This window comes from Rhamphochromis sp. 'chilingali' (genome assembly GCF_963969265.1).
Source record: "Rhamphochromis sp. 'chilingali' genome assembly, chromosome: 2".
Taxonomy (NCBI): Eukaryota; Metazoa; Chordata; class Actinopteri; order Cichliformes; family Cichlidae; genus Rhamphochromis; species Rhamphochromis sp. 'chilingali'.
In genome coordinates this window covers 19,621,882-19,693,970 of record NC_137930.1, presented here as the reverse complement: position 1 = coordinate 19,693,970, position 72,089 = coordinate 19,621,882, and the positions used below count along the sequence as shown (strand labels likewise).

Sequence of the window (72,089 nt, the reverse complement as noted above, 5' to 3'; positions counted from 1 at the left end):
ATAACACAGCTCACAAAACAAGCAAAGTTACTGCATATGCACTGCTATGGTTGAACCATCTTCTTTGTGCACAATGGAAGATTGATAAATCTGCTTTAAGGCGCTGAAGGTCGATGTCCTCCAAACTTATGATCAGATTATTCCTATATATCTGGTATCTTTAGCAGCTATTGAACATTCAGCTAGAATCTCGTGTGCAGTGCAAACATCCCAATCTATCTGAGCTCCAACTGAATTGTCTGTGTTTTTTTCCTTATAACAAGCAACACAACGTATGTAAAAAGAGTCAAAATAAAGACTTTTTATCTTATGGAATCACAACCCCAGCTGAGTTCTGTATTTACACTGTGGAGACAACAATTAAGCTTCAGTAATGAGCAGATTATACTGCATTCTTTTTGGTATAGACCTCAGTTAAAGAGGAATAGTGGAGGTGTTGAACAAAAGTAGAAAATCAAGGCTAGCTGAATTGTTTTGATATACATAATGAATTATCAACAAAAGGCTGAAAACACGTCAACTTCTGATAAAGGCTCCTCAAGGACATTTGCGTCAAACCTCTTAATCAAACCATTTTGCACACATTGTGTTGTTTTTCTTAATTAAACATTTCAAATTATTTTTTGAGCACACAACTGCTTAAGAGCTCATTTTGCATACACAGGGGGGGAAAAAAACCCATACAGAGTAAGAATAGAGGGAATGGAAGTGAATGAATACTGTACCTTTTTTACCTGTAAGGAACACACACCTGACAAAAGGCTATCTTTACATCCAGGACTGGTTGGCTGCAGTTATATAAGAAATGTCTGCTCATAAATACCTGAAAGACACAAACAGAGGAGAAGCAGAGAGTGAGCACATGTAGGTGTGGGTGTGGGTAGTGGCAATTTGTCACATATACAATGGCAAAACAAAGATTTATTATTGTATTTCTGCAAAACAACACTCACACCTCTCCCCGTGTGGGGACTGAAACCCACCAGGAAAATTCACTTGTGTCCTCTCTACTCTGTTCCCATCATTCTCAATAAAAATGAGAAAAACAACAATTCGTCACCTCCCAGTCCTCGATAAATATGAACTGACCAGTTATCGATTCTTCATCAGAGCACATTGCAGTGTGGTTGCAGTGATCAATGCGTGTTGAAAATAAGACATGAGGAGGTGGTCCCATTGATGAGTGAAAGACGATGAGAAGATATTTGCTGATGAATTCCAAAACAGCTGAAAGCAAGTTTTCCCTTTTAAAATGGATTAAAACAGGTTTTGTGTGAATGTAAATTTAAAGCTAACAGTATAATCTATATTTTTTTTTAAACGTGCTTTCTTTTGCCCTTTGTGTGAGATCTGGTTCGTTAAATTTTAGATAGCTTAGCTTGAAGACAGGAGAGACAAAGAAATAGCTGCCCAAAGTTTAAAACATAATTACTGATCAGCACCCTTAAAAACTAGTACCCCCATTCATTAGCTTCTAAAACCACTTCAACTTTTTTCTGTGTGACTTTTTCAGTCTTTTATATCATTGTGGAAGAATTTTGGCCCACTCTTGTTTACATATCTTCTCTTCACTGGGGTTTACATACAAACATTTATGCACTGCTGAGGTCTGGACTTGGACCGGACAACTGCAACACCTCAATTCTTTTCTTTTTCACTCATCCAGTTGTAGATTTGCTGCTTGGGATCATTGTTCTGTTGCATTACCCAATTCTTGCCAAGCTTTAGCTGTTGGACAGATGGCCTCACGTTTGAAATTGAAATACTTTGGTATGTAAAAGGAGTTTATGGTCCATCCAATGACTGTAAGCCATCTAAGTCCTGCAGTTGCAAAACAAGCCCAAATCACTCCACTGCCATGCTTGACAGCTGGTATGAGGTATTTGTGCTGATATGCTGTGTTTGTTTTTTGCCAAATGTAAGGTTTTATCTATCCATCCATCCATCCATCCATCCATCCATTTTCTTCTGCTTGTCCGGCCAGGTCGTGGGGGCAGCAGCCCAAGCAGAGAAGCCCAGACCTCCCTCTCCCCAGCCACCTCCTCCAGCTTATCTGGGGGAACACCAAGGCGTTCCCAGGCCAGCCGAGAAATATAATCTCCCCAGCAAGTCCTGGGTCTGCCCCGGGGCCTCCTCCCGGTGGGACATGCCCAGAAAACCTTGCTCAGGAGGCGCACAGGGGGCATCCTTGTCAGATGAATTTCTCCGTGAATCGCTACCTTATCGTGGTGGAGGAGTTTGTGTGTCCCAGGGATCCCAGGGGCTAAGTTGTCTGGGGGCTTTTGCCCCCTGGTAGGGTGTGACCAGACAAAGAGCGATTCAGCAGACCCCTATGAAAAGACCATCGAGGCAACAATTCACCCTGCCCGGGATAGGGTTACCGGGGCCATGCCCTGGAGCCAGGCCCGGGGAGGGTGCCTGGGGGCGAGCGTCTGGTGGCCGGGCCTTAGTCCATGGGGCCCGGCTGGGCACAGCCCAAAAAAGGGACATGGGCCCATCTCCCTGCAGGCCCACCACCCACAGGAGGCACCGTAGGGATCGGGTGCAATGTGAGTTGGGCGGCAGCCGGGAGCGGAGGCCCTGGCGGACCGATCCCCAGCTACCAAGACTGTAAGGTTTTATATTAAGGCTAAACATCTCCGTGTGCTTATGCATTGATAGTTGATCTCAATATACAATGACATGTCACAGAAATCAATCCGTGACATATATGTTGTGCAACTACATGTTTTGCTGATTTTTCAATCTTAGTGCCACAAATGCAAATAAAAAAAGTGATGTCAACCGTTTTCCTGTTGACACTGTATGCATTTATCCAACCTCCTATTTTAACACTAGAACACTAAACTTGTTAACCTTTTCAACCTACAGGAACATATCAGTTTGGAAACTAAGAGGATTACACAAGCGGAATATATTTAACACTACCATCACAGGTGAAAAAGCTTTTTCAAAAGCCAGTACCATCAAAGACTGCATTTGCATAAAAGCAGTGCAGTGAATTTTGGTAAAGCTTCGAGGCTTTCACTGTGAAACAGCAGCTAATGGGTAAATTTGGTTTAACTGGAGATTTGCCAATTTTCTTTAGCTTTTTTTTTTTTTCATTGCCAGAGTGAAGCAAAGAGGAAAGAAAGCTCTGAATGACAGTAGCTCCCACATTAAGCTGGAGGGAGAGCTCGCCCACAATCACTCTATCTTTGAGGGGTTTTCAGGTAATGAAAGTCCCAGAGGGCTAAAGACCACGTCTTTCGAATAAGTTCATACATGATGTTAATGATGCTACTAAAAATAGAGAAGGAGGGGGGGTAAAAAGACCTTTTTCGGTAGTTCGGGAGTTCACATGTGGTTGTAAAACTACACAAATGTCACCAAACAGTTTGGAGGACGTCCTCGTCTCTCGCAAAGCATTGAAAGGATCCGACTCTGCAATTTTCTCCGAGGAGCAAATGGACATAAATGTCTCTTTTAACTCTAGCTGTCCTCTAATACTGTCACAGTTCCCACTTTAATATGTGTGCTGAATCCAAAGGGAGCAAAGCAGCTTTTAGAAAAGAGATAAGGGACTCGAAGGTGGGAGATTTCTGGTTCAGCTTATTTCACTTGAAAAAGTGTTCAAGTAAATGGGTGAATTTCACTGTTGGGTGTGTTAGGAATTTGTGCTATTAAATTAGGAGAAATTAATTAATAATCATTCATAAACTGATTTTTTCAAATCTGTTTTGAAACAAAGAAAAGGGAAGGGCAATGAGACGAGAAAGATGTGCGATTTTTGAGCCCACAGTCTCCAACACGTCAAACCACTATAGTAATGTCATTCCACATGTGCGTGTTTGACTAGCATCCCGGTCACCACATTAAGTAGCATAATATTTGCTGTTACTCTAACAGGTCAACACTGAATCAGCCCTGGCGTGGGGCTAGCTGTATCTGTGCTGCTCTAATCTTTACCTGTCTGAGTACATAAGCTATTAATAATAATAATAATAATAATGGATTGCATTTATATAGCGCTTTTCGAGAACCTCAAAGCGCTTTACAATTCCACTATTCATTCACTCTCACATTCACACACTGGTGGAGGCAAGCTACAGTTGTAGCCACAGCTGCCCTGGGGCAGACTGACAGAAGCGAGGCTGCCATATCGCGCCATCGGCCCCTCACAGGCCAAACTGTTTGTCTTCCAGCAGTATACGCTGGTAAACAACACCTAGATGGTGGCGGGATCCTGCACACTACAGTCCTGTCAAACCTGGCAGCATATTTACATGCAGATGTTCATTTAAAAATATTGCAGCCTTAGAAAAAAACTAGTAAAACATGTTTTAATTATGCTTTCTTTGCTTTAAAAAAAATATAAATAAACAGTTCACTTTCATTTCTAATGCAACACGTTTCCATAAGACTTTTAACAGCAGATGGTGAATACACTTTCATCAGAACGAATGAAAGATGAAGGAGAGACTGAGTACAGACCATAAACAATTTACCTGGGAGCCAACATTTTTTGGAGATTACAGTTTTAAAATGATGGCTGTCTGGCGCGTCGTTAAAAACAAGAAAGATTGGGTAATTATCAGGAAAAGTTATTCACGAAAAAGCAATGAAAACGACAGACCAAAACAAATCGCACCACAACAGTTTCTTCCCTCCCACGTTAGCCCACAGCTAAAAACACACACACACAAAACAAACACAAAAAACCCACCAGATTTTGTGCTTTGTTTGTTTAACCCTGTGACTACATTCTGTTGATTGTCCTTATGGCCGAAATGCTGCTTGCACCTACAATTATGCTCAGCACCACTCCTTAAACTGCCCATTTATCATCCTGACTGCAATACATCTCCTCAGTACAAGCCGGCATCAGCTGATTGAGAGGTTGAATAAGCAAAAAGTAAGGATAAGGATGATTTTCAGCTCATTCAAAGATTGTGAAGAGTTTTCAGACCTGCCTACATTATTTTGAATGGACCTTAAATTCCAGTGAGGATTTTATAACACTACAGCAGTTACAAGCATGACTTACTCTGCTTTAAAATGCCTTTCACCTTCAGCCTTGCTCTGCAGAAGACTGTGATGTATAGGGCATGTTTAATATGGTTGCAGGGGTTTCTATCAGGAGTGTGGAAAGCGCAGCATCAGACAAAACTGTGTAGAAAACAGCTTAGAGTGAGCAGTGCAGATACCGTTTCCAACAGTACAATGTCTCATGTCAGATTCATTGCCTTTATAAGAAAGCTAACTTTGCTAATGGCAGCATAAATGCCTTGATAAATGGCCTGTATTTGTATAGCGCTTTTCTAGTCCCTAAGGACCCCAAAGTGCTTTACACAACCTGTCATCCACACACACATTCACACACTGGTGATGGCAAGCTACATTGTAGCCACAGCCACCCTGGGGTGCACTGACAGAGGCGAGGCTGCCGGACACTGGCGCCACCGGGCCCTATGACCACCACCAGTAGGCAACGGGTGAAGTGTCTTGCCCAAGGACACAACGACCGAGACTGTCTGAGCCGGTGCTCGAACCGGCAACCTTCCAATTACAAGGTGAACTCCCAACTCTTGAGCCACAATCGCCTTGCATGGTGCTAATATCTTGCTTCAGGAGCTCAGAGAACAAAGTTTTCATTTTCAGGAAGTTCACTTTCCAGCTCTGTGCTTTTTAAAACTGGATTGACTCTATGAAGGTGAGAACTGTCTCCGAAGTATTACTCTACATTGCATCACACTTAAGAAAGCAACAGCCTTATAGGATGTTGAGGAGTCTTTGCATTGTAAACTATAAACCGCAGCAGTCGGTAGGACTTTAGTAGCACTGACACATGCCTGACATTTTTGTTTTGTTTTGTTTTCCTAGTTTGAAAATGACAACTGTGAGCCTGTGTCAAAGTTATTAAATGCAGGACCAGTTAAGCCAAGTGAGCGAACTTCCATCAGTCCCAGTTCCAGACCATGTAATTGCTTTAACATATTTGAATAACTGTTATGGACGTGTGGGTGATGTGCAATTTTACAGCAAACTAGTGAACGACAAAGCGCACAGACAAACAAAGTCACTTTACTGTTCCCAAAAAAGGATCATTACTAATGCAGATTTTTTTTAACACAAAAGCAGCAACACATTGATTTAGCTCTGATTCTTTCTTTTTTCTTAAACTAAACAAGAGACATAGATAACTGAAACAATAACTTTATATTTTATGCATGTCCAAAGTCCCAAATTATTAGATGGGGAAGCAGGCTGTAGAAATGGAATCATTAACAAATAAAAGAAAGAAAGAAAGAAAGAAAACAGATTAAAAATGTTTCTAAATACATTTTAAAAAGTAAAATAAAGAGTTTTACAAGTATTGGCTCTGGTTTTTATGTAAGCGTCACCTTCAGTCATCTTTTTTTTAAATTGCTAACAGTCATCCACAAAAAAATAGGAGACATATAAAAAGAGGAGAAATCACGCAGTGCAAACAAATTCAGGCTATTTCACATAGGCCGTAAATAAACTGTCTCAGATGCAGCATTGCATTTACAGAAATGAATCTATTGTATGATTACAAAAAAGGTGACCAACTGCCATTAAGAGACAACTAGAGAAACTCAAGAACGGCACAATGAAAAAGACAGCATGGAAATCCAGAAAGGTTTTAATTATCTAAAATGGGCTAATGTAGATGATGTATGGTACATCTCAGGATTAATTGGAGTGGCTGTTTACATGCATTTGCCTGCATTTGTAGCTGATCCTTGTTATTTGGATCCTGGGCATTGTGTTACATCCACCCCTGTGGGTACAACTGTACCTCAGGCAACTAGTGATCACTTTAGTTAGGAGGCATGATCCTAAAATACAGCATTAGTTCCTAATTCTTGTCCAATCAACTGTAGGAGGTTTAAGATTTTCTGATGCTTCTTTTTTGCACATACCTGGCAGAAAGGTTTATATTATATAGTGTTCATTCAAATAGTCTTTTACATAGAACTATTCCAAAGAGAGTATTGGTGTATTTATCTGTGTGTGTAACACATAAAACACTAAATGTATGACAGTGATTTTCAGCTATAATATATACAAAGATTTAAATGTAAATGGTGAAGGCTTTTTCTTGATAAACCAAACCAGTCACATTATCACTATAGGTGAGGCAAACTACAGTAGCTCTACAGTAAAATGCAGATCATATTTTACCACGCCAGGTTATCAAAATTGTGCATGATCAGCAGAAACACTAGAGCAACTGATTAAAAGAGAAAACTGACCACCACGCTCTGTAAGTTAGTTTTGAGCGCGGCCTGCAGTAACTTTCGTGGTAAATCCCTTCTACCCTGTATGAACACTTAGTGTATTGATCCAGGCCATTTAAAAAAAAGTATCTGCAGATGCTACAGAAAGGAGAGCTTGGATGCTCTACAGTGTATCTGGTGCTCAGTGCTCATGTTGTGAGGCTGCTAGCTGGGGCAACAGATGCACCTGCTCTGCATGGCTAAGACAGGTGAGGCTGTGACCGAATATGGTTATTATTCCATCTTTGACTCCTCCTACCGTGTCTTTCCTCTCTTTTAAGTTTAACATGCTAGTGTTTAGTTACAAACTCAACAAAGGAGTTCAGTGCAAAGCCCAGCCAGCTGAACAAGTAGACAGTTTTGCACCCATTCATTTTTAAGAAGTGCTAGCAAGGCTGCACTCACCTAATCACAGATACAGTGTATGGATACAGTGAAATAGTTACTCCTTTTAATATGGTCTGAACTGGAGGTGGTCTACTGTAATACACGGTCCTGATACAGTGTTAGTTGTCTCCCAGGTCAAAGGAAAGGCAAACCTTAGTTTGAGGTAACACAAAAGTAATCTTCAAAAACTGATTTTGCTGGTGTTTTTTTTTTGTGGGCTGTGTGTATTAATAAAGTGGTCAACACCAATACTAAAATTAGTTATCCAAACTAATAACCAGTACAAAACCTTTGCAGTAAAGCTAAGAGGCTTTGGGGTACCGTCAAGTTCTTCTGACTCTGACCTTTCAAGTGTGGTAAGTTTAAAAGCCCACAGACTATTATTAAAGGATCTGTTATGAGATATTTTTTGTGTGTCACGGAGGTCCATTTCATTACTAGCTGCAGAATTGCAGCCAAGGGGCGCCATGCCAATATCTACCAAGAGTCTCTCAGGATCGAAAGGTGTGTTTGACTATGTCTGCCATTTCTACTTTTGAAAATATTCATAGACACAAATGATAGACATAGCGGCCTCAGAGACAGAGAAAAAAAGTATTTTAGCCAATGGTACAGTGTAATAATAAGCACCGGAGGGAACAGTGTTAAAGGTGCAGGTGTTGGAAACAGGTAATAATGATGCTCGTCTTTGTGTGGTAGCTATGTCTCACCTGCTTTCAGCAGGCATTTTATGCCTGTTTTTGGGTTGAACTCAGGCACATTGCTACAGGATGGCATTATTGTGCTTCTATGGTTCTCCCCACCGCATCCTTTGTTCAGCACAGGCACTGTCTGTGCTGTCAGGCTGATTGACTACTAAAAAGTAATGATAAAGCACAATAAAGCCAGTCATGTGCCAGTCAAAATGTCCACAGATACCAATGTTTGCTCTCATATCCATCTTTTCTTTCTTCCCACTCCGCTCCTTTTGTTGATGTCACCCAGTTCGCACCACAACATTGCCCATATCCCCCTTGTTTCTTTATTCCTCCCTCCATCGTCCGCACTGATGAGAGCCTGCATTTTTCCCTACCCTTCCTGTCTTTTGTCCCTCCCTCGCTCCCACCATTCCCACTCCCAGGCTCCCAGCCTGCCTGTAATTGTCTCCCCTCCCCCTCCCTCGGAGCTCCATTGTGAGTGCTTGGTTCAGCAGCCTCAGCCTCTCCTGCAGTATGCAGCGAATGCCTCGTCTTTTCCTTGTGCAGCCTGAGCTAAACGCAGCACAGCCTCCCCCTTTTGGGCTCGGGGAAAACAGAGAAGTAACTGCAGGGCCCAGGCAGGAGAACAAGACTTGGACTGACCCATCTAAGGGGTGTCAGAATCCGAACGCTCGCTGACACCCATCGATTTGTTTCTTTGCAGCTGAAAATCTGCTCACCTCCTCTGTCTCTGCTCTCGTACGTAGTCTTGCTCGCATCCTCTGATTTGCTTTAGGTAAACAGCAGGCACGCTGGCCGAAAAACCACGCTGACGCTGCAGTTTTCTGATAGGCTGCATAGTAACGACATGTACACCTTTGGCAAGTGCTGAGTGCGGTCATCTGATTTACAGCTTTTCTTGCAAGACCTGACACACATTCAGTAGAAGGAGAAGAAGAGCCACAGCTGGACCACACCGCGCATCCTGCAAAAATGGCATCCTGAACACTTTTAACTTTTATTTTGCCATAATGACAGAGACGTTTTCAGCACTGTCATGTGAACTGTGAACATTTCTATTGCTCTGTTTCAACTGTGGCATACTTTCTGAACTTTTATACTTGTAAACGCCTCAGTTTGAGCAAAACAACAAAAATCGACCTCCCTGTGTTGATGAATTTATGTAAAACCTCCACCCTCAGGTCCAACAAAGGTTTCCACGGTGACCTTTGTTGTCTCCTAATTATCTTCATATGCAGTGTGAGAAGATTGAGATCAAATCTAAAACAGCTCAAAGTCTTGCACGCAGCTATCTGTAAAGGCAAATAAAAGCTGCATATTTGTCAGATCAAATCCAATTACATAACTGCATTTCCCATGCTGCAGGCATATTGTCACTGTTTGTCTGTAGTTGTAAGCAATACTGCAACTCAGGGGGGGAATAAACTGGCGCACAGCGAGAATTTCATTTTTTAAAACTAAAATAAATAAGAGCATGCTATGAAAGATGTCCATGGAGCACATTTGTCAGCTTTCTAAGCAGTTATATCTAGTACATTACTAATAGTTATGTGATTTTAAGTGTGACCACTTACCAAGCACTTCTTAATCTACTTCAGGCTGGCTAAATAAATCTTCTCTCCCTTACTTGCTTACATTTTTTCACAGCCAGCGTTTTCCATATTTTTTTCCTTTCTTGTTTAATTATCCATCGTGAGACAACTGTTGAATTGAATTCGTCCAAGTTAATAACTGAGCTGGCATTGTAATATGGATTATTAGCACCAATCCACAGCTAGGAACAATGCTCAGCTGGGGTCAATGGGTGATGGCAGACTAAATCAGCGTTCCTTAGTAACCCATCCTCATCTAATGATAAGTTTGACCTTCCATAAAAGAGAGCAATGACAGACAGGCCCTCAGATGACTGATGTGGATATTTAAGTAACTGATTATCAGGAGGAAGATGGGGGTTTTTTTCAGCTTCAGACTAGCTACCTTGAACTGGACAGTAATTTCAATGATTATTTTTTGTTGTTTATTCATTCCTCTCCTCCCTGTGGTTTCATTTGTAATGACTTTGCTGTTATATAGCATTGCTAGCTGAATATATTTAAGACTAGGAGCGCTATTTGGGTAAAACGGGACATTTGAAGACATTACCACAGACTGTGTGAAACTGACTGGAGTGACCAATCAAATAATAGCTAGAAGATAACATTCCCTACTTTGCTGATTAATAAAGCCTGAAATCCCTCCATTATCTCAACTTAATGCATTGCCTTATTTTATTACATAACAAAGGATTATTGCACTGATGCTCCAGACTCAGCAAAACAAAAACAGAATGGTGGAAAAAAATGAGTGCAGTGGTGCAGCATAATATTAGTCTACTGGTGACCATTTCTATTGATGATGCTCCGTTATATAAACAAGCTGCTTCACTGCCAGTCAATATCACATCAAATCAAACAGACTGTTGTTGTTTTTTAAAATATAAATGTATATAATGCTAGAGCTACTTTTGAAATTCACCTGAGGTGTTTTGGGGAAAAAAAGTTCCTTTTTGGCAGCTAAAGATGACAAGGAGGAGAAAGGGTAGAACCTTTAGCCTATTTATCCAATAAAAAAGAGATAAAAAAGCAACTCTTCAGCTGCTGCAGAGACACCCATAAAAAAAGCTTTGTTTAACTGTTAAGCCTGTTCCCTGCAGCACTTTCACAAACATGGAAGCCTGCTCCTGAATAATTCAGCACCCAAGGTCACGGCACAAAAAAAAGAAAAAAGAAAACTCTATTTTCCTCCTGTCGTGAACATGAAGAGTTTGTTGTGATCCCTTCAAACATCTATTGACTCCACTGCACAGCATAAAGCCAGGAATTAGTCCATGACTATGGGCCTGCACAAAAACAAGAAATAGTAATAGAACAGAGAGCCCTGCTCACGCCTGCATACCTGAGCAATAAGTGCAGTGGGTCAGGTGGGTTTACCATGCCTTCCCAATGATCGAGCACTCAGGACAAAGCTGATTTAGAGAAATTACCTTCCTCTGCAGCTTCATCTCATTTAATCCACTACACAGCATGCAGCCCACATTAGGGCTGAACAGCACCTCTCTCTCTCTCTCTCTCTGTCTGCAGGATTAGGATTATTTGAAGTTCATCTTTCATGACAAACAGCCCAGAAATTACTTCAACTGTTTCTCTTCATATAAACAATCACAGCAGCAAAACCGTGACTCTTAGAAACACCCATATGGGCCAATAAATCACCACTATAGCACAGGCTGTTTGCACGAGGACACAGTTTTGCAGCATTTATGAAAGATATGAGGCAAGCCCCCCCACCCATCATCTCTGTGAAGTACTGATGGTCTGCATAATGCACAAGGTGCGCAGTTGACTTGTGAGGGGGAGGAGGAGGGACAAGCCCTGCATGTAGGCCTCCAATATGTATCCTGTGTAAGGCTATGAAGAGATATGAAGAGCATCACTCAGCCAACATCCAGTTTCAGCCGCCAATCAAACATACATAAAGCGCTCTAACACCGACTAATCAGACTGTATGGATGTATGGAAAGGGAGGTAGCCTGGATACCCCCCCCCCCCCACACACACACACACACACACACACACACACACACGCACCCCTTCTCTCTCTCTCTCACCCGATTTGGATGAGGTTATTACCGATGATGTGCGTTCAAGGCAATGCAAGATGCGAGATATTTTGTCAGGCCAGGGCTCGCGTCGTTATGAAATCCCTCACAGCGCTGCTAGTGAGTTATAGAACAACACACGCGGCTGTGAATGACACAAGATGGGGTTGATTATTTATTTATTTATTTATCAATCGCTGTCCCTTTCCCCCCCTCACTGAGGCATCACTAGTGTACTTCATTAACCTTCCCTTTCGATCAATATTCATCACTCCACCCTCCGGCCAGGCACGAGATCCAAGCATCGCGTCCACACTGAAATAAAACAAATCCGTCCGGCCTTACCATTCCGTGCCAGTTGATGACGATCCCAGTCCAGTGCCTGTCCTTTTCAAAACATCCCGACGGGAAACACTGCGGAGACCATTGCTGAAGGCTTCATGAAAAAAATCATTGATGTGACGAAGGAGTGAGAGGGAAAAAGGGGTCCGAAAAAGAAGACGAGAGAGAAAGGGGAAAAAGAAGCAGAGGTGGACCGAACCGAGGTTTGCTGATGCTGAATCACTCTCCCTCAGCTCACCACCTTGCAACCATTGTGCTGCAAGATGCTGGCTGTACCATTGTGGACCTCACCAGAGCAGAGAGAGAGAGAGGAGAGGGAGGGAAGAGGAGGGGCGATGGGGGGCGATGTTGCCATGGCAATCGAACAGGAGCACGTCTGACGTCAAAGCCAGGACAGAGAGGGGAGAGGGAGAGATCACATGGAAGCTGTCCCCCCGGATGGGAGGGGCGTGTTAGAGCATCTTCTCATCCCATCCTGTACCGTCCCGCTGGTGCGGTCACGCAGAACATTGAGGATATGAGGCTCTGTTATTTCTCAGGTTTCCAGGGGCGTGTCTATGCAAATAATGTTTTTGCATTTATTGTTGTTGTTGTTTTGGGTTTTTTATTTGTTTTTTGTTCTCGACTTTATTTACGTCTTACTTTGAAGATAAAAAATTATTTTGCCGATATTGTGTTGGTCTCATAGATAACCCAGCAGAAGAGACATAATTAAAATCACGTACACATTATTACACGCTTCTACTTCTTCCTTCAGCTGTTCCCTTTCATTATGTTTGGTCGTCTGCATCCATCTCACATCAGCATCCTCCTTGGCCACATCAGCCCTTTGCATCTTTCCCTTCGCATGATTCTCCTCTGAGGCCTTTGTCTTCTCATTTTGCCTGGCAGCTCCATATTCAGCATCTTCTGTAAACCTATCGCTCCTCTTCTGCACATATCCAAACCATCTCAGCCTTGTCTTGCTAACTTTGTCTCCAGATTGCTTAATGTGAGGTGTCTCTCTGAGATACTCATTTTTAATTTTTCCAATCTTGTCTGTTTTCACTCCTTATAAAAACCTTAGCATCTTCAAATCTGCTGCCTCCAGCTTTTTGCTAGTGCCAACCTCTTCAAACCATACTTCATAACAGGTCTCCCTGCCGTCTTGTAAATTATCCCTTTCACTCTTGCTGCTACCCTTCTATCATCCTTGACACTTCACCTTCACCTCCTCCACCCTGTCCGCACTCTCTTTGTCACCTCTCTTGTGCACTGTGTTCATCACCTACTACTTTGTCTTCCGTCTTCACTGTTACACTATTCCTCTTCTCCCCAGTGCATACCTCCACCTCTCCAGGCTCTCATCCACCTGCTCCCTACTCTCACTACAGGTCATAGTCCATGGAGACTCCTGCCTGACCTCATCTGTTAGTTTGTCCATCAGCACTGCAAACAAGAAAGCGCTCAGCGCCAATCCCTGATATAATATCACCCCCACCTTGAATCCATTGTCACTCCTTGCCCTCACCACTATCCTACGGTCCTTATACATGTCCTGCATCACCCTCACAAACTTCTTCACACTTCTGACTTCCTCATACTGTACAACAGTTCTTCTCTTGGCACCTATCCTATCCTTTCTCTAGATCCACAAAAATATGGTGGTGTCCTTCTCTATACTTCTCCATCAGTATTTGAAATAAACATCGTAGCACCCTTTCTTGGCAATCGGTGGCTGCTGCCAGCCCCGACTACTCCACTCATCTGACCACTTCAAACAAACTACAGCCAGTTCTAAGAGTATATGCAAGGTACTACAGATACTACCAGTACAGTGTTATTTTTTTAAAGGGATAGTTTTACACACCCAAACACATCTGGTGTCCTGGTGCAGCCACAACAACCTGGTGCTGAATGCCCAGAAGACAGTGGAGATTATTGTGGACTTCAGGAAGCACACAGCCCCACTCCCCCCCATCATCCTGACTGACACCCCCATCACCTCTGTGGACTCATTCCGCTTCCTGGGTACCACCATCACCCAGGACCTGAAGTGGGAGCCCACCATCACCTCCGTCATCAAGAAAGCCCAGCAGAGGATGTACTTCCTGAGGCAGCTGAAGAAATTCAACCTGCCAACACGGACGATGATGCAGTTCTACACTGCAATCATCGAGTCCATCCTCACCTCCTCCATCACCGTGTGGTACGCTGGAGCCACTATCAGGGACAAACAGAGACTGCAGCGTGTTGTGCGCTCTGCTGAGAAGGTGATTGGCTGCAGACTCCCATCTCTGCAGGACCTGTACACCTCCAGGACATTGCGGCGTGCAGCTCGGATCTCAGCTGACCCTTCTCACCCTGGACACAGTCTGTTTGACCTGCTCCCCTCAGGCAGGAGGCTCCGGTCCATTCGCACCAGAACCTCTTGCCATAAGAACAGTTTCTTCCCCTCTGCTGTTGGACACATAAACAATAACCATATGACTGTTCCCACCACTAACACATGACCCTACGCTGTGTCACTGCATCATTCCATGTTTGGCACTGATCACCACCTGCACTCATGTATATATCTTTCTACGTAGCACTCTTAATTCTTATTCTCATGTATATATCTCATGTATAGCTCATGCACATATCTTTCTACGTAGCACTTTTAATTCTTATCCCTACTTTTATTTTTTCATGTCTATTTAAGTGCTATTTATGACACTATGTTTGCACTGAAGCACCGCAGCAATTTCCTAATGTTGTAAACCTGCTCAACATTTGGCAATAAACCCCTTTCTGATTCTGATTCTGATTCTGATTAAACAAAGCAGCCATTTAAACTGTTTTGAGCGCTTTGTCAGCAGGTTTCCACACAGAGACTTCTGCATGGAAACCTGCATATGTAAATCAAATGGGAGAGGGACCAAAACATTGAATATTTAGCCTAAGTGAGATTTACCAGCCAAGAAGTAAAAAAAAAAAAAAAGAAGATAAGGAGATAATCACATCAATGTAATAGTCTCAGCCAGACCAACCTTGGAAAAATAGTCTGCCTCTGACACTGGTTTGCTTTCTTAAACGCTTATCTTGCATTGCTCATTTTGATAGTAGCTGATAGAATGTCTTTTCTTGTAAAAACCAACCAAGCAACCAAAAAGAAAAACAAAAAATCTCTTTCTGTCATAATTTGTCACAAATCCCCCCTGAACCAAGCTGATAAATGCACCAGCTTCACGGAAACTCAGAGGCAGTGGTTGCTGTTTTGTTTTGTTCCCAGGCTTGTGAAACCACTGAATTAACTTACTGTAATCACAAACTAGAAAAATATCAGCATAATCTGCTCTGATGCCTCTTAGTGAATTTCAGTGAGTGAGAATTCATCACTGTCAAGTACCGAGGCCAGGTTCCATAAGTTAAAAGGGATTTGACACAATATTGGGGACAATAGGGGGATTTACATGCAGAGCTTCAAAACACCAGTCTGTATACATTGACTTCTGAAGTGTCTGAGACAATTTATTGCCAAGGTTTTATTTTAACTTGACACAGATAGAGGACCCAATTTCAAAGTAAGTGCAAAGGAGGGTCAGATTTTTTAATGCTTTCCAGCTGGAACCAAAGGCTAAACTTACTGGAAAACCACCACCCTAACACACACACACACACACACACACACACACACACACACACACACACACACACACACACACACACACACACACACACACACACACACACACACACACACACTCACACAGCCAACAGTTCCAGGTGCCCCACATTCAAGATTGTCATGACAGGCATATCCAGTCTTTCAGGGTTTTACTGCAAATTGCCTCGAGGGCTCAGGCCAGTACCAATAAGGAGGTATTAAGGACAGTACAGATAGAAATAGCAGGAAGAAGAAATCTAAAATTCAGAACTCCTTACTAAGGCTTAGCAAGGACTTGCTAAGACTCTGTCCCCAGATGAGGCCTCTCTGCTCCAGGTAATGTAGAGTGATTAAAGGCTAGTCAGTCAAAGGAGACAACAGGTACACAACAGGACATTCCAACAGCTGTAACGGTTTATCATAACAATGTAACAAAAGTGGAAAATATTACATGTTTTAGAAGGAAAGCTATAACTAACTAGCTAACAAATGATTGAGTATGATTCTGAGCATCCTCAGAAATGCTTTGAATTGAAAATAAAGAGGCAATCTTATCTTCTGTCACATATTCTTTGATGGGCCTATCAGATTATTGAGGGCGTCATAATAGTTAGCCATAATGGATAGGCATATCATGTATTAATGATTCTTGTACTGGTTTCGTTGTTCTTGTTCTCCTTTATTTATTTATTTTTTCACAACATATTTGTCTCTGTTACTGAGTTGTTTTGCTTGGTGATCTAGTGCTGATGTTGTAAGATCCCCACCAACAGACTGTTATACGTATAAAAGTATAACAATTCCTACAGATAAGACTAAAAATATAAGGCATGGCAAAAATATTTGTCTTATTGCATTCAGAAATAGACTAAATATGCACCTACAGAGACATGCCCACGCAAAAAATGAAATGGTTTATATGCAATGGCATCATCTGCTGAAATGATAATACTGGTTTCAATCTAAGTGGAAAATCAGTGTCAAGTAATCAAGCCTTATCACTGCAGGCAATGGCTGGTGATAATAATCATGTCTTTTAGCACTAACAGGCACAGGCAGGCAGAGATAACCCTTGGCCACAATCTGGCTACTAAGGGTTGTAATGAGGAATAAATGTCACAAGATGGCGCAAAGTAAACCACAAAAATAGCTCATCAAGACAAGAGCACCTATAGGAAGGAAGTACTCAGCAGTGAATTGCTTCCTGACTGCTTAGTTGACTCATTTTGATGTTATGGGATATACAGAAATCATGGTTAATTTTGGAATTATTTTAAACAGGAAACAGGTCGGGTCCGTCATAATTTCCCATGGTTTAAGAACTCTTTAAAAACAGCCTTTCAGTTATATTAAAATACACAGATTCACACACATACCATACATAACCCTATGGAAGTGGTGTATTTCAGAGAAATTTATCTTAAAGTAATAAAAAAAAAACTTCGTTCTTATACAACTATTAAATGTATCTCAGTGGACAATATTTAATTTTATAAGAGCATTTTTTTAAGAAACGTCGGCGATCTGGATACATACTCTGCTTCCATGACTTGGTACTGTGTTACTATAGGAACGGCTAAATGACAGTCCCCTCGCGGAGAGCCAATAGACAGCCACAGTAAGGTGTCTGGTTACTTCCAGTCAGCCCACGCGCAAAGGGAGGGGCTGTTCCACTCCTCAGCAGTAATGGTAACTTGGCTTCTCTGGTGGTGAGAGCAGTACTGTTTAGTGGCCAACAAGCGCAGCTTCTGAGGAGTTTCAGAAGAACAGTTTTACTTTTTTTTTTTTTTCATTCGCTGTGGCCAGCTTCAGTGGAAGTGGATTTTTATAGGTGACTGCTCCGCGGAAAGGTAAACCTGTTGCCTCTCCGCCTGCCTGCCTGCCTCGCCGACAGTTACGATCCAAGATGTTGCTTTGTGGATGGGATGGCGTCTGGTGCCGTTTGTATGCCCACTCATAACCTCGTCCGAGCACCAACATTTCCCTCACAGCTGATTTTGTAGCTCGTCTCGGCCGGTAAGCTTTTTTATGAACCGCTCAGAAAGTGATGTAAACAAACTTTATAGTGTCCTAGCTAACTTTAGCCAAACCGGGATAACCGAGGGATTGAGTAACTCGTGAGGAGCCTCAAATACCGGAGGTTTTATGTCTTTTCCACCTTTTTTTTTAAACTAATAACAAAACTAACATCGTCAGAACTAATAGCAGGCTGCACTGTTGATGTTTAACTAATACGTCTCGACCTTAAAAGTTATGCGTCATGTCTTGTTAACTTAGTCCAGAACCCATGACAAATGGGGCATCTCTAAGCTAATCACATCGTATTGTAATCTTGCGAGGGTGGAAACACCACCTCAAGAATAGCACAAGACTGGCAGACTGACTCATTTCAAGTGATTCTACCTGGAAATTTTTGGATAATTATGAGAAATCCGAATAACATTTTAGCATATACGCTCCTTCCAAACCCTAACAAAAGGTGAAGCGGTATAGTGTTATCGGGAAAGGCAGCTTGGCCCCCCTCCCCCTTAACTTCACCGCTTTTCTGTGGTAATTAACCTAAGGTCAGAGGTCAATTTGCAGACAATATAACGATCAGGTTAGGCTGTGTGCCTGACCAGGTTTAAAGTGGCTGTAATGGGGCACCGTCAAGAAAAAGAGGAAAAAATAGGAATATAGACAGTGGGTTGGGTTTGTGTGTGTGTGTGCTGGGAAGAGGTGGGGGGGAGCTGGAGTGAGGTTTTTTTGCAAAACCAAGCTCTGCATGTCACTGTACTCACAGCAACCCTGTGATTAACAGAAATGGAACGGATGAGGTAGAGACCAAAATGAGAAGTGAGGGCTGTTGGTCCAGAGCTGGGCTGATATTCAACAAAATAGTCTAAGCTCTCTTTTCTGGTTCCTACCCAAGCTTTGTTCAAAACAAAAACAACCAAAAAACAAGACAAACACCAACGCTAAGAGATGATTAACGGGACGTACTTGGAAGGTACTGGTCCCATTGCTGTAATTATAAGCATCCCTGTTTAGACATTCATAAGTAATGTGGAAAAGCATGTCTACTGATTGTACGTCAGTCAAAAATAATGAAAACTCACCACTGGGTTTTCCCATTTTATTTAGTTGAGTCACTCCTGCTCTGCTCAGTTTCTTTCATAAGCAAGCATGAGCGGGACACAGCTGTGAATACAACAGCAGATTAATTTTCGCAGTAAGGAGCACCACATCAGCTACTTTAACAGGTAGTGAAGGTTGAGGTTTTCAAACCATAATTCTGGCTTAAAGTTGCATTTTATCACCTCAGTAGTGTGCAGCCTAGTTAGCTATGTATGAATTCTCATTGCTTGTGTCATAAGGCGTGTTCGCGAAAGATATCTTGATCAAGCCTTTCTTCAAATTCAAGACACACACACACACGGGTGTGTTTTTTAAATTTGAATCATGTGCTTGCAGGCTGCACTGTACAGTAAGATTCGGGGAATAGAGGTTCACTCAGAGTTTGGTACTGAATTTTCCTGGCACGCAAAACCTTCAGGACGATTTTCACCTCAGTCCTGGTGCAGGGTAACCCCTCTCCCCTCCCTACCACCTCTTACCAGCTTCTGTTCCAGATGTGCTTGCCAGCTGAGACCACAGGTCTGATGTTTGGAGGATATGAACACATTCCTTCTCATATCTTTATTAGTTTGTGCTTTTGGACGCAAGAGTGGAATCTGGTGCTTTTATGCCACATTGCCCCCAAAGTGCGGCTAGGCTTGTTTTCAGATGATTTTGAGCAGGGTTAGATTTTTGTTTATTGCTGAGGGATGAACTTGGAAGACAGCAGGAGAAACTGGAATTATGTGTGCTTCTGTTATTTAGCTGCAGGTGATTGTTTTCAAATCCATTTTGTGGACTGGTAGCCGTGACAGAGGAAGGTGGGAGGAAAGGAAAAGTGCAGAGTAAAGAACATTATCACGTTTCCAGGATTATTTTCTTTAAAATCCTTGTGACTGTAGCCTAGGCTTTTAAACACGAAAAGCAGCAGACTAATCTTTGTTTAGTTTCCCCCTTTTTTTCTAGCTATGGTATGGGAATTCAGAGGAATTTCTGGGAACAAACATTTCTACACTTTGGAAAACAGAGAATGGGGCGCTGAAGTGGTGAAGGCTGTCTGCTCTCGCTGATTTGGCCCGCTGCCTTCTAAGCACCCTCAATAATGAGCAGGACCATAGTCCAATGAGAGAGAGGAGCTGGCCTGCACAGTAGCCTGAGTGAGGATAAAAAACATTCCACTGTAGGTCTCTGTTAAAATAACAAGGGCCACAAAACAATCGGGCTTCACAGCACCCACTCTCCCCATTCTCATGGGTAATGAGCAAGATGGGTAGTATCCCACTTCGCCTCCAACTTCACGCCTCCTGATGGCTAGAATGGTTAACCTGCATTCCTGCATAAGAATTTTGGCCTGCTTACTCATTAACCCTCTTCTCCAGGCTAAGATTCACTGAAAGGAAACTGTTTCACGTATTATTTTCAGAAATAAAATACAGCGCTAGAACAGGCTGGTGACCCAGTTTATAGCATATGAGTTCATAGTGCCAGACATAACAACACTGGTACATGGCTTTTCTTTTGTGATATCTTCTTAGGGGATGGTAATGGGTTCTGTAACACTTCTATCCCCAGAGAGTTTCATAGAACCACAAGCATGTTGGATTTTTCATATTATCCACTTAAATGGGATTTGCTCACAATTTGGTGCGATTTTAGACCGATGGTCTTTGACATTTCTCCAGCTGACCTAAGAGATTAAGTAAAACCCTTTTTACTCTCTCTCATCCTCACACATAGTCACCCAACAACACTCCCTCAGTTGTCATGAAAGTTTTAGTCCAAGGTCTCTCAGTTTCCTGGTGACAAAAAGGTGGGAAAATGGATTTTCAGATGCTTTCTGCTACTGATGATATTATGTAATATGATATATCAGCCAGTGACCCTGGTAAATGCCATGTTTTTGCCAGTCACCAGTACTGATATTTGGATATTTCCTATCATGTTCTTGTGATTTTTTTTTTTCTTTCTTTTTTCTCAGTTGTGAAATTTGCCATTTACAAAAGAACTGAGTGTCATTAGACCAAATGAGGCCAAAGGTGTGGTCCAAGGGAAAGAGGAAAACACAGGTGCTTGGTGCTGGCAACACTTCAGAGCAGTAATATCATGTAATGCAGTCAAATTTCAAATGAAACATTAGGTGTGGACATGGTTGCTGTTAAGCTCCTTTTTGTGTCTTTGCCACATCTGATTGGCTGCCAACTTACGAGGCAGGGACACTATCTCGGCTGGCGGTTCTGATACAGATACGTTTTGGTTGTATGCTAATACCTGGAACTGGTTGAAAGTCTACATTTGTTTTATATTGGCATTGTTTGGTTAAAAAAATAAATACTTAACAGGGCCAAGATATATAAGATAAACTTTTTGTTCACCTGTTTACGTTGTTTACCTGATTTATTTGCTTCCATTTCATTTTAGTTCATTGTGATTGGCTTAACTGTGCCTGAATTTATGATTGCCTTAAAGACCTCTCCTCTCACACAATCAGTGGTATGCTGAGTTGTCCTTTGAGCAACGAGTGCAAAATAAATTCAGAACAATATGGAACTGAACAGATCGCTACCAGTGCTCAGTGCTTCCACAGATACCCGAGCTACTTCTTTGAGTCCGTGTCAGACCGATATCTGATCCAAATATGAAAGATTTTAAGCTCTTTGGAAAAATGTTTTAAGTACAGTTTTTCAACAGAAGATGAAAATTAATTTAATGTGACATTACACAGTCTAGTACATGTTTTAAGTGGCTGCTGTTTGGTTGATCTTTTATTGCAGTTATGCTTGTTTTCCTGTTTGGATTTCATTTCTTGACTTTTTTGGTGGGACTTTTGTGTTGAGTTCTGATTAATGAAATCTTGTCTCAAAGCTGTGATCAAGCACATCTACATACATTCACTCACTTCCACTTCATTAGGTACACTGATTGGTACTGAGCTGGACACCCTTTGTCTTGAGATCCATGTTGTTTATGCCAAATTCTAACCCGAATTTCTCAGTGTTGCAATAGAGTTCAAGACTCATCAGACCAAGCCTTACTATCTGCTCAAAGCAATCTGTGCATTCGCCTCTGACATCAACAAGGCATTTTCTTCCAGAGAACTGCTGCTCACTGGATTATTTTCTGTTTCTCACACCATTCTCTGTGGGTTGTGGAGATGGTTGTGTGGGAGAATCTGTGCAGTTTCTGAAATGATAAGATTTTATCAGGTTGTCTTTACCACACTGGCTGAACTGGCTGAGTGTATAGTTGTCCTGTTTTTAGTGTGGACTTTTTTCAGTTTTGTGAGAAAGGACATGGGCTACTTTACACAAGGTTTTACATTTGCTGCATATTTAAATGCTAGTTGTACATTGATGCCAGAACAACGTAACAGGCATAGTGTGCATTAAGGCTGATGCTTGATATTGGCAGGTTATTCCTTCTTGCTGTTGTGCCCTCTGTGTGAAAGCCCCCCCCCCCCTTTTTTTTTTTTGTTATCTGAATTTTACATCTTTAAATCCTCACTACAAATGCACATTATTATTATATAAATGCAACACAGTAATGCATATTTTTAACCAAGTACACCTGCCACACCTTCTGAATCTGTTGCTTTGCCCTCGATATTTGCATATCAGGAAATATGCTGTAAAGCAACAATGCTTTACAGCTTTACAGTGACATTTTTATATCCTGGAGAAATTGCACTACAAACCAACACAACAGAGCCATTTATATATGACACACATGCACACGAAGTTGCAAATATGGTTGTTTATGTTTGAACTAAGTGAAATGAGTTCACAGTTTCTGCTCAGGGTAAATTAGTCTGTAAAACTGGAGCTTCCTGTTTTGCTTACATTGGTATCATTCCATCACTCGATTGGGAAGATTAGCTAGAGTTGTCAGTGCAGCACAGTAGCTGGAGAGAAAAATCAAACGAAGAAAAACTACAGATAAAAGAAGATATTCCTTGTGCCATTTTCTCATTCATTGGTTTGTAGGGTAGATTTAATGTAAATCATGTACGCAGGTTTAAGCAGGGGTAAATACAGTGGTTAAATACATTGTCTTGTATTGTTGTAATATTTCGTGTTTGTAAATATTTGCTTTCTTTCTGTGTCCGGTCAGCAAGGAGAACAAATCTGTGCATTTCTTACATGAATAAATGTAGGACTATAATTCTTAAATAAATTAAAGCATTATTTCACTTTGAAGCAATATGTTTGATTAATGACTCAGTAATTGGGTGGGGAAGCTAAAAGTCTAAGGTAAATATAGCTTTGACTAAAACAGAAAGTGTAATTTTCAGATGCTCTGTTTCATGGGCTGATTTGACCGTATATTATTCCTATTGTATATCATAAGTGGGAAATATGTTCCCCCTTTTTCCACATTTATTGTTAAGCTCTATTAGTATTTATTTATTTAGTCTGTGTGCTATATAGATGTGAAATTCTGGGTTAATACCAATGTTTTATAATACCAACATGGTGAATAGTCAGTGTCAGTGCAAATAATTGTTCTCTTTGTTTATTTAGCATTTCTTAGATTTTCTTTGGCATTTAAATTGTTAAAAAAAAAAATAAGTGCACTGTTTTATTTATTTATTTTTTTAAATTTAGAAAATTGACATGATAACGTCAGCCAGTGACATCACTAACTGTAATCTTTTTGCTGACACGCAGACATCCGCCAACACTGGGCAGATATGGATGCCGCTACAGTTTGATAGCATGTCTGCACATCCTATTATGTTCATGTTATATCTCTTGAAAGCTTTGAGGAAATATATTTAAATGTGACGCAAAACTCACTTGGACACAAGGCTGAACTGATTAGAATTTTGGTGGTCAGTGTTTAAGGTCATCTAACAAGATGGCTAACACATGTTTTTAAGTGCCAAATGGAAAAGGATATACAGCCCTTGGCAGATTTGGGTTTATTTATTTATTTTTTAAAATTCCATAAAAGGCAATTGCAGCCATAGCTAGTAATTTAACATGTTGTGTTGTTGCTGGCTTGTGTAAAAGAAAGCTGTACATGCAAAGTTATTCACAGATGGATCCTTTAAAACAGTATCATAGAATTTGGTGGAATGTCGAAGTTATCCACATATCCAATAATATTTTAGCTTTCTCTGAACATGACGTTTTTGGTTTTTTCCCCAATGTCCTTTTTTATATATTTATTAGCATACTACAAGAGAAAGGAACATTTTGTATTATGGATTGGATTTTTCAATACAAAAAATTTAAATTATGCCTAAATTTAAAAAGCGTGAATTAAAAATTAAAACTCACTTTCATTTGCCTCTTGTAAGGCATCTTAGAAGTGCCAAAAAGTGCAATTACTTCATTCAAGAAGAATCCTGCTAACAACCAGTAATGCTAACTATGCACCTTGTACCAGCCTGTATGTTGTTGTATAGTGTGTGAGATACTGTGGTGTGAAGTCTCAACAGGTGAGTAAAAGTCTAATTATTCTGTATGTTTACATAATCTATCGATTGTTTCAGTCCGTTCTCAGCTTATGATCTTGACAATATGTAGGTTAGTCTTTTGAAATAATTTTCTAAAATCTAGCAAATGATAACAAATTTTAATCTTCAGGTAAAAGAGCTCCGATTAACGTTTTAAGAATTATTATAGCTGGGTAAACAGTCAAAAACCCAAACGTATTTAAGTTACAACAGTTACATCTTAAATTTATTAAAAATGTATTAAAAGGTCCTTGAAGTCTTTAAATTGTTGGAACATGAAGTCGTCCTCTGGGAATGTGAAAAATGACTTTTCTGGAAGCTGCTGACTTGCAAGAAATGCAAGTTGTCTTTTGTCTTGCATTGGCAGAAATATGGAGTAACAAAAACTTATGGCGGATGCTCTTGTAAAACAGATGACTGATTCCTTTTATGATGCAGGAAAAATAAAATGCAACATTAAATACATTTAATTGTCCCACCTAAGTTAATACTGGTTCACAACAAGCCCCTGTTGTACAGCTTAGAACAAAGGTTAGAATCACATTACAGTACATAAAACCAAAACAGTCCAAAAACAGTAAACAGCTGCACAGTGGAGACAGTAAAAAACATAAATAATAATAAGTGGTTAAAATGTGATCTTCCAGCAAATATTTTTTTATTTTCCTATTTAAAATAGTCTTTGTAGGTGATTTTTATATGACAGGGAATCTAGTGAAGTTTTAGTGCATGAATAAAAATGATTTCTGACTTTTAGTAGTATTTGTAATCAAATACAAACAGATTTTTTTTTTTTTTTTTTTTTTTACACACACAGAGAAGCCAGGCCAGTGCACTTAGTAGTTGGTGTTTTGAGTAGTGTATACACAAAGTACTTTTCATGGTTTAGTTGTGTTAGCAAGTATTAGCTGGCTCATTATAAAAAGCCAGAGGAACTGCTAAAATGCACATTCCCCCTCTGCATACCGTGCAGAAAAACATCTTAAGGCACACACTTGTTGACACAAAGGAAAAGGAATAAAGGAATAAAACATACACACAGGGACCATAGACCGTCCAGTTGACTGTGAAAGACTTCCTAAAGTAGATTGGTGGCAAACTAAGATGCTCATTTGCAACATTTAGGATTTTTGTTTTGTTAGAAGTTTAGAAAGTGTCCTTGTTTTGTAACCTTTGGTTCTTGCATAACATCAGCTCTCAGAGTAGCATGAGTGAAATGTCTCACTATGGGACTTGCCTTTAAGGTAGATTATTTAGTTACTCATGTATTTAGTCACTGAGTTTTGATAACGTTGAATTTGAGAGCACCAAATCCATTTTAGATGAATTAGATTGAACTATATGTGTCATCTTGTGGATTTGTGCAGGCTCCTTCTTTATTATCCTGTCTTACCTGTTGTGTTGACTTCCTGTGTGGGTTTAACCTAAAAATACTTAGCATTTTTTGTGAAATGACTTCTGTGCCTCTGAAAGCATTTTGAGAGTATTTTGTCAGGCGCTATTGTAGGTGTTTGTGGTTTAATAAAGCAAGTATTGAAATCCCAGCCAATTAAAAGTTTACATTTAAAAAAAATGCATTTTTTTGTGTGTATGGCCCTAGAATTAATTGAAAGTGATTTCCATGCAGGAGGGGAGTTGATTTTAAGTGCTGTCACCAGACAGAAACATATCTGTATAATTTTAAGTCTGATTTAGTCAAATACTTGGCCTAAAACAAAACTCAGCGCAATCATGCATTTGTCATGAAGTAGTCATGCTCCAGGAATGTGTTAAATGGAGATATTAAAATATTCTTGTTGCATTGCAAAGCTTGACAATTGAATTAATGTCTGCACTCATGAGCCTGATTGGGTTTTTTTTTTTTTCTAATCAAGAAATCTCTGTTTGCTGAGTATTCACTCACCCATTCTGAATTCTGCTGTTTAATCACTTCCATAGTCACAGGTGTATAAAATCAAGCACTTGAAGACGTAAAATCATAGTGCACAAAGGTCACCAACTTTCTGCAGTGTCAATAACTACAGACCTCCAAACTTCATGTGGCATTGAGATTAGCTCAAGGACAGTCCGTAGAGAGCTTCATGGGGTGGGTTTCCATGGCTGTGCAGCTAAATCCAAGCCTTACATCACCTAGCGAAATGCAAATTATTGCATGGTGTTGTGTAAAACAGGCCACCACTGGACCCTATGGCAGTGGAGACGTGTTCTCTGGAGCGACAATTTACACCTCTCCACTAGACTAGATGAGTATGGGTTTGGCGGTTGCCAGGAAAACGGTAATTGTCTGATTGCATTGTGCCAAGTAAAGTTTGGGCGGGAATTGTGGTGTAGTATTGTGTTTTACAGGAGCTGGGCTTGACCCTTTACTTCCAGTGAAAGGAACTCTTAATATTCAGCATACCAAAACATTTTGGAGTATTTTATGGGAACATGTTCGGAATGGCCCTGTCCTGTTCCAACATAACTGCGCACCAGGACACAACACAACGCCCATATAGACATGGATGAGCGAGTTTGGTGTGGAAGAACTTGACTGGCCTCCACAGAGTCCTGACCTCTACACCTTTGGGATGAATTAGAGCGGAGACTGCAAGCTAGGCATTCTCGTCCAACATCAGTGGATGGGTAATCAGTAAATTTGATGGAATGGACTGAATTAAAGGTCTGCTATATTTTATACTTCACCATCTGAAAGACTACTAGGAGTAACTCTTGAAGCTCTTTTCTGACCTGAGCAAATCATGTCGTATTTCAGGCCTACTTATAGTGTGCATTAGAAGTTAGTGAGGATGATCTCTGTTTATGCAACTACCCTTGGAAAAACGCAGAAACTATTGTAATTGGTGTTAAAAACATGTTTATTGATATTTACTGAGGTGTCAAAACAATTAAATTAAAGGGTACGGGCAGGCTTCAATGTTGTCTTTATGGGGGAAGTTTGCAGAAAACAATATTTAAAGTTTTTGCAGTCGTTTCAAAAAATAAATAAAACTTGGATGGAAGCATTAAAATTTCAAGACAGCAATCTTAATTCTGGCATAAATACGTATTTCTTTAGATTTCAGAAGGTCTTTTTGTGTAAATTAAATTTTTAATGTTCGTCTTGCTGTATTTCTGCAGGGAACATGCATGTGTCTCTGGCAGAAGCCTTGGAGGTTCGAGGAGGTCCTCTCCAGGAAGAGGAGGTCTGGGCAGTGCTGAGTCAGAGTGCAGAGAGCCTCCAAGAACTTTTTCACAAAGGTAGGTGAACATGGAATCAAAGGTAGAGGACTTATTCTGTCATCATCATGCATTACTATGCAATCATATCAGTTTGTAACTTAAGAAAATTTTAAACAACATATGAGTCAGAGGAAGTGAGTCAGCAGACATTGCAGTCCCTGGGTGTTAAGACAAAATTTCATTGCACCTGATTACATAGTCAAAGTCAAAGTCAACTTTATTTGTCGATTCTGCCACATGTACAGGACATACAGAGAATAGAAATTGCGTTACTCTCAATCCCTAGATAAATAGCAAATGAACATTTGAATATATTTAAATATAAAAGTGATTAAAAATGCAAGTAAAATAATTAAAAAGTAAAAATTTAAATAAATACAATTTTACATATAACAAGAAAGCTATACAATATACAATATAATGGGTAAGTGACATTGAGTGTAAACCAGGCAGAGTAGTGCAAATAGGCAAATAGTGCAAATGGAGATTTAGTAATGTACGGTAAGAGAAAGTGTAACAACAAAGTCTTATGAGGTAATGGCAGTCCAATGCTCCACAAAGTGACTGGTAACTGGTGCAGGCCAGTGAGTGAGTCAGAGAGTGTGTGTGTTTGTGTGTGTGTGACAGAGTTCAGTGAGACCGTGGAGGAGAGAGGGGAGAGGGGGCAGAATCGGGAGGGAGTTAAGCTTCCTGACAGCCTGATGGATGAAGCTGTCCTTCAGCCTGCTGGTCCTGGCCTGGAGACTCCGCAGTCTCCTCCCCGACGGCAGCAGCTTGAAGAAGCTTTGCATTGGGTGCGTGGGATCAGCCGCTATGCAAAGGGCTTTTTTAGTGAGACGGGTGCTGTAAATGTCCTGGAGGGAGGGGAGAGAGACACCAATGATCCTCTCTGCAGCTCTCACTATGCGTTGGAGGGTTCTATGACAGGACGCATTGCAGGCTCCAAACCACACAGTGATGCAGCTCGACAGGATGCTCTCGATGGTGCCTCTAGGGCAGGACTGTGTCAAATAAACTGTCAACCACTGACTTTGTGCATTTCTACAGTCTGCATGAACCAGCTTGAGTTCAACTTCTAGTTTTTCTGATTGGTTTCATTTCCAGACAGTACTGGTAATGCTGTAATAACCCTCTCTTATCAGCGTAGCCTGCAAATATTTAACATTAATTACAAGCAATCTATGCTCAAATACTCTTATACAGAAATGTATTGTCTTATGAGATAAAGCTCTGAAGATATTAAGGACAGGAATGAAAGACTGATATTTGGAATATTTTCGATAAAAGTAGTCTTGACATGGCATTGATGTACCAGTTATTTATGATATTCTCTTCTAATCAGAGACATTTTAGGAGAGACACAGAGTGAATCCTGGTTTAAAGTCTTTTCTTTCAGAAGTCCTGATGGAAGCATCTCTTCCCGTGGGAAGAACATTTGGGGCATGTCAACATACCTTTTAACCAGTTCTATCAAAGCTGACTTGTGACTCTATACATGTAGTTTCTGTCTCATGACCACTGAAATTGTGGTTAATTTATATAATAGTTCAAAAGGTGAACTAGCTAGGTGGCAAGACTTGTAGGAGAATAATGATATGAATGCACCATAATTTTTGTTTTGCTATTGTGTAGTTGTGTTGCTATGCTGAGTATATTTTTAGTTGGATAGTTTTAGACTGCATAGAGAAGCTACAATTTAACTAGCAAATGTTGAAGCCAGCTGTTATATAGTTAAAAGCTATGTAAGACAGTTTATGACAGAGTGGATTAATATTAGTAACCATTTAACTTTAATATTTGTGTTGGATGTTCTCTTAGATGAAGTTGGCCATTTATGACTAGAAACACTTTAAACAAAGAGAAAACAATAGGTTTTGGTTTGGTTTTTTTGGTGAAGTGTGTTGGATATGTGCTTTTTGCACCAGATTTGTCATTGTCTTTGTGGTTAAATGTAGGGTGAAGATTTTCCACCACTCTGAGTGTGCTAATGTGGTCAAACACCACTAGCACAGGTTTTTTTTTCTCTTGTGTAAACAGTAGTGGTTTGTATATTTATATAAGAATGATTTGTTTGAATACGTGCTGGGTGAGTGTTTCTAATTTGTTGTAGGAATTTCTCTTCACGGTCCCATTTATATATTAGAGGAGTGCCTCAGAGATTTGGTCTGATATAACATGATAGCATAACACAGTTGCTGTCGATTTCTCTGCTGCACATCTCTGATGTGAGTCTCTCGTTCCACCACCATGGATTGAGTTCTGGTGACTCAATCAACGGTGATAGATTGAGTCACCAGATCAGCCGTTCAGTAATACTAAAAATAGGCTGTGAGAACCAAATGATGCTCAGCTAATATGTAGGGGAGCATTTTTGTCTGACCTGTACTTCTCACTGGATATTTTCTCTTTCTTGAACCTTTCTCTGTGAAGCATAGAGATGGCTGTGTGGGGAAAATCCCAGTAGATCAGCAGTTTCTGACATCCTCAGACCATCCTGTGTGGCACCAACAACCATGTAACATTCAGAGTCACTCACCTTTCTTACATATTCTGATGATCTCCTATGGGTCTTGACCATATCTGCATGCGTAAATGCACCGAGTTACTGCCACGTGATTGGCTGATTACTACCCAAAATGTAACCAGTAATCTGCCATTTCCTTTTTTTTATATAGGGCTAGGTGGTAACAAAATATAAATTATTATTTATTTTATTTTAGTCAAAGTACTACCTCCGACTGCAAAGTTGTGAGCTCAGCTGAGTAAGCAGTGTTTGTAGTACAGCTAAAGTCATGTTGCAAAGTACCCAATGGCCAAGTTTTTCGGATAAGTAATTGCAGATTTACACAGACATATAATGCATATCAGAGAAAGTAGTTTATACTCCAGTTAATTTTCATTAATTTTCTTTTACTACTATGTAAAACACTTCACTTTGAGATTTTATTTGAGTAAGAGTGACTTGAGGACCTGGGGCCTCTTTGGGGGAAAAAGTTAAGTGGTCAGTGTTCTTATTAAGAACACAAATTCAGTTTTCTATTAAAGAAGAAATAAATGAATGAGAGCACATGCTATCAATTTCAGTTCCTAGAAACAAAATTGGATTCAGAAAAAATCAGGATGGACACTCAGATGGCCAAGAAAATTCCAGTCGCTGTATCTTCAAAAGCAGTTCTTCTTCATCTCTGGACTCATTGTAGGAATGGTTAAGGGGAAAAAAGCTTGCACATGTGTGTTCAAAATATCACCTACCATGAGTCTCATTTTGTAATGCTTGCTTGTCAAAAAAACATGCCAGCACTGATAAAAAGGCATTGTTTAGCTTAGAGGCATACGATTCTGATGAATTGGATAATTTGGTACCAGCTCTCAACTGGATAAGTTGCTTAGTTCTCATTCCTAGCTGAATGGGCTATAAATATAGCTGTTTAAAATTATTTCCTGTTCCTTAAGTTTAGTTAGCAGTTCAAAAGGCTAAAAACGTACATTTGAAGATGGTAGGTTATGTGATGTTGCATTGCATGGTGTTCTGTTGGCTTGACAAGCACTATCCTTCTAGCATGATTTCTGCATATATCTGCAATGTATTAAAATTTGTCATGAAATGCATGTGCTCAGGCTGAGTCAGTCTGGTCAGCAAAAGCTTCGCATGGGATAGACTTACTACTAAACCAGTTACTTTTGAGTAAGATCTTGGTCACATGAGTTTTTAAACAGGAAACTTGTATTTACTTAGTAAAAACCAGCTTTGCCTCAAATCAAATTCCTGTGTTCGTCTCCCTGCTCCTCTCAGAGTTAACTATCAGTCAAAGAAAATAATTTTGCAGCGCTGCTTAAACATTCCTTTGTGTATTTTTAAAACCTTCTCCCACCATCGCACTGGCTGTGGTTTTTTAGGAAAAGAGAATTACGCTGTGTGGCCATTCCTTTCTGCAACCATGCCCCAACTGTTATTTTCTTGCCGACTAAGAAAGCAACATGTGTTTTTGTTTACTTCAATAATCTTGAATTTCCATAAACGCCAAAGCCATAGCGAGAAACATCCACTGTGGTTGGATATGTGTAGTCACTGGATCCAGGCTGTAAATGCTTAGACAAAATTTGATGCTAGTATGAAGCTTAAAAACACAGATCTTGACTTTAACGCTGTCCTTGTGTGAATATGTGGGAATGGCTAAGAATTTATGTGAAGAAACTATGATTTATTTTTATTTTTTTCTGCTGTTCAACCGTGATGGCAAACTAATCATTGAAATGTTATTTCCATTTCCAGACCCTTCAGCCATGGGCTTCATTATATCTCCCTGGTCCCTCCTGCTCATGCCATCTGGCAACATCTCATTCACAGACGAGTATGTCACCCAGCAGGACTTAAGGGCCTTCACAGCACCAGAGGTCCTGAAGGGGAACTCCTTGACTTCTGTTTCTGACATAGAAAAGGTATAAACCATGATAATACACCACGTGGCGACAGCATCTGCCAAATTGTTTAGTCTACGTGTGTCTGTGCTCTAATCTTTTGTTGTTGCCCATATTTTTAAGTGAAATCTTGTGTTTAAACTAAACATTCATTTCGAACCATCACTTGGTGTCATCTAACCAGTCAGTGACTGTTGAGTACCCCTTGTTCTAAACATAGCCATGTTTACATTCGCTCTTTCTTACCAAGTCATGTCGGTTGTATCCTAACTAATGACATAGGTGCATTTTCTCCCTTAAATGGAGATTTTTTTTTTTTTTTTTGTCAGACATGCTTAACTTTTCTGCCTTTTGGTGGTTTGTTGGCACAAAACCATTAGTTTAATAGCCTGACAGTGGCTAGAGAAATATGTGTCAACACCTGTGTGCTCATCGGGGGGTTTCCTGCACAAAGGAATTTTTAAATTATCTTTCCCAAAGATGTTTTAGCAGAATCCAAAAGAAAATCACCATGATTGTAAGAAAAATGTTTATAACTTGCTTTGTTTATCGGTTTCACGTACTCAAGCATGATGAATAATTGTTCATTAAATGGTTAGAAATGCTGTGAAAAGGTCACATTACTGTGAAAGGTTTACATATACTTTGCGTCTTTACTGGCAGACAGATCTTCCTTACGTGCATAGCTGTGTGTCGTGCTTTCTTTTTCTGTTTCTTTAAGATCCTGCTTACGTCATTTTGCTGATGCTAGTCATTGTTTTCCTTAGCATCCAAAGTTTCAAAAGACACGCAAATGACATGCTCAATGGAAAACGAACAAATAAGGCGGAGCTATTTTTGTTCTGTCTGTATTGTCGATCACGGTTTTTTGTCTTTGTTTTTTTTAGATGTCTTGCGTTTTTAAAGTTTTGTACATTTTCTGTATTTAGTACATTTAGTCTGTTTTGCAACGTTTCGTGTTAAATGTTGGGTATAGATGATACTATTAGTCAGTGTGTATGGTTAGAGCATTTCTTCACTGAAAAAGCAGAGACAGCATGTAGATGATTCAGATTTGAAGTTGTGAGCGATCACAGCACACCCACACCCCCTCATTTTAACTCTGCCTCTCTGGTGAAGAGCAAAAACCTTGCATGACTGGATTCCCGTCTCTGGCACAGACCCACAGACCTCAACATGGTTTTTTGCTGAGTCAGTTTTCCAACCCTGGGCCTGTCTCCCCAGCTCAGTTATTTCAGTGTAGAGAATATGATCTGTTTCCTTCATAATCATACTGGGGATAAACATACGTCATGTGCAAGTTTTCCTCTTGCTTTTTTGACATATAGAGGTCATATTGTCACTTTTAATCGACGTCTAAGGTTACACGTTTTCTGAAAGTGTTAGTGTTTCTTTAAATTTGTACTCTGTGATGTGTTCCTAAAAGACCTTGAAGGCAACGTTGCATTCTTTGGCAGGCGCTGAATTATTCTTTCCTCTACCAAGCCCAACATTCAGGGGAAGTAATTTCTCTTCCACGCAACGAGCGGAGAGGAGTAAGGAGGGGAAAATGGAAAAATGTTTCTGGATTTAGGTTGAGAGCCCCTGTCCTTTTTTTCCCTCCCCCGCCTCCCCTAAAAACTCTTAGCAGTTGTTGAGCCTTAGTCCATTTATCTTTCACTTGCTTTCAGGTTTTGTGCCTCATCTTTATACATATATTGTTATTATTATTTACTGTTGCATGCATTTTGTCTTGAGTGAATGAAATATAATGTGGTGTTATTTTTCACAGATGCACATGTACTCTCTGGGGATGACCTTATTCTGGGGGGCGGACTATGAGATCCCCCATAGTCAGGTAAATCTTTAACACAGATGCTTCCTTCCAAATGTGCAGAGCAAGGGTGTCAAACATATGGCCTGGGGGTCCAGAATGGCCCACCAAAGGCTCCAATCCGGCCACCTGGACAGCTTTGGATGTGGAATTCTGTGTACACTTTAACAAAGTCTTATAAACTAAAAGTATATATATATTTATATTCAGTGAAGTGAATATACATTAAAAAAAAATCTTAGAGTTTAGATAGCAGCACATTTTAAAGTGTAGAAGTGATACATTGTTGCCTGTGTGAGACTGAACTAAAGATATGACATCAGGTGTTTAAATGGCACACTTGGCAAATACAGCAAGTGTTGAACGGGTTTTACTGGAAGAGACACACCTGTGTTTGTCAAGGTTTAATAGTATCTATCATGTTGAACATTGTGGAATTACTTAAAATTCAGCTGTCAAACCTGCACAGGCATGCTGCCGAAATGGTGGAGAACAGTGGAGTAGGAGAAAGTAGCGCATGTCCCTCTATTGTTGTACCAAATACTTCCACAGATACCTGTACCAATGAGGTTTCAGGCATATCTGGCTTTTTCCAAACTATGATCTTCACATCTAGATAAGAAATGGAAGAAAAGGTAAAGGCACTCTGGAATTTACAGAGATGGTTTGAAGACATGCTCATATCTCGACCAGAGTCAGTCAGGTATAAAAGATAATCTGCACAGCGTGCTCACTATTGTGAGAAAATACCACCCACAGTTTAGAGGCATCTCACACTCAAGTTTGCCATCAGCTCGGCTTCACTGAAAGGCTGAGGCTCCATCCACTCTCATCCATCCACATCTCATCAGCCTTTCCTGTCACCCTTAAAAGTGCTGCTGCGCGCACTTAAAACACATAACGCTATGTCATTCTACTCAACTCTCCAGTAGAATAGGTAAAGAAATACTTTGTTCATCCCGTATTTTGAAAAATCCCATGATATATGGAGGAAAAAACAAAATCAAAGCATTTTGTCTGTGGAATGGGTGGATTGCAACATTCGCTCTGTTGAAAAACTCCCCTTTATTTCTAAGATAAGGTAAATGTTGGAAATCAGTTGCTAGCTCACTGCCCACAGCCAAATGCTACAGTACCAAAAAATATGAAAAAATAAAAGATGATCGAGTGCATAAAAAATATTTTGTACTGGTGATGGGCACTAAGAAAAGCTTCCAACATGCCAACAGTCTTATCAGTACCTGTTATCGCTGCTGGTATGTTTTTCTGACAGTCATGTATTGCAAAACAAGGCAAAAATCACAATAGTACTGCTTTGGCATACCAGAGTCGTCTTATTTTTCTTTTTCTTAAACTACCCAGAAAATCGATAAAGAATCAGGGATACAAGCACAGTCAGTACTGGAGTTGATATCATTAAAATCTTATCAATTACCCAATTCTTTATCTAAAGTAGGAAAATTTTTCATCCAAGTGACCTAAAACTCAACACAGTACTTCTGTGATACCCCGGCAATACACCTGCATGATGTAAAATGATCCGACTTGTTGAAAAACATGAAGAATGAACAGAAATGCATGTAAAGAAGGCACTTTTGGATAACAGAAACTATTTTCATAATGTAATACCTGTTGGAGGTAGTATACGTGTTTTTACTTCTACAAACCACTGAATTGGGGACCATCACATCTCTCAGAAATCTGTTTTTAGGGTCTTTTTGTTTTAAGCTTCCATCATGGACTGGGTACTTTCTTATCATAAGACAAAGGTTTTAAGATATGTGCAGATGAAAGTGTACCTTGTTTGATTAAACACAGGAATCCACCACCAAAATTTCCCATTTTTAAAAACAGAGAAAATGAAGAAGCTGAAAACAGGATTAACAGAAACTAAAGAATGAAAACATTAGGTGGTGTCCTAGCCTTGCTTCAGTTCCTGTTTGTGAATGTGCATCTACTGTTGATCAAAACAACTGCTTGTAATGTATCTGCTGAGCCCTCCCAACTGCTAAAGTGTTCGGTCCAAAAGCAGCCAAACTTTTCTCCGTTTAACAGAGAGATGAATTCTGATATTATTTAATAAAGTTTAATTTGATGTCATGTAGTGACTGTGACGCTAATTAAAATCTAGACCAACCTTTTGCCAGGATGCTTGAGAACAAGACGCTCTTTTCACTGTTTGTATCTTAACTGTGTTATTTCCCCCCACACCCCCACCCCTATGCAGCCTATGGAGCTGGGAGAACACATAAACAGTTTACTCCTCAACATGTGTGATGACATTACATTGAGTCGAATATCACTGCGCACAGTCCTGGACATCTCCAGCAAACACATCCGAAACTCCAGCTGTGACCCTCCTTTCAGTTATATCAGAAGACTCGTCAGGACAGTGCTGGGCAGCCTTTCTCAGGTATAACATGTGATGATGTATATATAATGAAATTCCAGCATTCCTGTCTAAGAGTCCATATTTGCGAAACTGTCAGGAAGCCTTTATAGGAAGAATGCTTCTTAGCTAAGTGTATGTTAAAGACCTATAACAAGCTCTTCCAAAAGCACGCTAGGTTTGAATTATACAACAGGTGATGTGGTCATGCTGATAGAACATGTTTCAGGACGTCTTCCTTCTTTCACCCTCACTCTTTGTTTTTCATTTTCTGTCTTTTTCACAGCTGGACGGTTTGCTGACTGACAGAGAATCTCTTCCGGAGCGGAGCAAAGAGATTCGGGAGAGGCTGAGGGGCAAAGGGTTGCCCTCAGGTAAGATGAGCTGCACCTAAGTGACACACAGTAACGTTGCAGTGGTGTGCTCAAAATCATTAATTTCCACACTGAGTCGTATCTATTGGCTGCAGGCGGATAAAAGGCTGCCAACGCGATAAGGTTTTTATTTATTTTTAGTGTCGAACTCAGCAAATATTAGTCCGTTGCACTTAAATGTTTTGTTTACCTACATTCTGTGTAATCTTCATATGAGGGTCACAAGTTCAGCCTCTCTCTAAAACAAATCACCAGATCTTAGATAAGCAGGCTTTGTTTAGAACGTTTGGGAACACTTTGAAATTCAATTTGTCAAGCGAGTCCAGAGATGACCCAAAACATGTGTCCACTGATAGATACAGAGAATAACATTGTGACATGGAAGATTAAATAACAATCTGGTATATGTTGGATGAATAGTGAATTGCCATTGTGTTGAAGATTATATTGACAGTAGCCAAGTCTTCATCTCTGAAACAGCCAACTATGCAGGGTGCTTGTTGTTGTCGGTATAAAGTTATTCATGGAAAGAAAAACAATCAAATTGCGAAAGGGTGTTAGGGGTTCTCACAACTTACTGAGCTCCTTCTGTGGTGCCAGAAACCACGGGACACCTTCAGAGGTCCATAAGTCGGTTAAAATGTTTGGCAAAACACGAAAGAACGGCAGCTCATGGGGTCATCGTAATATGCTGGCCTGGTGGTTTTACTCACCCCTAATCTTTAAGCTGTGAGGGCTTAACAGTTTATGCTGGTTGCCCACATGTTTATTAAAAATATATTTTAATGAAGAAAGTATCAAATGTAAATTGCTCACCTTGTTTTCTAACCATTTATCAGTGACATACTCAGTCTGCAGTCTGTGGGAAAGAAGTGAAAGTAGTCAGAGAGAGGAACACCAAGTTACAACCTCGAGTCTGATTTAATTCAGGAAAATATGAACAAATCTTCCCAGTGGTTTCTGAGAGAACTCGGGCATTTTTCCAGGCCATGAAGAGGAGAGCAGAGCACAAACATGGCTTCCATCTCCATTATGTAAGCACGGCATGGCATTGATTACAGATGCATATTTTGGAGTCATCAGTGTAGCTGCTGGTCTCCTGTTTGTATCAGTGCTTTGTTTCCCTGGTTGATCCCCAGCCAGCCCTAGGGAAAGTACATGCAAAGAGTATTACTCAGTTCTTAAGCATCTTTCCTCTGAAAGGACCAGCTCTCTCTCTCTGTGTCACCCTTAACCCAGTGGCTCCAAGTTCTTATTGCTGCTTAGGGAATTTAGATATTGTCTTTGTTCCTTTTACACATGCTGTGCATGTCATCATTGTGATCGACTGGCAGCGTGTCTGGGAGTGTAACTCACCTCTTTGACAAATCAAAGACATGCAGCATAAATTTTTTTTTATTCCAGTTTTACTCAGTCAAGTTTTTTCAAGTTTCCTCCTGAGTTCCTGGAAGACTGGAATCTGGCTATCTTTAATGCATTTCCAAACATATGCTTTCTAGATTAAAACCAACCCACATGCAGGATTTTTATTTTTTTACAGGCCTCAACATCTGCCCGTTTACCCTCTTGTTTCTGTATTTCTTCCCTTTGTTTTGTTCCTGCATACTTCACTGGTTTATTTCTCACTAAAAAATAGACTTTACTAGTATTGTTTATATGCCTGGAAAGGCAAACTTAAAATTTATGGATGGTGAAAGCAAAAGTTCTTATTCGGGGAAAGGCAGTGCTAGATTGTAAGATGCTTGTGGCAGAAATTGTTAGTTATTGGGCCACAATTTGGTTTCCTTTTAAAACAATGGAAAAATAGTTTCTCAACAAACTGAGGAACTGTAGTAATATTAGCTTTTTATTCCTTGGGCTGCTGTTGTTTGTTTTACATGCAAAAGTGTAACAGTCATATACTATTGGACACAAAGCAGCTATTTTAACACTTGTCAGCCTCTGTATCTGCTTGGTGTTTAAAATTTTGGTTCTCCCCTGCTCTTAGGGAGGAGTGCTGCCCCTCGGGTTCTGGAGCGCTACAGAGCGAAGACTCAGGAACAAACCTCTCTAAACCGAGGCCTTAGTCGTTCCATGGGCTCACTGCCAATCCAGGATCTTTTGAAGGGGGATGACGGGGCAGCTTTACAGTATTCCCTGTCTGATTATCACACCAATTCTGACTTACCCAGTGAACTCTACCCAAAGCCCCCCTCGCTCCATTCCCAGCGTTCTTATCCCTATCTGCACCCCTTTCACCCCCAGCAAAAAGGCCGGCCTGTGGAACTGGACCGTAGATCTCTGCCTTTCTCCAGTGGGGAACTGAAGCTAAGTCAGCCCAGGAAGACCTGGGCTTCCTCTGTGGACTTGGCTTGCATTGACCCAGAGGCTCTTCGCTTTGGGGCTTTGGAGGATGCAAGAAGAGGCAGTAGTGCCTTAAGTACACACTCCAGTGGCAGGCGCAAATCACCTTTGCAAGCTTTAAGAGAAAGGGATTCTCAATACCTTGAGTTTGGTGGGCTGAACAGTCGGAAGCCTCATCACCACTCAGCCTTGTCTGTAGGCTCGGGCATCACCGGTGCCTATGACAAGATCAAGGAAAAACAGAGGAAACTTCAGGCGCTAAGACAAGCAGTGGATGGTGAGTATGCTGAAGCTAGGGGTTTAATTTAATAGAGAATTTGTACAAATGAATGTTTTCAGGGTTAAGTTTGTGTTGTTGTGTGTTTGTTAAATTCCTTGACAAATTTTCAAAACAAAATACGAACCAGAATCATGTAATTCAAAGTGGTATCACGTTGTGGTTGTGACGCCTACTGTGGACAACGTGTTGTGAATGATTTTCACTTTTAGGAAAAAAAACCATCATGGCAGTTTTGGCCTTTTCTTGGAAGCTGGCGCTGATTTAATATAAACAGAATGACTAACAAGCTGTTGTTTTCATTCCATGGGATGTTTTTTCAATGTAAGTCTTTCCTTATTTCAACACATCACAAACAACAAGCACCTGGTTGCTTTTGGTCATGTGTGCTTAGGAGTCCTTTGTCAGAGCATACAACATGTGGCCTATAGTGTGTAAAAATGTAAGATTGCTGTTATGTGTGTGGTTGGCCACAACAAATTTCTTGGGTTTAGTCTGCAACTGTGGCAAGGAAGGAAGTCTTAAGTAAAACAGACCAGTTCAGGGTCACTTGATGTAAGTTAAGTGTCAGACTCTGTAGTGCATGGATTTATCAGGCACAGCATGGAGTCATCAGCTGACCTGATCTGAAAGACAAAAATAAAGTGAAAGCAACGGGATCAAGTGAGCAACCAAGACAGTTGGACTAGTTACAAGTTGCGTATCCATCTGTAGTAACTACCACCTAAGTGTTGTGAAGTATGGGGAACCGGGTGCTGGCTTGGTGGTGGCTGGGCAGCAAGGTTTAGACAGAATGACTCATTGCTACAGTGACCAGTAATTATAGGTTGGCTTAATTCTAGCCTGCTGCTGACTGTCAGAGATGTTATATACAAAATCCCTTTAAAAAAAAAAAAAAATTATCATGGCTATAAACATGCATATAAAGGATAGATGCGAACTAGTTACATACTTTCAGTGTGTACAGACTGAAAGGAAAATAGTCTTAAAATAATAGCACAATGCTTAAATCAAGGACATCAAGCAGAACTGTTTAACACGTCAGTCATCTGTTATAAGAGCTTTAAGTTTCCTGTTGGAGATTATGAAATTCTTAGTAAAGTAAGTTTATGCAGTGAGTCACATGTCTCTTGGCCAGCTGAGAGCCGTTTAAGGCGCATGAGGCTTGAATGATTTCATACAATAAACCACTGTCTTCTACCTCTTGCTCTCTTGCTGTTCTTGCAACATCCCCACTCTGTGCTCCGTCCAGCCTTCAGCCTCCCTGCTTTTCTCGCAGCTATTTTTGATGCTGACTGAACCACCAACCAAGCATTCTTTTCCTCGACTGTGGCTTTTCATCCCCCAGCAAGTACCTTCTTGCCTTCTTTTCTTTCACTCCCCTTTGCTTTGTATCGATTGTAATTTAGAGGATTTAAGGGTTTGTTTGGTTTTTTTATTTTTTATTTCTTCATCTCATGAAAGTGCAAGACTTTGTCACTTCACACCTTATGGGTAGTAGAGCAGGGCGATATGGCCAAAAATATTTATCACGATATATATTTGAAAATTTGCGATAACGATATAACAGACGATATAATTGATGCGAGACAAAATACAACTCCAAAACATTACTAGCGCAAAAAGACAACCTTCCATTTATTTTCACTTAAACAAGAAGCTGGTTTTTATGTACATTAAAGCTTTATAAAAATGTAACAGTGCAAATGCAAATTCCTTGCTGAAAGTTTAACCAAAAGGCATTTCCAGTAGAAATGGGCTGACATATCCTGAGCATAACCATGTATAATATCCACTGAAGTTAAAAAGAGGTGCTTTGCAACATTAAACTGCAGTGTGCAGTACGTATTTTTTGGACCATAAGGTGCACGGGATTATATGGCACATTAAGCGAAACAAAGCAGTCAGATAAATCAAACTTTATTAAACTCATTCTTCTTCCTTCCTCCATTTCTGTACCATTGATTCATTAATGTTGAATTCTCTGGCAGCTGCTCTATTCCCATGTTGTTGCAGTATATTAATGACTAACCTCGTATTGTGGATGGATTATCTCAGTTGTTCTCCTGACTGAAGTTTGGTCCGTTTACAGCATCCTGCCATGCGATTGCATTTGTCTCTAACCATGAAGAACCTTCACGTTCACTTTTATAAGTGGAAAAGTGTTAGTGTTCGTCCTCCAGCTTCACTGTTTATGTTATGCTAACATAGCTGTGTCGCTAGCGATCACGTAGCACATCATTATATACCAGCTAGCCCAACTTCAGTAACCCTACAAACGTCACTGCTGTTTAGTTTCCTGTCTTCATTTATGTTGGAAGTGATAGCAGAGCTGTACGTTTGATTTTTTTCAGAAATCTCTCAGTTAGAACATGCAATATCATGCTTAGGTAACTAGCGAAACTAGCGAGCTAACTTCCGCTAGCTTCCTGCTAACTTCTAACTCCGTTAAATGTAATAACTTTTGTTTTCATGGATGCCTGGAAGTTAAACTTTATAGTTACACCTGGTAAAGCAGCAATGCTGATCGTTTTATTAAAGATGAAAGAATTTAGACAGTTTTTAACTCTAAGTGATGCTGCAGTGTTGTTTGACCTGAAGTATACGGAGTTTAGGACCCAGATTACTCCCAGATTTAAGAGCATCTTAGTCCGACAAATATGACAATAACAACAGCCGCTTGCATGTTCTGCAAAAAAATGTGCTTTATTGTGTATCTGACGGACAAACACCAAACCAGTTCCACATCACGGAAGTTGCACCATTTTTACAAACCAATTCTGGTTCATCAGTTTCACTCAACAATCGGCCATGTGCGTATGAAAACAAAGGCACTGCGCATGCGCGTTTTACTCCCATTCTATCGCGATATTTCATTTTCCTATCGTTGCCTAACATTATACCGGTATTACCGTGAACGGTATAATATGGCCCAGCCCTAATGGGTAGCATGAGCAACACCTTCATATAACTGCTAAGATGACACAAAAACAAGGTCCAGATTTAAAGAGTCACTAAAAAAAGTCCAGCAGATATTTCCAATTTAAGATCCACAAACTGAAAGAAACTTAAACTAAAGCTTTGGGATGACTGCCACACGCTGCAGGCTTTAACACTGTGGTAAATATTTTTTTAAAAATGAGATTTTTAGCAAGGAATTGTGGGGAAAAATGGCATTACTGTTGTGTTTGTGATTGCTTGTGAATGTGCAACGAAGACTGAGTGGGTTGAACTATTCATTAATATTAAATGATGGATATTACAAAGCATCCTGGAGAGAAGCTTTGTTTACTGCCGTCAGAAGTGACTGAGGGTGTCTGCAAAGGGTGAGCCAACTGTTCTTTGGCTACACCATGAATGGGCCTAATTGAGTACAAACCATTTGGAGGGGGCCTTGTTGGATGTGTTTCTTGGCAGAGACCTCTTTTCCTTTTCTTTTTTTTTTCTCTCTCTCACTTCTTTCTGTTCTTTTCTGCAGGAAAGTGATGGCACAGCAGTGGTCAGTGGTCTCAGGTTTTACAGGGTTAAACAGCCCTTGACTGCCCTTCTGTGTGTGCGTGCATTTACAAGTCTTGTCTAAATGTATTGCAACGCTCACGTTTGTGTGCTTGTGTGCATGCCTTTGTGTGCATGGGCATGTCTGTACCTGGGCTCTTCTGTCTCAAACAACCCCCACACACCATTTTTGGTGTCAGTCTTAAATAAGTCAAAGCTTTCCTTGTCGAACTGGAGGCTGTAATAGGAGTCATGCGTAGCAGATGAGGGAATTCCTAACATTATTGGACTTTTCCGGCACTTGGCAGCAGATTATGTGGGTTTCTGCCGGGGTGGGTCCATGTTGGACAGCGGTACAGAACGCTGCTGCTCCAGAGGAAGGGGAGGTGTGTCTGTAAATCACAGCCTTTTGAAATTGTCTTAATTATTCTATTTGAGTCAGCAGGAGATGAGATTGCTGAGTGTTTGTTTTTTTTTGTGGAAAGCTGTTGACTGTTTGTTATTTCTAAACCATTTGAGCTACCTAACTTATTTCCTCTTCACATTATGAATAATGTCCAATGTCCAATTATTTAGTGCTCCGAGGGACTAAATAACCTCAGAGCACAGTCAGAGTAGGGTCTTTTTCTCAGTGTAAAATACTTAAAGACTGAAGGACTGTAGACACTTGTAGTACATGCAGAGGTGTCACCTACATAAAGTCAGATCATGGAGATAAACATGTATGTGAGGACAAATGAAAGATGAAGTGCAGCCTGGAGAAAGCTTGGTGGTGAATGCATGCTTTGATAATTCTTTCCTAGAATTGATGCTCTTTGCCTTAAAGTATGTAGAGACTGTTATGTAGAGGCTGCTTTTCCAGCAAGTTTGTGTGGAGTGCTCTCTCTCCTGCAAAGTATTTCCAGAAAACAAAACATACGAACAACAGAAGTACTCATCTTTTTTTCTGTCATTACAATCTTTAAGAAAAAGAAGGATTTTATTGCATTATTTATTTACCTTTACGGTTTCCTTTATATTTTCCTGTGAATGAAGCTGGTATAATTGGTGGCACTGAGAATGAGCTTTGCACTACATCTTTTTTGAACTCTGCATTTTTCTAACCCTTCTGTTCCCTTGCTTACTTATAAACATTTACATTATGAGGGAAATCTCACTCTCCACTCAGCTGTTATCATCTCTGTTACTTTTTGAAATTACCTAAAAGCACCGACTGACACACTGGTCCTAGGGATTATTTGTTTTTTGGGTTTTTTTGGGGTGATTTGTTTTTTCTTGTCTTTGTTACAACTAACTCATTTAGTGCTGTTTCCATGACCAAAAAGAGTGTGTGGCACATGAATCATCTTAAATCTGTATCCAGATTCAGGTTGCCACATTCATAAAAATATATTTATATTTTGCGTGGGTCAGCACAGTGTGGTAATCTCACAGCTGGGCTCAAACTTTTCTGCATGGGTTTTTCCAGGTGCTTCGGTTGCTTCCATAGTCCAAAGACAATCGGGTTAGATGAGGAGGAAACTCGTAAGTGTGGTTGTCGGGATTGACCAACGACCTGTCAAAATGGGTGCCCCGCCCTGGATGAAATTTATCTGGGATAGGCTCCAAGCTTTTTTCTGTTATTTTTAGCACCTCCAGGACCTCACCAGACTTAGGGAGTCAGGGTAGGGGTTGTTTTGTTGTTGTTTTTTTGTTGTTTTTTTTAACAGTGGGGTTACAATTCTTTTTTTATTTTTTTTTCCTTCCTTGACAAGGTTGATAAAACTGAAATAACCTCCAGTATCATTCTGACTTATAGCAAAACATCGTAGTTGAAATAGTAGAAGTAGATTCCTTTAAAATCAAATGCTTTATTGCTTTTTATCATGTTTCCTCCTTTCTGTGAAGCTCAGTAAAGTGTTGTTAAGTAATCCATATTGATAAATATGGTTTTTTTTTTATTAGCTGTTGTAAGCTCCTCTTCTTTGAAAAAGCTTTTTCATGATGATAATTTTTCTCTGCATTGTATTCTTCACCTCAGTGTTTCTAAAACTCACCTAAGTATAAAGGCAGGTGACTGCACGTATGTATGTCTCAGTGAGGGCTTTGAAGCAGAAATGCAAGTCATTGTGACTGCATGGGTAACTTACTGTAAATTACACAAGACTGCTCCTCTGTGCACCTTTTTGTGTTAAAGGAAATGAGTCACCGTCCACTGGAAGATGGAAAACTATTTTGGGTGATAGTCCAACCAGTCCTCCTTCCTCTAAGTAACATTATAGTGGCTGTCGGGCCACAATGCTTTTTTGCTTAACATGTTTACGAAAGACAGAGATCAGTACAAGTTGAACTCTGTTGTTTTGTGAAACTGTAAAATAAAATGCCTTAGCAGTGACTTGGGAATCCCATTCATTCAAGCTATGTAGTTGGTACTGAGGAGCAGGATTTTCAAGTTCTGTGTACAATGCAAAGAGCACATGATACATTAGGGTAGGTTTCAGATTGAATCATATTGTTTGTTTGTTTTTTCTCAGTTACCACAGATTTTTAGGTTATTATTAAGTTAATTGGGCTTTGCTTTGAGAAACATTTAAGTGTGGGGAACTGGTCTGTACTTGCTGTGGTGCTGTGGTTCACCCAGTCTAGCAAGACAAAAGTTTACGCCTTAAATTAAAAAAAAAAAAAAAAAGCATTCTAACCTGACTGGAGGCATGCCTGCATACACTTGCTAAATCTGCTTTTCCTTGTAGGTACATATGCCTTTCATTAGGAGTGTTTACCCACAGCATGACTAAATCCTGCTTTGTGTGTATTATTTTACAGGCTTAGTGTCACCGTTTGGTTTCAGTAGATTGTGGAGTAAATGAAAACATGCGCCCATCAATTCATATGTTGTCCTAGCCCCATAAAGTCTCATACAACTTATTGTAAACCTCTGTTTTATGTAACATTGACAAATACACGGCTTCACCTTAACACCTTAATTTGTATTAAGTGCATGAAGTTATCCCTTTTGTTGTTATTGATGTTATTATTGTTATTACTATACTACTGTGTGGTTTGTATAATACATAATTTTCAAATGAATTTCTCTGTTGCCAGATCCAGTCCACACCCACCACAGGTACCACAGTGATTACAGTTCATCCAGTGAAAGCCCCTCACTCGCCTCCTCTGATCCAGATTACAGGCAAGGTAAAAGACGCCACTGACAAATCCTTTACTGCTATTACACTTTTAATGGCGATCCCACCCACACATAGCATACTATGAAATGTAACTAACAGGTGATAGGTGCCGCACACATGTAACTCATCTTGGCTATGTGCATGCAAGAGAATAAATCAGTCACTTAATAATAACATGAGAGAGCCATACTGAGCTGTGGCTGTTCTGCTAATACTCAGTTTCCGCAGTGGCTTACGGTGACTTCATAGTGCACTTTTTAGGCTTAAAGCGAAGTGCCGCTGCTTTTGCTTGATTTAGAAGCACAGCAGCAGACCTGGCAGTTTCCCATGTTGAGGTAACTTCCAATCAACTGCTGTTATTTGATTGTCTGATGCCGCTAAACAAATTGCATGTTGCCTTTCACTATGTAAGATTGCATAAGGTAAGAATTCCTTTCCACTGTCAGTGAAAAATTAAATTGTGCAATGCACCTTATTGTTATTGTAGTAGTAGTGTGCATAATGTAAGGGCGATCGTGGCTCAAGAGTTGGGAGTTCGCCTTGTAATCGAAGGTTGCCGGTTCGAGCCCCGGCTTGGACAGTCTCGGTCGTTGTGTCCTTGGGCAAGACACTTCACCCGTTGCCTACTGGTGGTGGTCAGAGGGCCCGGTGGCGCCAGTGTCCAGCAGCCTCGCCTCTGTCAGTGCGCCCCAGGGTGGCTGTGGCTACAATGTAGCTGCCATCACCAGTGTGTGAATGTGTGTGTGAATGGGTGGATGACTGGATATGTAAAGCGCTTTGGGGTCCTTGGGGACTAGTAAAGCGCTATATAAATACAGACCATTTACCATTTCCACACTAGGACTACTCAAGATTAATTCACTTAAAATTGTCAACACAACAGAAGGCTGAGCTAGTCAATGAGGAGTTCAGTTAAGATCAGCCTAAAAGTTAAGACATTAACTGGCTAACTTTTTCCATCCATATCACTAAAAACAAATCCCTGCTGCAAAATTTAGTTAAAGGCCAAAAAGACTTGAAGCCCATTCTAATGTAACCCTGCACCAAAGTTTAACACTGAAAAAGAAACTTGTGGATCTATATTATTCACTAGAATGTAGTGGAATTCTAAAGCATCTCTAACATAGTTTGTGTTACTAAATCCAAACCTGTTTTTAAACATGCATTCAGTAATAACTTATAAGACAGAAAAGCTGTATGTCATTACTTTATTACACCTACCGTTGCTGTAATGCAGCACACTTTATTGCAAGGCAACAGAGATGCCATTTGTTGTGCTGATTTTACTCTTCTATAATTGCACCTTTGACAGGTATATTTGCAGCACCATGTGTGCGTGTCTGTTTTACTATAAAAATGTAAAAACAGCATTTAGCCCTTTGGCTTTTTTGTGCACCTCTATGCTTGGATGCTTTTGCATCTTTTTTGGGGGGGGGGGTTTCTCTTTATGTTTAAAAAAAAAAAAAAAAAAAAAAAAAAAAAAATGCCACTAGCCTACTGGTGACTGCAGAGGAAAATTAGCCTGTATAGCTAATTTTGGCATACTTACATGATGGACCTAAGTATTCATGTTAATTGATGTGTATTTTCCTTTGTTTTTGTTTATTGTACTGACATTCTGCTGTCTTTTCTAGCTAAGAAACCTGGTGAAATTGGCAGGTATGGCTCCCAGCTGGCACTTCTAACCGAACATGACGCGTTGGCGCTGGCAAGCCACAATGCAAACAGACACAGGTAATGCCCAGTCTCCCCCCCCCCCCCCCCCCCCCCCCCCCCCCTTCACGTGCCCCTCACCCATCCCACCCCCACCTCACAAATATCCTGGTGAATGAGGAAGCTATCCTGTTTGGTACTCTAAGCCACAAACATACAGCTGGTGTGGCTTGGCAGGGTCAGCTCCATGCTTCACTAGTGAGGTCATCTAATGTGACATCCACATTCAACATTCTCTGTCTCTCTCTAATCTCTGGCATTATAGATCAGAACTGCCTGCTGTTGTTCAGCCTGCTCAACAATTTGTCCCACAGCAGAGCCCCTTTTTCTTCCCTTTTTCCCCAGAATGCTAAAGCGAAAACATCAGCTGTACACAAAAAGCCATTTTGCTGCTAGCTTTAAACTTGTCCATTACATAAAAAATGAAACAAAGTGTCCAAATAGAAGACGTATCTTCACATAAACCCCACCACACACTCACACAGAGAGAATAGCTTCCTTTTTGCTTATAGACAGCATCAGACTCTTCTGACACCCATCCTCTTCTCTTCTTTTCCCTGCAGGCACAATGAGGGGGGAGCTGACACTCTGGTTGGAGCAGAGTTGCTGCTGCAGAGGCAAGAGGAGGAAGTGCAGCGGCTTCAGGCCCACATGGCCCACAGGCTGTCCAGGGCCAACCTCTACCCCACAGACGACCCCTTGGCCCTTCAAGAGTCTCTCTATACCTCTTCTGTACCTCCACGCAAACTCAAGGTTTGCACATGTAGCAGTATTACTGATGTTCTGTTAATTATGATCTTTCTTGCAGTTTTGGACTTTTTTTTTTCTTTACAAAAGACATTCGTATTTAAATATAGAAAGGCTCTTTAATCACTATGGAGCACACTAACTCTAGAACGGCATCCAAGTTCTGAGCATTTGTGGCCTTGAAGCGTGTTTGCATTGCAATATTTGATGATGGATGTATAATTTAGACTCACATGAGCTCATTGGCAGCAAACTTGTTGATGCTCTAAAGATGAACTGCTGACTGGAGTACATAATTCATTTCAGCCTCCTTATAGTAATTAAAAGTATGTAGGATTGTGGGACGTGTGGATTTTTTCCCCTCCCTTTTTTCCCTTGTGGGATGGTCTAATTTGGCAGTATTTACCAAATACCAAATAATAGTTACCATGCTTATCAACACAGTTGGTAAGCATGGTAACAATTGTGTTGCTGTTCCCAGTATACCATAAATACTATAGAATATTATATTGCCAATAAATTAAGCACCCTTGCTAGGACTAGACTTTTTAGTGTGTTTGTGGTTGATTATAATTGGCGGAATTTAGGAAATAAAGGTTTCCAGTTGGAAAAACCTACAGCATGTGAGTTAAGGAAGAGGAGTCCTGCTCTTCTGACTCATGTGAGATTACATTATAGCAAAAACACAAAACAAAAAAATCAACAAGGAAATGTGTACAACACTATAAAGCATCGCAATTGGTCACTTTATGAGTTATACCTTTTTTTAGAACCTGGTTGTACCCATTCTGCTTTCAGAGTATCTTAATTCTTTGTGTCACAGATTCAACAAGGTGCTGGAAACATTATTCAGAGATTTTGGTGGATATTAACATGATGGCATCAGAGAGTTGCTTCAGATTGGTCAGCTGCACATCCATGATGCCTATCTGCCATTCCACCACATCCCAAAGGGGCTCCATTAGATTGTGATCTGGTCACTGTGCAGGCCATTTGAGTACAGTGAGCTCATTGTCATGTTCAGGAAACCAGTTTGAGATGATCTGAGCTTTGTGGCATGCTATCCTGCTGGAAGTAACCATCACAAAATGGGCATACTGTGGTCATAAAGGGATAAACGTAATTAGCAGCAATACTGAAGGTGGTTATGTTGTTTGGTACTAAGAGGCCCAAGGTTTTCCAGAAAAAATATCTCCCACATTATTACAACATTACCAGTTGCCTTGATACAAGGTGGGATGGATGCATGATGGATGGATCCTTTCATGTTGTTAAGGCCAAATTCTGACCCTTCCATCTGAGTCTGAGTCAGAAGAAATCAAGAATCACTGAACCAGGGAATGTTTTCCAATCTTCTGTTGTGCAATTTTTATAGTGAGCCTGTGTGAATTTTGGCCTTCGTTTCCTGTTCTGAAATATTCAGTCCAGCACATCTGGCACCAACAACCGTGCCACATTCAGAGTGACATGAATCCCCCTTTCTTTCCCCATTCTGATTTTCAGCTTGAACTTAAGCAGGTCGTTTACACCATGTCTCCATGCCTAAATGCACTGGGTTGTTGCCAAATTACTGGCTGATTAGATATTTGCATTAACAAGCAACTGAGTAGGTATACCTAATAAAGTGGCAGCTTAGTGTGAAGTATTTGTGTTATGCATATTTTATATCATGGGTGAGAGGGCAGTTGTAATTTTCAAAAGACCCTTTAGTGTGCTGGTAAAATAAAACTTAAGTCTAACAGTGACTTTTTTATTATGTGGTAGAACTTTCACGGACCCGAGTTTGTGAAGATGGCCAGCGAGCCCTGCGTGCCCTTATCTGTTCCCTCGTCAATAATGGTGAGAATGTAAAGTTATGCCATCTTGAAGCCAAAGAATTCATATTTTTATATCTGTTTGTAAACCATTACTCCATGCTTTGTATTCTTTAACTCAAGAAACGTGGGAAGGTGGAAGAAGTGCAGAGGAAGGTGGGTGTGGTACTGCTCAATGGCCAAAAGCTGGAGCTGAGCTGTGACATCAAGGCAGTGTGTAAAGACGTTTTTGACATGGTGGTTGCTCACACTGGACTTGTGGAGCATCATCTCTTCGGCCTCGCATACCTCAAAGGTATTGTGTGTTTGTGGTTTGAGGTGTGTGTGTGTGTGTGAGAGAATGGATGTGATCTTGTGTTATTTTGATAAGTGTTTCACAGTTGTTCTTTGTTTGTTTAGTCTTTAGTAGTTGCCCCCAGAGGTCTTAATTCTCACATAAGAAAAAAGCATTTTAAAAGTTCTTTAAAATTAACTCAAATTGTATTCGAAATAAATGTTTTCATTTTTGAAGTGGAAAGTTTAAAAGTGTATAAATGCACATAAACAAATATTGGTTTGGTTGGTTTTAGTTGTTCATTTTGATCAATTTCCTGTAAAGATGCAAAGCTTAAGACAGCCTAACTTGACTTTCTAACCCTTTCATCCTGAAAATCACACACAGAAAATGAGTTTTTCTTCGTTGATCTTGATGCCAAATTATCCAAAGTGGCCCCAGAGGGATGGAAGGAGGAGTCCAAGAAAAGGAGATCTGACATGCTTTTTAACCTTTTTTTCCGCATCAAATTCTTCCTTGAAGATATCAACTTAATACAGTAAGTGCACACAATTAGCTGGAAAAGCCAAATGTGTGCTGTCGTTACATAAAGAAATAACAGTGTGTTCATGTTGGCATATTAACCGCTTAAAGTGATTTTCTGTGGATTCTAGGCACGCATTGACCAAACATCAGTACTACCTACAGCTAAGGAAGGACATCTTGGAGGAAAGAGTGCGCTGCGGCACAGAAGATGCCATGCTGCTGGCTTCTCTGGCATTGCAGGCTGAATTTGGTGACTATCAACCTGAGGTACCCACTCAGCTGTTTATCTGTTTGTTATCAGTCAACTAAAAGTTTCTTTTCTCGTATGACTTTAAAAAAAATGTATTTCATTTGACTCTTGTATATATAAAACAATAAAAGTATCTTAAAAATAATCTCATTAATCCCGATCCTGCAGCTCCATGGGAAGACTTATTTCCGAATGGAGCACTATCTCTCGATGTCTGTCTTGGACAAAGTGGGCCAGACCACCATCAGGGAGGATCTGCCAAAGCTTCACAGCAACTACTACGGAGCAACAGAATCTGAGGCGGAGTTTGAGTTCCTTAAGGTTGGCAATAATAAAGTAGACTGCGTTTAAATTCAGTTTTCATGTCGATATCAAAAATATATTCAGTTATGGCTGAAGTTATTTTTTTCAGTAATAAATTGCAACTCAAGGTTTTTATTTTGTGATGTAAATGATTATTTTATACCAAACAGTTTACTTCGGCAGAAGGACTGACATGCAGTGTATGTTTGACAAAAAATAAGTACCGTAACAAGAGCAAAATGTCTGTTTAAATTTCATTTTGTTGTATTTTTTGTCTCATTGGAGACTACAAAAACGGATGTTTGCTTCCTCATCAACCTTAATTTGAAAAAAAAAAAACCCAAAAAACTAACCCCTGGTTCTCATTTGGAAAGTTCCTGTTTTCTATGTTAATTTGATTATTATTTGAGTATCTTAGTACCATCTCTCTTGTCTTTAAAGATGAGCCAGAAGCTGACAGAATATGGAGTCCACTTCCATCGAGTGCTTCCTGAGAAGAGATCTCAGACAGGGATCATGCTGGGTGTTTACTCCAAGGGGGTGCTCATTTTTGAAGTCCTTAATGGAAATCGTACCCCAGTGCTAAGGTTCCCCTGGAGGGAGACAAAGAAGATTTCCTTTGCGGTATGCGCTTGACTCTTATTATTCGAAATAAACCTGTATTACAGTATACCAGTATTTGTTTTCCACTATAGTGTAATCCAATTGATGGCCATTTTCACTTTGTTTATTATTATTAGCATTTTTTTGTTTCTTTTTTGTCTGTAATCCTCCAGAAAAAGAAGATTTGCCTTCAGAACACATCAGATGGCATTAAGCACCTGTTTCAGACAGACAGCAACAAGACATGTCAGTATTTGCTACAGCTGTGTTCAGATCAGCATAAGTTCCACCTGCAGATGAAGGCTCGCCAAAACAACCAGGAGCAGCAAGACCTAGGTAAGCAAGATATTATTTAGAATGATGTAAATATATAGCCAGCTAAGCGCTGCTTGTTTTTTAATAGAGATGAGGGTTAACTTGATGCATCTGTCACAGGCAACACTAATTGGAATAAATCAACGAATCAGCTCTTTGGAATTACCTGCCTCATGTTAATAAGCACTAATGATTATTATTACTATAGAATGACAGACTTTTATGTCTTTCATGTTCCCGCTCACCAGAAAACAGTTTGCAGTACTCCCTCGACTCTCGGAGTGGAGATGCCGTTGGTATGAGAGCGAGTTCGGGCAGCCTGGCCCCAAGTTTATCGACACGCTCCAACCCAGACCAACTGAAGAGAATCTCATACTCAGAGGCAGCCCTCAATAAGGCACTGTCTGGCTCAGTATTAGTCCAAGATGAGCTTCACTTTCCAGGGTTCAATCCAGCGGCCTCCACGGTCCTTTCCAATCCCCGAGCAATGAGTCGTTCCCACCACAACCTCGGGCAAATGCCAGAGTCTCCGGAGGACAGGCTGGCAGACTTGTATCGTGGTCAGTCGCACAGCGGACTTAGTCAGCCACAAGCCAACCAACTGGCCTCTCACTTCCAGCAACATCAGCGAGCCAGCTCAGACACAGACTCCATCCTACACCAACAGGACAAGTGAGTTGAGAAAAGCAAAACATGTCAAAAGCAAGACCCGGATTATTTCCCATAAGATTGATGAAACGTAATGAAAGGAAATTATGAGCAAATGCTGAATTTAACTTTATAATAAGAAATAAGAAAAATAAATAAGAAAACTGTGTTTCTCATCTTTTTATTCAATGCCTTTTTCCTCCAGTATGGGGTCCTGTACATGTGTTTAGGTTTCACTGTCAGTCTCTTCAGGGCAGACTAAAGTTACTGAGGATCTGTTGCTGAGACTACTCTGCACTACAGAGACATATAAAACTCCAGCCTGTAATTGACCCCCAGGGGTCTGTGTGTGGGTGTACATGCGCCTTAGTGTGTGTTTGTGTCATTGTGCCTTTTTTAGTAAGCAACAAGTCTGTTTTGTGTCAGCTGCTCCCCCTTGTGTCAGCTTCACAGATGACCTGTGATTTTTAGCTTAGAAATTTCAGGGGCCTAATGTTATTAAGAGAGTGTCTTCAGCGTTGTAGAAGACACCTAATTTTTCTCATCTGTGTTTTGCTTTCTCAGATCATTTGGCATACCACCCCTCAGCAGCGCAGCCTGGAGCACCAGCATGTCCAAAAAAGAATCTGACTCCTCTTCCATAGAGGATACCGGCCAAGCATATGTAGTAGGTAAGAATGCTGACCTGTGAAGAGCGGAGCATCAGAGGTGTAGAGGTCATGCCTGAAATACTGAAAGAATGCTCTTATTAATGCGTTGCATTCTTTCACAGGTGTTAGCATGCACAATTCCTCTGGACCACCTTCAACCCCAGCATCTGTGAATGGTACGTAAGGCAATGTGATTCTTGTTCCCACAGATACCAATTATTACTCATTTTTAGCATTCTGTCTCTACAACTCTAGTCTGTTCACCAATATCTCTCTGAGATTTAGCAAACCATGAATATATACAAAAAAATAGTCCAGTCTCTTTTCTCTCAGTGCTCGATGCCTGTGGACCTTGGCTTTGGCCCCGCTCCCACCATTTAATAGCTTAATTCTTGGCACTGAACTCAACTTTCATCCCAGCTTAGCCAAGCTTTTCAGGCTTGTTATTCAATTCTACTAAAGAGGGAGCCCTTCAGCTACACTGTATGTCCTCTTGAACTGATTAGTAGTTACAGTGTAGTGCTTTCAGAGTGGGCTGCGTTTTCTTCCCTGCTTACCAAACTCAAAAAGGACGTAACTGTGTTACAGAAGATGTCATGTATTTAATGTTTTTTCTTTGGACAGATTCCCTAAAGAAAAAGGTTAATGCGTTACCATCTCCAGAGAGAGAGATCACAACTGTAAACTTGAAGAAAGATGTGAAATACGGACTAGGTAAGAGTGAATGAATCTATTCATAAAATTAGTTTTATTTTACACAGTCTCTGCTGTTTTGACAACTGCTTTAAACTGCTTGAAATGCTGGGGGGACCCTGGACATGCTGTATACTTGACAGATTTCTGAGTTAAAAGAAGTGAATAACTCCCCCTTAGGCAACCTGTTGCTTTTCTATTTTAAGGACTTGGATAACCAGTAATTTTGCTGTATGCAAATCTTTCAGCTGAATAAACAAAAATGGTGTTTGCCAGAGGCTGCCTCTACATTTGCATGCAACAGTTTATAGTTTTGGGTTCATACATTTGCGGTGTGTGTTTGTCCTGTAGGGTTTCAAGTTGTAGCAGGAGAGAACTCTGGCCGCGCAGACCTTGGCACCATCATTAGCTCCGTCACTCCCGGTGGTCCCGCTGATATCAATGGCTGCCTCAAACCCGGTATGCTACTTTTTTGTTGCCACTTTCTACCTTCCGTATTCAGATGATGGTGTTCTTGTTGTCTGCTTGTGCTGATGGTTAGCTCTTAAGGTTGTTTCATTCTTGCTGTGAATATGAGTAGTTGTTGTCTGTGTGAGCAACGGTGGTCTTGTTGATTCAGGTGACCGGCTGATCTCTGTAAATGAGAAAAGCCTAGAAGGACTTTCTCACACGACCGTGGTTGATATACTTCAGAATTCTCCTGATGACGTTACTCTCGTCGTATCACAGCCCAAAGAGAGGCTCTACAAAGGTAAAATCAGGGTTACAGGTATAATTTTTGTTTTCATGTGCACCTTGTCAGGATTGATCCTGACTTTTATCCAAAACCTTTTTTGTTCCAACAGAATCTCCTGGAGGATATTCACCCTACCAGCACGGGTCTTCATTTAAGTCCCTTAACTCTGCTCAGAAACAAGAACTGGACTTTGATACCTCCTCAGAAGAGCATGCAGGAACAAGAAGCCCCAGCCCTCTACAGCAAAGTGCTGGCATACAGTCATCTAACTCATCACCAGCTCAACAGGACACTGCCCTCAGTTCTCAAGACTCTAAGACGAGCATTGTGGCTAAAACCAACCAAGCCCCTGGTGGAGTTCAGCAATACCTAGAAAGGAGTGCTGCACCCACTGCCCAACATCCAAATGTAGGTCCTGATCCTACACCACCAGCTCTACCTCCCAAAACTAGAAAATCTAAAGTGCTGGAAGCTCCCAAAGTCTCTGAGCATTCTGACCGTGGAGATTCAGACATGGACGAGGAAACTTATTCAAGTAGTCAAGAGAAACAAAAGGTCAAAAAGGTTTGTTTATTTTTTTAAATGGACTCATTTTAATGGATTCCCTGCTTTTATACATTGCCCTAGGCTCTCAATTAGGAGCTCCGTTAAGTATAATACACAGAATTGTGTCTTCTAGTAGAAATTTTCTTACGTTAATGGAACAGAATATGATTGTTTGTTTTCTATACACAAGCATTACATATAACCTGATGCTTGGCACAACTAACTGCCTGTTCTTTATAACATTTGCCTGTCATTGCATTTACACTGTCAATGAAAGGCTGCATTGCAACTGTATGCTGCATGATATTCCTTGTGTTTTTTCACTGTATTGGCTTGTTTAGTCAGTCTACTCACTCACCTTGATTTCTTTCTGCATGTTCAGGCTTGTGATAATTCACTGTAATGCCCTATTCTCTGTTTGCAGGAAAACATCATGGAAAATTTAAATGGTAATGCCTCAGGGGTCAATAGTCTCCATCCAGGAGAACTATATGACATTGAGCTGTCCAAAAAAGACAGCAGCCTGGGCTTAAGTGTCACGGTACTGTTCGGCAAGGTTTTCACCCTTTTCTTTGTTTTGCACCTTTTTTCCCCCCCCCCCCCCGACTCATCCAGTTCACATGTTGTTTGGTTTGGTTTCATTTCTTATTGCCGTGTGTTGGACGTTCTTGTGGTAATACTAACCCTCATGCATGTCAACTTTATTTTTTTAATCAAGAAGGATTTGAAAGAAAGAAATGTCACAGTATCTCTTACAGTAGGGACTTTAAATGATGTGAGTAATCACTGCTCTAATTAGTCTCTCTGGAATTTTGAATATGATTGACTTGGGTTAATTAAACCACTAAACCATTTTAACAAATCACTTTATTATGTCTTCAGACTGCTGTCACACATGAACTTGTGTTGTTGGTCTTTTTAAATTTTTAGAAGATTTAAAAATAATAAGAGCTTTGTTTAATACCTAAGCAAACTCCAGAATCACAAAATCCACCTAAAAGGTCATTTGAACAAGAGGAAAAGGAGCTTGTGTCATATGGTCATGATTCATAGTGTCTAAAACCAAGTTTTAACTTGGTCTTTGACAAAACTTGCTAAACTTCAAAATCATCATCTACTCCACCTGTGACAGTTCTTATGCACCAAAGTATAAGCTTCATTCAACCCCCGATCCAAAAAAACTGAAATATAAACTTCTGGTCTTGAATTTTCTGTTAAAATTACTTTAAAATACTTCTCTTGTACAGTTTGATATTCTCTTCACAGTTCTGAAGCCACAATAAAGATAAAGCAGTTATCATATAAAACACATCCAACCCTGCCATCAACCCCCACAGACAAATAAAGAATTATGCATTTTCTCTTTGGCTCATTTCACTAAGAGTTCTGTCATTATCTTAGGGAGGAGCTGGCACTGCTGTCCGACATGGAGGCATCTATGTGAAAGGTCTTATACCAAAAGGTGCTGCAGAGCTTGATGGAAGGATACAGAAAGGTAGACACTAGTGTAACAAATATGTAGCACAAAGGAAAAAATGAAATTGGATGAAATTTAGACTCTTTCGTCTTTGGGCAATACCTGTCTGTCTGCGGCTTAGGTGATCGTGTGGTGGCTGTCAATGGAAAGAGCCTGGAGGGGGCCACTCATCAGCAAGCGGTAGAGGCTCTCAGAGACACCGGACAGGTGAGGGGATGACAGTTCCCATGAGCCACCATGTGAGCAGTATCTTTAAATTATGTTGCTGCCTAGCTGGCATCTTAACACTTAGTTTTACTTCCTGCGTGGCTCAGACAGTGCACTTGTTGCTGGAGAGGGGTCACGTACCTGCAAACAGCATCCACGCTCCCCTCACACCTAAGAACACTCCACCATCTGCCAGCACTGGCTACGACAGAAGTCCGACCAAGAACAAGGAGCAGACACTCGAAGCCAAAGAAAAACCAGAGTACAGCTTCATCACACAAGGTAAAGGATGTGGTGTGGTTTATTTTGGGATTGGAGATCCATTTTAACGCACCCTGTAATGCTTTTTCCTGTTTTCTGTGGTCTAATTTCAGTGGTCTAATTATCATTGAAAATGCACAGCAAAGTGCAGGTTGAGGGATTATCCTTTGACCTCTTTCGTAGCACTGCAACAAAGCTAGGTTCAGACATTTAATATTCATTAGGTGCCTTTTTTTTTTCCTGTGCAATTCAGTGAATTTCACGTGTTAAATGCATAAAGACTTTTACCCAGGCTCTCAGGGCACACCATGCTATTATTTTAATTTTAAGGTTTTTTTGTTTTTTTTTAAAATAGCCACTTATCTTTTCAACAGGCAGTTGCAGAGAGACAGATAACCACTTACTATGGCACCAAAAAGGGACTTTAGAATAACCTGACAGGCAGGTCTTTTGGCAGGTTCATACCTTCTTGCTCCAAGGCAACACATGCCCCACTCCGCTGCCCAGCTCTTTGATGTATTAACTTACCTGCATAACTAATCTAACTGCACCATCAAGTAAGTTAGGTTAGTTGGTTAATGTTCCACCCTCTCCTAGTTTAGTCATTGTAAAACGACTGTAGTTTCTATAATGCGGTTTTTCTGTTGTTGTTTTTTACCCTCACCTAGCACACGAATTACTTTTATACTGCAACCTGCAGCCACTTTTTAAAGCCCAGATAGATGCTTAAGAGGCGTTTTACAGTATTTTGTCCAAGGATGCTTCCACATACGGACGCAGTAGATCAAGCCACTGATCTTAGGAATAGTAGACAACCTCCTCTAACTCTTTTGCAACCATAAGCAATACGAGTTTGCTTTTCTGCAGGTGAGAATGTAAGGGTCCATCCAGCAGATGTAATGGAAATGAATAGTAATTCCTGTACTACTGGAGACTGTTTGCAAATGATTTAAAAAGAAAAAAAAGAGTAGTTTCAGACTTCTAAAGTAAATTTCTACATTATTGAACATATGTGATTTGACATTTACTTTATAGTTACTCTGAATAACAAATTATATTGTCTTCTTTTGCCAACAGCCATCTTGAGTTTTAAAAAGGCTAACAGACTTTTTAAGATATATGCACCATTTCTTTTTGATACTTGTGTCCACCTGTAAACAATCAAATTTGGTCATACAATGTATTTTTTTTTTTCGCAGTGTTACACCAAGACTTACATCAAGATCAAATGAGCATGTGTGTACAACCCATCGTTTGCACACTGCTGTTGTATTAGAGCTGAGTAGATGGGCAGAAGCTACATAAATTGCTCTTCTGCAACAAGAGCTGGACTATCCTTTAGTTTTGTGCTCTCCCTAACTGGTTATAAATACAAGTTGGGAATGCACTTTTTGTTTTGTGTATCAGGCGTGTCCTGAAGTTGTATGTTTTTAGTCAGGTTCCTAATATACAATATACTAAATGTTTTACCAAATCAGACTATAAAATCCAGTTTTGAGCCCCCCACACCCCCAAAAGAACATCCTTTCCTTATATTTATTTGCATGTAATTTTAAGAGGTTGGGTACACCGTCTACAGGTTGTTAGTGTATTATATGGCTGTTATTATAATAAGCTATAATTCATTCTGGTTTTATATTTTATCTTATTCTGTGTGACCATTCATCTCCTCACGTCAGATTCTCCAAAAGCCTAGAAACTTTTAAAACTGCTCTTAAAACTCACCTCTTTTCATTGGCTTTTAGAAAGGTTTAATTTATTTGTTTATTTATTTTTTATTTGATCAGCGAGGTGTTTTACGAAATTGTGTTCTATTGTATTTTTATCTGTATTTACTGTACAGCACTTTGGTCAGCCTTGGTTGTTTTTAAATGTGCTCTATAAATAAACTTGACTTGACTTGACTTGACCATCTATGGCAATAACTGCAAATTCATGTGTTCTGTTTCACAGATAATATGTTTGAGGTGTGCCTGCTGAAAAACACATCAGGGCTGGGTTTCAGTTTTAGCCGAGAGGAGAACATCCCCAACGAACCCCCTGGCTCCAGCATGGTGAGGGTTAAAAAACTGTTTCCTGGCCAGCCAGCCGCAGAAAGCGGTCGTATCAAAGTTGGTGATGTCATCTTGCGTGTCAATCAAACCCCACTCAAAGGACTCTCGCAACATGTATGTAATACACTTTGTCTCAGTTCCCATTCAAGAATCACATCAAAGTTATTTGATGTCATAATGTGTTTGAAATTGTGGTTCCTTTACATTTTGTGTAGGAGGTGATATCCGCTCTGAGAGGAACTGGTCAAGAGGTGACTTTGCTTCTCTGTAGACCTGAGCATGGCATTCTTCCTGAGATGGACACTGCAGCTTTGGTGAGTCACTTAATATTTTCCTCATCACTGAGAGTCTTTCAAGCATTAGTTGAAAACTTAAATTGAACCAAATTTCTTCCTAGACACCTAAGCCATCGCCTAGAAAGACACCAGGGACATTTGGAGAGCCCAGCTTGAACTTAGAAAGGCTCACGTCTGCTCCAGGGAGTAAGAAACAGGGCCCTGTGGAAGACGCCCTGGAGAGGCTGCTACACAGAACCCCTGGCCGACGCAACAGCTACAGCGACAGCACCGATGGGGATGAGGAGGTGGAAGAAGCTTTCAGCGCAGGCTCTGTGGAGAACAGCAGGCAGAACTGGGAGCGGAGTGTTTACCAGACCTCCGGTAGCAACCCGGGACTGGGACGCTACGACAGCAGTGGTCATCTGGATGACATGCACTCAGCTTTTTATTCCTCAAATCTATCAATGACAAGATCAGACCTCAGCAACCGGTAATTCATCTAATGTTAAATACTCGATTAGCATTATCAGTTATAAATGTGATTATTAGTGTTTTTGCTAAATTTTGGCTTTGTGGATGTTTGGTCAGGGGACTTTCATCCCCAGTGGGAACTGATCTGGAGTCATCCACTTTTCCGAAGGTGTCCTCCCTGTCTTCCCCAAGCCCAGATCCCCTGCCTCCTCCACTACCTCTGCCCTTGAACCTCACTGCACCTGGCAATGGACAGGATGGAGATGAATTCGTCCCAGTAAGAACTGAGGAAGGGAATCATAATCTAATCATTTTAGGGTTTCCACTAAAATGTGGATCAAGATGTTATTCCTGTTACTGAGGTTATGTGTTTTTGTTGTTGCTAGGAAGTAGAGCTACAGGTCTCTTTGGTGAAGTCAGAAAAGGGCAGCCTTGGCTTCACCCTCACTGAAGGCAATGATCATGGATGTTACATCCATGACATCATCCAGGATCCAGCCAAAGGAGATGGAAGGCTCAGGCCCGGGGACCGAATGATCACGGTATAAATTCCCATTATTCACTATGTGCCAAGGTGTGAAAAGCGTGTGGATTATCATTATCAGCAGAGGTTTCAGGTGAAATCATTGTGAGACCTTGCCTCACCCTATTGTGTGACGTATTGAGATCAGCTGACGCAAGATGTAAGAGGGCGTTAACACACCTGGGAAGGGATTTCAAAACTGGATTATAGATGGCAGACAGCTGGTGTCGCAGGCCACCCCCTCTGTTCAAGGATGGTCATTCACATGGACATAGTTTGCAAGAGGAGTGAAAAAAGCCATCTATCTGCCTTTTCTGTCTAAAATGTGTACATTAGCATCATTGAAAGATTGACCTTTTTTCTTTTAGATGCAGAGTCTTGTCCTGTTGAGGTGGCTCTTCTGTCTTGTGCCATGTGTTTATGAGGTGGCTGTTTGGTTTTCCTGTTGTTTAGTATGTGTTTGGGAGTTTTGTCCTTGGCATGAGCCAGTTTTTGTCTGAGTGTGTGGCTGGGTTTTCGTGCTCGAAGATAATTTTCCTGAGCTTCTCTGACAAACCTGCTACATAAGGGATTGTCCGTTTGTCCTTCTGTTTCTCCCTAGTTGGTGACCTTCTTTACTGTGCATCTTTGCTGATTTGATGAAAGCCCAGTTGGGATAACCGCATGTTTTAAGAGTTTTCTCTACATGTGTGCGTTCCTTTCTTTTCCATCTGGCTTAGAAGGAATGTATTCTGCCCGGTGTTGCAGAGTCCTGTTTACTCCAAGTTTGTGTTCCAGAGGGTTGTGGGAGTCAAAAAGCAGGTACTTGTCTCTGTGTGGGGGCTAAACTTTAATGTTGAGGTTTCCATTCTCCTCAATGTGCACAGCATGGCCCAGAAATGGCAAACTGTTATCCTTTGTCTCCCCTGGTGACTTTGTTTCCACTGAGTTGATGTGAACAGCCTGCACCATGTATCAGTACCAGTGGCTAGGTGCTGTCCCTTTGAAAGAGCCAAGAACTTTACTTTCTACTAGCTCCATGTAAAGATTGGCTACATTGGAAGACACTGGGTAGGCCATGGCACATCCATGTTTTTGTCTGCAGAAACCCTTGTTGTATTTAAACGTATTTAAATTATGTGGTGCTAAGGCAGAGGTCTAATAGTGTGCAAATCTGATCGGGGTAAAACTAGTTCTGTTTTCTAAGAAGCTGTCTTGCTGTAGTTGATTTTCTGACAGTCTCCACTGCCTCAGTTGTAGGTATGCAACTAAAGAGTGAAACTACATCAATGGACACTATGGAAACTTAAAGAAGTCCAGTTGCTTTTCTTTCCAAGCTCCTTCGATTATTATGACCTGGATGACTGAGAACCTACACAGACATATAGAGGCGGTTATCAAGTACAAACTGGAAACAGTCTGGCTCTCTGTTCCTTTGTGTTTCCCAAACCATTATACATTGAATGAATGTTTTTTGTCTACAGGTGAATAACACTGATGTGAGCGATATGGGCCACACCGAGGTGGTCAATCTTGTGCGTGCTGCCCCTCGGGTGGTTGACTTGGTGGTAGGAAGGGTCTTGGAGGTTCCTAAACCCACCATAGAAGCTCATCTGCTGCCTGACATTTACTTCAAGATGAACCAAGAACCACTGGGTAAGAAACGACCTTGATTAAGAAAAGAAAATATCACTGGTGTGTCTCACATTAAGCCACTAATGTCTTGAAAATCTTCCCAAAGGTTGCATCAGAAATTAGTTCTTAAGAATCAAATCTTAATATTTTTATTCTTTATTCATTCCCCAGGTTTGGTACTGGATGGTGGTAGTGACAGTTTGTACGGGATCTTATATGTGAAAGATATTCTTCCGGGTTCATTAGCCTCTAAAGAAGGAAGCTTAATGCCACTTGACCTAATCCACTACATCAATGGGGCCCCTACCCAGGACCTGACTCTCAGTGAGAGCACTAGGCTATTGGAGCACTCCCCCAGTGAACTCACGCTAAAAGCCACAAGGTAGTCTACACTAAAAAAGAATAACATCTATCCTTTGTGAATTTTTTTTTTGGTGCTTGTTTTTATGTTTTTTGTCTTAATAGCATTGCACATTACAGAAAATACAAGATCTTAACAATAATCTCGGTAACTTTTATTTTCTTTTATTTACTCTAACAGGGATGGAAAGCCAGTTTGTCCTATGCAGAAAAGGCTTTCTTTTCTCAACAACAATGTTAGCACGACGGTTTCATCCACCATGAATGGTATGCTTTATAATCTAAAGAAATGTGACTTACAGGTGCTCTGATAAATCGATCTAAATAAGAATAGATTTACTCATATCAAGTTTCTTACTTGCCAAATATTTAAAGATGGTGTGAAAACTTTATTTTAAAAAGGGGATGATAATAAAAACTCGATAAACCAAAGTAATAATGGGATAAGCGTAACTGCAACTTTTGTTTTCTGTTTAAGGGTTCCTTAAAGGGGAAGAATTAAGAGATACAGAAGGTCTCGCAGCACTTTGTCCTTTAGAGGTGAGTTTTTTTTGTTTGTTTTTTTAATTATGTTGGTGCCTGGGGGTGAAAACATGTTCTTGTGTTGGTTATGTTTTGCCAAGCAAACAGCTATGAAATATGTCGGTGGAGTTCATCAGGTGTTATTGTTAATGGAACGCAGACAGTTACCCAACCAACAAAAAAAGTAACTTGCTGAAGTGTTGAATGACAAATCAAAGGTGACTCCACATTTGTTTGCTGAAAACGCAGGAAGAGATCATAAAGGTAGATCTGGAGAAGCCGCCGTCAGGAGGTCTGGGGTTTTCCGTAATTGGAGGGGAGAGAGGGATCTTTGTTAAATCCATCACACCAGGAGGAGTAGCAGAGTCCTCAGGCAAGCTGCAAGTAGGAGACAGGCTGCTTAAAGTGAGTGTTTTTGGACTTGGAATGTGCTTTGTTAAACAAAACACATTACATTGTGATTTACTTGTAGATTTATTTTTTTTGTTGTTGTTTTTAACATGAATCTCTTAAATTCTGTGTTGTAATAACACAGAATTTAAAATAATTTAAAAAAGCATTTTCTTTTTGTGAATATTTTGTAAATAATTGGCTACAAAGTAAAGAAAGTATTTTCTGTGGATTTTCTGAGACTGTATACAGCCCTGACTGACTGGCTCTCTGTCTTGTAGGTGAATGAAGAGCTAATGACAGGTGTGTCCCATACCAAAGCTGTCACCACCATCCGTAAAACTAAAGGCCTGGTGCATCTTATTGTATCCAGACCACCAGACCAGAACCCAAACACATACCTGGCCTCTCTACCCATCAACTCCGACAAGTGCAATGGAAATACTGGTAAAATCATGCACTTGTATTTTTTAAACTTTTGTCTCATGAGTGTATTTTTCTTTCTGAATATTTTCTAAAGCAACCTGCTCGTGTTTATTTCAGGTCTGAGTGGCGACAGTAGCATGAAGACTAAGCTGTGTCCTGTCATACCACCTATAGGTATAGCACACACAGGCTGCAGAATGAACTGGAAAGTTATAAATGTGTAAAAAACAACAACAAAACAACATAAACTACATTCCCATATTTCACAGACTATGATGATGAACTAGGAGAGAGGAGAGAGACCGAGCAGGGCACAGAGCTTTCGGAGGACACGGACGGCGATGGCTCTTCTTTACCAGAAGATTCTCCTGAGGTACAAATCAAACTCGCCATTTGAGAAACCACAGAAACAACCGTCTGCTTTTTCTGATGTTGTTTTGTTTGTGTCATTTGATTTTTGTTTGTTTGTTTGTTTGTTTTACTGCAGAACTCCCGAAAGGTGAGATGGAATGAGGAAAGTGTTGACAATCCACACAATGAAAAGTACGATTTTACTTTTTAGATGTGCACTCATCAGATTTAAGGTTGTACATCATTTATATTAAGACCTCTTGGCTGTTTGTGTTGAACCAACAGCTACCTGCAGATGAGTGCTGGGCAGCCAGACGATGATGAAATCACGTGGGGAAGCGATGAACTGCCAATTGAAAACATGAACTCAAAGTCAAAAGATGGTAGGAGTCAGTGTCTCAGACAATACATGTAAATAATTGTCATAAGTTACTTACAAAACTTTTAATTCCCTCGTTTATGTCTTCACACAGACGGGCCAATCATCACAGAGGACGAGCTGACCTCTTTGCCCCTTGTCAGAGTGGTCCCTGAAGGCCAGTACACGGGACAAAAGCTCAACAGTGTGGTTCGCATGATGAGGGGACTTTTGGAACAGAAAGTGCCTCTACAGGAGTTTGAAGTATGACTCTTTGAATTTCATTGCCAAAGAATAAATCACAATAGTTTTCATTAGATTTTTCTGAATATCCATTTTCCGTTCTGGCAGAATCTTCAGAATCTCCAGCCGCTGGACGACTGTTTGATCGGTCAGACGAAGGAGAACAAGAAGAAGAATCGCTATAAGAATATTGTCCCCTGTAAGAAAAACTAGCAGTTCCCTATGTGATTACTATTAATAACATGGACTATGAACTGTATATGAACGATGGTTGTAGCCACTGTGACATCACCCACTGGTTTGTAGACTACTGTTGTGAAATGTCAGCTTGAGCATTTTAGCGGTTCCTGTCTTGGTCCATGTGTGACAAACGAAGTGTGGATCTGAAAGCAAAGTCCCTGTCAGAGTAATTGGAATCAGATAATGATACTAACCCAACATATAGTATTGAATTTCAAATATATTGTCACATTACAATAGCATATATTGCAATATTGCAACCCTTTCACAAACCTTCTTCAACGTCACCCTTGACTTCACTGTAGAGAAGTGTCGCACACTTGGCTTCCTATTTTTTTTTTTAACATGCAGTTCCCTATTCATTTTTTTTCTCAGTGTTGTGTGGATGCAGATATTTTCACATAAAATAGGTGATTTCTTGACTTCCTCTAAATTGGAACCTAGATTTGTCAAACTAAGTGTGCCCAGTGTTGGTTGGTTTTTCGGTTGAGCTGATTACCTCGCTATTCTCAGCAGGCTTTGGCAGTTTGTGACATGAGCCCTTATACTCGTATTATCTCAAGAGTATTTTACTTTGATCTGGACCTCATTTTAAATATTCCATCCTTTTTTTTGGTTTTGTTTTTTTTAGGAAATTCCAAAATAGGTCCATATTCAGATATAGACAGCACTTTCCTGATTTCTTTCTTTGATACCTCCATTATAGTTTTACCAACTTCGTCCCGCATGCTGAATGCTATTTTGGATTGAAAAAGTAATTGATTTATTATACTAGTACTAAAGAGTTATAATTTTATTGACATTTTATATAATAAGATCCTAATATTTGGTGTCCCTATATCGATACAAGTGGAGGAGTTTAAGTATCTCGGGGTCTTGTTCAGAGCGATGGGAGAAGGAAGCAGAAGATTGACAGACGGATTGCTCTACTCTGAGCCGCTGCTCCTCCACATCGAAAGGAGCCAGTTGAGGTGGTTTGGGCATCTGACAACGATGCCCCCTGGGCGAGATTTTCGGGCATGTCCCACCGGGAGGATGGCCCGGGCAGACCCAGGACACACTAGAGAGATTATATCTCTCGGCTGGTTTAGGAACGTCTTGGTGTTCCCCCAGATAAACTGGAGGAGGTGGCTGGGGAGAGGGAGGTCTGGGCTTCTCTGCTTGGGCTGCTGCCCCTGCGACCCAGCCCCCAGATAAGCGGAAGAAAATATATTATTATGATACTATGCTTTATCAGTTCCCTCTTCCCCACACCTAGACACTCCACACTTTTAAGATGTAGAGACTTGTCATATGCAAAGTAGTCCCATCTTAAAATAAACTTTCTCTATTAAATAAGACTGACAACTGAAACCACAAAGTTGTCCATAAAATGTTTACTGTCCCCTCATGCTCCAACCACAGCACTTGTGTCTCTTCTCATGGTCTGAGGCTACATCCTCTTTTATTACAGTACATCTACTGTACTTTAATGGCTTTTTTTAGTACTTTTTTCTCTGAATTCAAATTTTAATCCTGAAACTTTTCATGACGTCTCTTCTAGTTGACACAACTCGTGTTGTCCTCGGCAAAGACGGAGGCTACATCAACGCCAACTTCATTAATATGTCGGTGAAGGATGAGAACTTCATGTACATTGCCTGTCAAGGACCCTTACCCACTACTCTGGGGGACTTCTGGCAGATGGTGTGGGAGCAGAAGTCCAATGTGATTGCAATGATGACCCAGGAGGTTGAGGGGGGGAAAGTCAAATGTCAGCGGTACTGGCCAGACACGCCGAGGACGGCAGAGATGGTGGATGACAGATTACAGATAACACTTATCAAAGACCAGCACCTGGACAACTTCGTCATCCGTGTCATCGAGGTCAAAGATGTCCAGGTAAATATGTATCATGTATATCGGTGTATAGATCGATTGTGCAGATAATTTAAGACGGGGATGTCAAACTTTACATCGCAGTTTAGTTTGTAGGTTTATTTTAGTTAAACTGTTTTTTCACATCAAGTTTAATTTTTTAGTTTTATTAATATCAGACTATTACTGTGGTGTAATATGAATGCTAATTAGGGGTGATGGGTCTTATGTTTTACAGCTTTCGCTATTGATAAAGTCCAAAATCTACACACTCTTAATTTTCCAAAGCAGACCAGTGGGCCGGATTGGACTCTTTGCTGGACTGTTTCTCACCCTCTGGCCTTATGTTTGACATCCCTAATTTAAGATGTTTCTACTTGAATTGTCCACATTGACATATGAGTTTCCTTCTTTCCAGACTAATGAAAACCAGATTGTTACTCATCTAAACTACACTGGATGGCCCGACCATGGGACACCTTCACAACCTGAGCAGCTGCTCACGTTCATATCCTACATGCGGCACGTTCATCAGTCGGGGCCTATAATCACACACTGCAGTGCAGGCATTGGTCGTTCAGGGACCCTCATCTGCATTGATGTGGTTCTGGGTCTCATCAGTAAAGATGCAGATGTCAGTATTTTTCATCTTATAAATTTAATAATAACTTTTTTCAGTATCACTTCTAATCTCCTTTTTTCTTTTTCTTTTGGTAGTTTGATATTTCAGACGTTGTCAGGAACATGAGGCTTCAGAGACAAGGAATGGTTCAAACAGAGGTGACTTGGTTTTAAGCTTAGTAGCATTTACACATCTTAGTAGCTCCCAAGCTTTCCCTTACATTTCCCTCTCTTTTTTTTTTTTTTTCTTTTCCTTTTTCAGGAGCAGTATATTTTCTGCTATCAAGTGATCCTCTATGTCCTCCGATGCCTTCAAGCAGAAGAAAACATCTCAGGATAGTAGAAACCCTGAATCGCTGTCATGTGGAGGCTGGATGACTCTTTGATGAAAGCAAAATAAAAAATGAGAATTGCCAAATTACACTACAAGTTTTGTTTTTCTTTTGTTTTTTATTGCCTTAATCTATTTGATAGCTCAAGAGTAAATCCTTTAGAAGAAGTATATTTTTTACCTGTCCGCCCTCCCCTCCCCCTCTGGCTGCTATTTCCTTTTAGTGCATCTATAAGAACTGCTGATTGTCATTGTAATTATCACGCACGAGAGTACATTGATGTGGGCGGGGGGGTGTTCAGATTTTTGGATACCCTAAAATAATTATAATATGATCAGCGATTTTCTATTTTATGTGGAACAATATTATGTACTTTGAAGCCTATTTTGATGCTGGAACATGCCTTGACAGAATACTATGTCAGTATTTGCTATGTAAATCTATTATACAGTAAACTGCTCACTTCCTGAGGCAAATGATGAAATTAAAAGTGTACATATTCATCTCCTGAAAAATTAAACTGGATACGTTTTAAATAACATGTAGAGGAATATTTCTTTTTTTGGGGGTAAAAAAATGAAATATTTTACTTTGCCTTTTTTTTTGTCTTTTTTTTTTTTTTTTTTTAAAGTACATAAATCATTTTAGCATACTTTTGAGAATATTTGTCAGCCTAAATGTGTGCATTTTGTTCTGTCTATAAAAAGATGCCATCACATACTAAACATCACCCGTAGCAGCATTAACCTAACGTGACTTTTCCTTATTTGCTTATTAATAAACACCACTGGAGGGAGAGATTACAGCTTGTATAACTGTGGGTTACTAGAACGACTACATCTGCGCTCCACACAGTTCCTGCACAATTACGGAATAATAAGGATCTTGATGTTGAATCTCTATGGAGGCTATTGACTTTTCAAGAGATAATTAAAGCTGTAGTTTGAGATCAGAGAGCAGACCTCTTTAAACTGTGATTCCAAAATCAACCGTATAAGTCAACAGTTCAGTGGTCTTCAACAGAGATTACACATTCGAGCCCTTACATTGTGTTAACTGTCTGATGACTCCATTGCAATGTTTGTCTTACAGGTTCTCATGTAATGTATGCCCATACTCTTTATGTAGTGATTCATCTAAAATGCCCTGATTTAATCTACTTGCCTACATCCAGCTCAAGCAGGAGGTATTGGAGCAGAGATGGCTTGTCTTTTACCAGTTTTTAACCACCGTGTGGTGCCAAAATTCAGTGTTTTATAATTGTAAAACAATTCTGGAAATATTGCTATGTGTTCAAACATATTCATGATTGTTTTAAATGGCTGTTTAGTTACCCAGATATGCAAAATAAAGCTTATATTGCCCAATACATACTGGACAGCATTTTTATGGTTGCCTCAAGGCTGGTTTTTCTTATAGGCATACTGTTAAAATGTTTCATTGGCACATGTAATTCTGTAAAAGAGAGGCTTCCCATTGTGTTGTTGACCCAGGGCAATTATCCAAAAGTGTCCAATAAATATTGTTTATATCTCATTGTTAATGCCGTTACTATTTCAGTCAATATTAAGTGCAGTGGTGTTATTTACCTCTCACAGATCATGGTTCAATGACGATCTAATTCTAAATTAGTCAAAACCTGACTTGATATTTAGCAAACGAGTCACTGACATTCTAGTGGGCCCTGACGCTGTCTTTATTATGTTTAATGGAGAAATTCCAGTTCCCTCATTTGGTATATAATCATCAGATTCAGAATTAATATCATTATGGCCTTCATCTTCAGACACAGCTTCATCCTCTATCACCAAAGTTGAGTTCCAGAGCTTTCGACTTTACTTCTGCTGCTCATTTTGTAAACTCTGACAGACCAGTGTGTCACATCTAGCTGCAGAGTATAATGTTGTTAGAGTCCTCTGGGTGTGAGCACACAACCCTCACCCACCTGGTATTCAAACCTTATGTTTGCAAGGAGCAGCCAGCCAGGAAGATGACCTAGAGTGGCTTGTTTTAGAGTATGAACTGAGGGAACTCCACCAATACCCAGTGTAAGAAAGATAAGGTTACTCAATTGTGAATTATGCAAATCAGAGCCAGCCTGCGCATGAGCACACTAACCAGCTGCTTTGGGAGCGGGATTATAAGCATTACAATAATACTTAGGCGTTAAATTCTTTTACTTTTTTGCCCTTTTGTATATTTCAAGAACAAAACATTTAACTTGTTTTCAACATTTTATTTTCTGTAGTTTCATTGTATGTCGTTGTTGTACACAGGCGTTTACCAGAAGTTGCCCATTTGTCATAACTCACCCCATATACCATCTCAGATGCACTAGAGGTGTTTTTGTTTCTCTGTAGATCTGATGAAATGAATCAAGGACAGGCTTAATTAATGTAGGTAAGCCATTCACACTGGCGATTATATAGCCAAATACTACATGGCAGCACATCATGGGAGTGACTGAAAGAGTGTCTGGTATTGAGAGTACTATCTTGATACCAGACGTGGGGGAATCACATGCGTAACACGAACAGAGGCATATTGGATTTGTACCCTTAAGCCCACCAGTTATCCTGGTCTTAATGAGGAGGAGTTCTCTGTTTTTTTGTTATTTTGTTTTTACAATTACCTTGGTCCTTTATTAGGGTCATTGTTTTTGTAGTCGAATAGGTTGACCTAGTCTTTACTAATGGTGCTATATGTTTAGCATTACTGCTGTTGTATCTATTGAACTCACATCCTGGGCCATCTGACCTCAGGAATTCGCATGATAAGGTGGGGCCAGGTTTCACAATGAACTCACCCGAAACTCTGGCTGATTGGGACCCACACCCAGTTTCACACCTTGGCTCAGGCGATTAGAGGATCATCAGGGGGTCCTTTTGTCCCTCTGTGGGGGGATACTCCCACTAGGTTTATATCTGGGACTCTCCACCATTTGACCTTAGAACTGAAGAAGCTTCTCGGATGAGAGGTGAAACGTCTTCAAGCAACTTAAAGAAGTCCAGACGCTTTTCTTTGCAAGCTCCTTTGACAACAAGAAAACACTTTCTCTGTTTATTCTGCTGTCTCTGCTGCTCATCTGCAGAAGTGATGAGTATCTCAGCCTTCCACAGAGTTAGCCTTTTGTTCTCTTAATTTATATGATATAATTGACTTTAAGATCAGTTGTTGATCTTTTCACTCCATCTCTCCTGTTTTATTTCTCCCTGATCTCACTTGCTACAGTGACTACAATAAAAACATCACGTTTCTGGAACAGCACATATGTGCATGCTCAATACAAATCTCACTGCCAGTAAGGACCTCGGTCACAAAGAGAAAACCTCAACATATAATATACACAATACATAAATCACAGCTGTCATAATGTGTACCAAAATTAGGGATTAATACTGTCTTCTTAGTCGTTACAACACTTTCTGTCACCTAGAGCAGTTTAATGTCTCCAGACCAGCCTTAAAGAAGTGCTCACTGATCTTTGAAAATGAATACACTGTGAGTGTGTGAACAAATGTAATTGTTCTCAAGCCCCATGGATACAATCATAGTCTAACTGTACACTGCAATGTAGTGCAAATAATCAAGCATATATACTGCAGTTAAGAAAAGAGGCAGAGAGGTCTGTGAGCAGGGACCTTTAAAAATGCTAAATT

General features: G+C 40.4%; 2 protein-coding genes across 10 annotated transcripts in view; one reads left to right on the top strand and one right to left on the bottom strand.

The window, feature by feature from the left end:
- mapk10 (mitogen-activated protein kinase 10) overlaps positions 1-12,632 on the bottom strand; it is a 35,722-nt gene extending 23,090 nt beyond the window's left edge. For 5 of the 7 annotated variants that reach the window (XM_080875123.1, XM_080875118.1, XM_080875119.1 and 2 more), the window contains exons 1-2: positions 12,351-12,632; positions 752-823 (exon numbers count right to left, since the gene is read on the bottom strand). In XM_080875123.1, coding sequence (XP_080731249.1) covers positions 752-823; positions 12,351-12,353 — 75 coding nt within the window. In that variant the 5' untranslated portion in view covers positions 12,354-12,632. Of the gene's footprint in view, positions 1-725; positions 824-12,350 lie in introns of all 7 variants that reach the window. The other 2 variants (XM_080875120.1, XM_080875121.1) reach the window with 2 other exon arrangements.
- Positions 12,633-17,631: 4,999 nt separating this feature from the next.
- On the top strand, positions 17,632-69,924 carry ptpn13 (protein tyrosine phosphatase non-receptor type 13). Of its 3 annotated transcripts, none has more exons than XM_080874128.1 (49): positions 17,632-17,991; positions 27,650-27,769; positions 32,025-32,191; positions 33,942-34,007; positions 36,211-36,396; positions 36,659-36,746; positions 38,734-39,366; positions 45,943-46,035; positions 47,663-47,762; positions 48,305-48,494; positions 50,253-50,327; positions 50,426-50,597; positions 50,964-51,114; positions 51,230-51,368; positions 51,520-51,672; positions 52,096-52,278; positions 52,431-52,593; positions 52,821-53,244; positions 53,785-53,891; positions 53,993-54,046; positions 54,495-54,584; positions 54,915-55,022; positions 55,183-55,314; positions 55,409-55,863; positions 56,270-56,386; positions 57,247-57,340; positions 57,444-57,529; positions 57,637-57,811; positions 59,744-59,958; positions 60,060-60,158; positions 60,242-60,612; positions 60,711-60,870; positions 60,980-61,135; positions 62,580-62,751; positions 62,902-63,112; positions 63,272-63,357; positions 63,569-63,630; positions 63,862-64,017; positions 64,284-64,449; positions 64,546-64,602; positions 64,698-64,801; positions 64,916-64,971; positions 65,065-65,162; positions 65,253-65,401; positions 65,489-65,579; positions 67,164-67,501; positions 67,896-68,111; positions 68,195-68,257; positions 68,361-69,924. In XM_080874128.1, exons 2-49 carry the CDS (start codon positions 27,655-27,657, stop codon positions 68,436-68,438), a joined length of 7,620 nt encoding a protein of 2,539 aa, XP_080730254.1. In that variant the 5' UTR covers positions 17,632-17,991; positions 27,650-27,654; the 3' UTR covers positions 68,439-69,924. The 3 variants fall into 3 exon arrangements, with proteins under 3 accessions (XP_080730254.1, XP_080730253.1, XP_080730255.1); XM_080874127.1 differs by having other exon boundaries at positions 56,270-56,401; XM_080874129.1 differs by lacking the exon at positions 56,270-56,386.
- The last annotated feature ends 2,165 nt before the right edge of the window (positions 69,925-72,089 follow it).

Bases quoted from the DNA above. Each gene is read 5' to 3' on its own strand.
- ptpn13 (XM_080874127.1), top strand. From the start codon at position 27,655: ATGCATGTGTCTCTGGCAGAAGCCTTGGAGGTTCGAGGAGGTCCTCTC. The intron at 39,367-45,942 runs GTGAGTATGCTG...CTCTGTTGCCAG, and splicing joins GCTAAGACAAGCAGTGGATG to ATCCAGTCCACACCCACCAC. The intron at 63,113-63,271 runs GTAGTCTACACT...TTACTCTAACAG, and splicing joins CTCACGCTAAAAGCCACAAG to GGATGGAAAGCCAGTTTGTC.